At 45.2% G+C, this 71,734-nt stretch overlaps 2 protein-coding genes across 2 annotated transcripts; one reads left to right on the top strand and one right to left on the bottom strand.

Annotated features, from left to right (window-relative positions):
* The first annotated feature begins 10,787 nt into the window (after positions 1-10,787).
* On the top strand, positions 10,788-29,363 carry GPRC5A (G protein-coupled receptor class C group 5 member A). The gene is made up of 4 exons (XM_080662795.1): positions 10,788-11,029; positions 26,050-26,978; positions 28,012-28,070; positions 28,373-29,363. The coding sequence occupies exons 2-4, from the start codon at positions 26,057-26,059 to the stop codon at positions 28,463-28,465; spliced, it is 1,074 nt and encodes a 357-aa protein (XP_080518921.1). The 5' UTR covers positions 10,788-11,029; positions 26,050-26,056; the 3' UTR covers positions 28,466-29,363.
* An 8,447-nt stretch (positions 29,364-37,810) lies between these two features.
* GPRC5D (G protein-coupled receptor class C group 5 member D) lies at positions 37,811-56,905 on the bottom strand (the record flags this gene model as incomplete). Its single annotated transcript, XM_080660238.1, has 3 exons — positions 37,811-38,034; positions 51,144-51,200; positions 56,011-56,905. The coding sequence occupies 3 exons, from the start codon at positions 56,903-56,905 to the stop codon at positions 37,811-37,813; spliced, it is 1,176 nt and encodes a 391-aa protein (XP_080516364.1).
* Positions 56,906-71,734: the final 14,829 nt, after the last annotated feature.

Genomic DNA, 71,734 nt, shown 5'->3' with positions numbered 1-71,734 from the left:
ATGTATTTTAGTGAGAGAGAGAAACAAATCTGAGGTAGTAAGCAAATAGGCTTTAAGTAAAACACCAGCATAGGGAAACGCTTACCCCTAGGCTGACCCTGCATTTCTCAGCCAGGCCTTTGTTGGTGTCCCACTGCTGTAGCTTTTATGTCACCTGTAGGGGCATCCCTTTAAAACCGAGAGCCAGGGAAAACCCAATCTACACTGGCAAATACAATATCATGGGATATAGGTTGATGATGGTTATTGTTAGGGTTGCCGAAGGAGGAACGCAAGAGGCCAAAAGTGGTAAGGGATTATACATTCATTAGGCCATCTGGATACCAGATGGACTGAGCCCCCCAAATGGTGTCAGCACCCAGGGACAGGGGAGTCAGAGATCTTTAAAGGACTCTAGGCAGGCTTTTTCTGGGTGGAGAATTCTCTGGGCAGGTCCAGAGGGGAAGAATAATGGTCTTAGCAAGTGGAATGTGGTCTAAGCAAAAGGGAATGTCGGTCATAAAGTGGTCTAAAGGTCAGTTCCCAGGGGAGGGGGCATCGATTCAATTATTTGATCAGATCTAACAGTTACCACCTTTTATCCCTCCATGGATACCTTTGAGAATCTGATAAAGCTATGGACATTTCCTCAAGGACAATGCACACACATTTCTGACAATGGAGAAGGGTTCTCAACATGAAATCCATCTTTGGATCCCTGGTGTGTGTGTGTGTGTGTGTGTGTGTGTGTGTGTGTGTGTGTGTTCCATGGACCTCATGTTAGGGGTCCACGCACTACAGAAAATAGAGAACGTTGGTGGTCCTTGAGACTATCAATGAAGTTTCTTCCATTTTTGTGGGTTGGAGTAATAATACAGGATTTAAAAAATGCATGATATAAAAGAGTTTGCTATCTAAGTTGTTATCTTTAAATAAATCATGAAGTGGGATTTAGGGTGATGTAACAGCTGGATGCCTGCAATACGAAGACCTGGCTTCTAATCTTGACTCCCTTGTTAAGTAGATTTGGGACCTAAGACATGTCCCTTGGTCTTTCTGAACTTCAGTCCTCTCATTGGTCAAGCTATTCCTACCTAGAGCTACTATTTACTGATGCTTTATCAACGGCCAGACACACTATGCTGAGTGTTCCCCTCACCCCCAAATATTATCAACTGGTAGTTCAACACTGCAAAACATATATATGTATATCTATATTCTAGATCTATCTCTCTGTCACACACACACTCACAGTATTGTTATTCTGTGGGAAGAGATCCATACTTCTTCACAGTGGGAAAATAAAATGTTCATGGGTCTCAATTCAGAAGTTCTTTGTCAGGGGATCTAGGACAAGCCTTGGTTATGGGAAACTAGTAGTCATACCAGGAAATATCTGGGGCCCTCACCTTCAGCAAGACGAAGGTGGCATAGTCTCCCACGTTCCTTAAAATAGTCTTTTCTCAATACTCACCTTTGTCAGTGCCTATTTACACTGTTCCCTCCCAAGGTCACACCCATCAGTTTCTTGAAAAGATGTTTCCAGCAGTGGTGGTTTGGGGTAGCACAAGGGAAATAAGGAAATGGCTGGCAGGCGAGCCCCAATAGCACACTGTTCTGCTCTCCACCTGCCTCTGCTGGTGGCAGCCCCAGGGTGTGTCCTGAGTGCCGAGTGCCAGCCCACAGTCTCTCCACAGGAGTTTCACTCTGGTTTGGGTCCGTGTTGTCCTTGGAATTAGCTAGTTTAATCCGTCTATTTTGTCCACTGGTGCCATTGGCCCATTCCTGGGATGAGGCCAGAACCAGACTCAGATGTGGCCTGGGATTGAAAAACAGCCTGGGGACCCCTCTCATTCCGCCCCTGTGTGACACTAGCCCTTTTGACCTATCAACAATGGAATACACTCAGCAATCCAAGGACAGGCAACACAAAGTGACAATCTGCTGATTTTCCAGCCCCAGAGAGGAGCAAGGGACATTTTGATGCAAAGATGATTTATTGATTTGGATGAAGCCTTTTCATTGATTCAGTTTCATCTGAAACACTACACATATCAGGCATGTAGTAGGTGTTTGTGTAAGTTTATTTAGAGAATGTATGAATAGGTCTCCTTAGTTTTTTTTACATAAAAAAAAGGAGCTGGCACAAAGTAGACCTCTGATCAATATTTGGTTCTTAAACCTGTACAGGGGTGGGTAAAAGTAGATTTAAAGTTGCATGGAAAATAATGCAATAATTAGTAACTGATAATATAAGAATAAAGACTGTTTTGTGTAATCACAACTGTAAACCTACTTTTGCCCACCATTGTATATTTTAAAACCTCAGCCCAGTCTGCATTGGAAAGCCAAATATTTCCCCTGTACTCAGAGGAGAATTGACTTCATTTATTGACCTTATTATCTTGGTAGGCATGTTTTTTTGGGTTCTACTGTCTCATCAAGATAAGTCAGTTTTCTTCTACGGGTCTCAGCCAAGGCTACCACACTAGGGACATAGAGAGACCTGGGTATTTGGGGAGCTCATTTATTTGAAAATACTTTACTTCACTTTAGAAGTGAAGGTCTTCCATGTCTTCCTAAGTTGAAACTCTAAAGTGTCCCAGTCACTGGGAGTATAAATGTTTTGGTGTTTTGTTTTTTTTTGAGAATTTTTTTTATAGGAGTTTATTTTAGTCAAACTGATGACATATGTTAGGGACCAAGATCTCAAATACTTCCAGTAGAAATGTTTCATTCCTTTCATTTTATTTGCTTGGAGATCAATGTTGTGGATTGAAGGCATAGGAAGGAATTCCTTGTCCTATGCTGGGAATCTAAATGAATCATCACTGCGAACAATTGTGGAACCCCCCTCCCCGTCCTGTCCCCCGCTAAAACCTATGACTTTAAACTTGTGGAAGATGGCACCATAGAGGATAAACAAACAAACAAACAAACACAAAACCAAGATGGAAAAAGCTGTAATCAATACTCCTGTGATATTTTTCCCTTTGGCTAAATGGTGACTGACTTATTCTAAACCACCCAGGGACTGACAGCTTCATGTTAATTTTTGTTTTAATATCTGATTGTGTCACTAAACTCCTGTTTCAACATGAGATTATTTCATTCCATCCAACTCAGCCACACTGGTGTAAGTGACTTGACCATGAAATAATTTCTAATTTCATGATTCTTCTGAGAACCAGCGAGAAAGCATTTCTATAATTCTGTTGGAAAAAGTTGGTGCTTAGAACATTTTATGGGATCATCCCATTTTCAATCTTCATCCCATAACTGATCCCAGTAGCCTTGAAAATGTCTCAGAAATTTCAATATTTAGGTCTTTATATTTTTGAAACTGCCTCCTGCACTTTGTGAGTGGCATCAAAACCATTTGGTAGTCCATACTGTTTTATTTTGAAAATATGGACATTGAATTTAAATAAGAATTTAGCTATAAGAGCCCCAGTTATTGATCGATAACACAGATAACAAAAGGATTTTCTTTCCAATTACATTCAAAGCCTCAAACTGTGGAATCTTCCGTGACTCCTTTCCTTTCTTTGATATCCCACATTTAATTCATTAAGTTCTGTTGGCTCTTTGGAAAGTATTCAGAATCGAGTCACTTCCTACTACCTTCTCTCCCCCGCCCCACCCCCCCTACTCCCCCGCCCTGCACCTGCTCCAGGCAACCTTCTTCTCTAGTGGAGGCTCACTGGCCACCCTGCTTCCCGGCTTGGCCAGCCCTGCCCCCAGCCCTCCTGTGCGTTCTCCACACGGGGAGTGTGACCCTCTGTAAAATGTAAGTTGGATCATGTCATTCCTCACCGCCAGCGGCTTCCTGTCCCACTCAGAGTGAAAGCTGAAGACCTGACAGCGATTCACTAGGCTGGACTTGGTCAGCACCCTCTTCCTTCCCACTTCCTCTCTGACTTCCGCTTCTTCCACTCTCTCCCTTGCACCTTCCTCCCTGTCTCTCAGGCCTCCTTGCTGCCCCATGAACATGCCAAGCACAGGGCCCAGCACTGCTGTTCCCTCTGCCTGGGATGCCTTTCCTACATTTCGGCAAGGCTCCCTCCCTCAGTGCCTCCAGGTCTCTGCCTAAATGTCATCTTCTCACAGAGGCTTCCCTGCCACCCTCCTCCCACCTCTGCTTAACATAATATGTTCACTTGATTATTGTTTTCTTCCCTCCACTGAATGCGGACAGAGGACATGAGGACAGAGACTCTGTCCCCTTCACTGTGGGATGCCTACCTTCTGGAAGAGTGTAGAGATACCTGTACATATTCATTGCATGATGAACATCCTGGGCTCAAACCAGGGAGTGAAGTGTGGGCAAGGCAGGAGTGTGGGTAATCTCAGAGTTCTAAATGCTAACGTAAAAAACCATTGAAACCTGTAAAAAATTTTTGTGAGTTTATTTGAGCCAAACTGTCGACATATGCCGAGAAGCAGAACCTCAATGAATTGAGGTAATGCTCCGGAGAATGGCGGGTTACATCTGTATTTATACATTGCAATCAAAGGAAAGGGACGTAGGTGAGTTACATGAAATCCATTGGTGATAGGCTAGGCTAGAAAGGCAGGAGAAAGCAAAGCGGTGGGGGTGTGGTGGGGGGAGGGACCCCTGGAATTGGATAAAAAGTAAAATGATAGACACATACTTAGGTGGGTCCAGGAACAATTAACATGATAATGAAGGAATTTGTGGTATCTGTCCTGGCGCCCAGCACATTAGGTTGTGCCCCCAAGGGCTCCAGAAAAAGGGAAGTTGCAAGTTACCCAGACATTTCAAGGGTTATGTTATTATAGATGCAAAAAGACAGCTCAGTTAAGGTAAAAGTTGACCTTGTCAGTGAAGATACCGGCCTAGGATGTAACTACCCACCATAACTGCGTTTAGTTAAAGTTTAATTTCAGACCATCCTTTGTGTTTACTTTGGGTCTCTGAGTTTGCAAGACTGCCATGCAGGCCTTCCCTGAACTTGTCAGGTCAGCATGTGGCCCCTTTTGTCTATATAATTACTCAGGTGTCTAACCCACATTTCCAAAATAGCTTCTTATGCCTGGAAAGATTTTGTCAGGCCAGGACCCTCTCATAAAATGCATTCCAGGAACTGGCTGTGTCATCCTTGTGTTTCCTTAAAATTCTATTCTTAGTGATTAATCTTTTAGTGTTAAGCATCAACCTCTTTAATAGGCACTCCCTCTTTGAAAAGCATGGAAGGGTCATGAGTTCAATTCCTGGTCAGGGCACATACCCAGGTTGTGGGTTCAATCCCCAGGGGGGCAACTGTTTGATTGTTTCTCTCTCACATCGATGTTTCTTTCTCCCTCCATCTCTTCCTTCTACTCTCTCTGAAAAGCAATGGAAAAATATCCTCAGGTGAGGATAAACCCCATCCTCCAAAAAAAGAAAAGTATATGGACATTTGGGTAACTGGAAGTGACAAAGGTAAGAGCTAAAAGGCAATTGTGTTGGCTTCCCTGTCTTGATTGTCTTTCGTGTCCAGCCTCCAGGAGCTGCCTTCCTGCCTTCAGTGTCAGAAATCCAAGAGCGAGTGAATGAGTATCTGAATGCCTCCATGTGCTCCATGTCATTCTATTTGATGCTCATGACAACACTGTGAATGAAATGTTCAGATGAGGAAATAGACTCTGGAATTGTTAGTAGGATATTCAGGCCAAGTCTTTCTAACTCCCAAGGTTTTAATCGTTCAAGTTCATTCCAATACAAATCGCCCTGGCCACTAACTCGCTGTCCTGGGCTGAGCACAGCCAGAGACAGAGAGAGAGAGAGAGAGAGAGAGAGAGAGAGAGAGAGAGAGAGAGAGAGAGAGAGAGAGAGAGAGAGAGGTCAGGACAGGTCCATTGGGCTCCAGCCGCTTGGGTTTCACATCGCAGAACCAGTCTGGGCACTTAATGGGCCTCTAACCCAGCCTTGAGGTTACTCGTGGCACTTCTCTGGTTTCAGCGCGGACACTTCAGCTCATAGCTTTCCTCTGAATTGAGACGCTGAGTATGAGATGAGCACAATCTTCAAGTCAATCCCAGAAAAGGCTGTAACCACGACATTTTTCATGGCTTCATAACAAGAGGCCCGAGACGGCAGAGCTGGGGGTTGCCCCAGGTGCTGACCGCAGGCTCTGGTTCCCTGCAGACTGCATTCCGGGGCTTCAAGTGTCCTCTCCCATGCACCACACGTGTTTACCCTTTGCACACTCCACCTCTCTCCCTTGGACCTGGTGGAGGTGGGAAGAGGAAACCAAGGCCAACCCAAGAACAAGCCCTTGAGACTGCTGCTGTGCTGGGCAGGCCCTTTGTAGCATTACACACGACCCTCTGGCATAGGCAGAACGGCCTACACTCAGGGGTGTACCGGTTTCCTAACAAAGGATCGCACACTGGGAGGCTTAAACAACAGGGGTTTATTCTTTCACAGCTCTGGAGGCTGGACCCTGAAATGGAGGAGGTGCCCGCAGGGCTGCTTCCCTCCGGAGCTGAGGGGCACACTGTCCCTCTCCTCTCCCTTGCCTTCTGGTGGCTGCCATCGATCCCCGGTTTGTGACAGCACAGCTCCAATCTCTGTCTGTCTCTCCATAGCCTCTTCTCGGTGTCGCTGTCTCCTCTGTGTCTGTGTATCTCTGTGTCCTCTTCGTATAAGGACACCAGTCATTGGGTTTAGGGCCACCGCATCGGCTTCATGCTTCCATGCCCTCCTTCTTCCAAGGTGAGTCTGGGGCTCCACGCTCCATCTGCCCACAGCCCGCACTTGGTGCTCACACCGTGCATGCGCGGGGCAGGGCTGCTCCACACCGCTACGCCTTCGCAAATTCTGTCCTCTCTGCCTGGAATGCCCCACCCCGCCTTCCTCACCTCTCTTTCCTCTCCATCTGAAAAACTCTTCCAGATCCTTTAGGCCTCTGACCCTGGGTGAGGGCCACCCTGAACGCCATGGGGAGAGTTGACTGTGGCCTTTTGTGCCCGGGTGACAGGCTGACTAGTATCTTTCTCATCCTCGTCGTCTACTCCCTACAATGCTTGGTGCCCAGTTGGCTCACAACACTTCCTGCATGGGTTAAGCCGCTGAATGGAAAAGCCACAGTGAGCAAGAACCTGGTGGGATGTGTGAGCTGACAGGGGAGCTCCATGAGTGAAATGACCTGAAGAAATAAAAGTCCCTTGTGCTTTTCTCTTATGTCTCAGGTGACTTTTAAATGAGATTTAATTGAGGTCAGGGAGGGGGGTCTTGCTAGTGAAGAAGTGAGGGAGAGAAAGGGGGAGCCCCTGGCCTGAGGTTCTACAGCCCCCAATTCCGAGGTAAAGCTGGTAAAGGGGCCATGACCAGGACACTGGGAGAGCTGTCCACGTCCTGCAGTCAAGCGTGGGGGGCATTTTGGTGTTGGTTGGTGGGGTCCGTAAGAAGTGTCCGCAGGGACCCAGTTCTTGGGCTCCCAGACTGAGGCTGAGCCGGGCCCGTCCTCCTGGAAAGTGACCCCTTGCTGGCCTGGCTGCTGAATGAAGGCCTCGGCAGCACCCGCCCATCCTCTCTTTGAGGAGGAAAACGGCTCCTTATTGTGAGGCTCTCCCTTCTCATCTCATTTCCAATCATGTGAGCGTCTCTTCTGTGTCCCTCAACAATGCCACCTGTCACTTGAAGCCAGGTGACACTCAAAGGAGGATACTAGAGTTGGAGTCACACCTGGTTTCCAGGCTCCTTTTATACTATTTCGTCCACTGATTTCCAAGGGCCCCAACCTTGTTCTCCAGACCATTTTAGCAGGATGAGAGACCCAGCAAATGCAGCATTCCATCTACTGTCCCCCTCCCTGTGCCCCTCAGGGCATCTTAAAATTACTCAGCTGTCCCACCTTGCCAGTCTCCTCCCCACCTCCCAGACAGCCAGACCCTGAGGGGGTTCTGGGGCAGGGCTGGGCGTAGGCAAGAGGAGCCAGGAGCACAGCAGGACTCACAGGATAAGGAAGGAGGCACCCATCTCAGGGCTCAGTGCTTCCTTAAATGAGGTGCTCCAGGTGCCTCGCCCCAGGCCTGGCTTGATGCTGGGCTGGTGCATTGATAACAGGATGGGAGGAGAAAAAGAGGTTAAAAGGAGGATAGAAGAGACAGTGCTAAGAGGGCAAGGTGGGAAATCCAAAATCAATGGCCAAGTGAAGAATAATGGGTGCAGGGGACCGAGGGCAGTGCTTCAGAACAAGCATCCCCACTGATAGATCCTCCCTTCCCCCAACGGATGGACGGAGAATGACGCAAACTCCACCTGCAGCCCGAACATTCCTGAACACCTAACCAGGCACCTCATATGGACTATACATTGAACCACCAATCAGCACCTGCCAAATACCCTAAGCCCCCGATTCCTAAGGACCTAAGTGCCTAATCATGTGCCTTATATGAAACCACCGATCAGCGCGTGCCGAGTACCCTAAGCCCCACCCCTTCCCATTCCTCCCCTCAAAAGGTGTGTTCACTCCTGCACGTGTGCTCTCTTCCTTTGCAAGGCAGCCCGGCAGGGTCCTTCTCCCCTAATAAAGCCTGTAGTCCTGGTTTTCGGCCCTCTGTCTCATCTTTCACCCACTAAGCTCTCCTACACACAGCCCTGGACAGGCCACACAGACGTCACCCAGAGAACAAGGAGCAACAGGAAAACAAAATACACCCATCCTTTCTCGGAGGTTTCCTGTGCTTCTTGTCCTGGGGAGGGGTGGGGGGATAGGGAAGGAGTCCCCAAACCAAAGTCATGCTCCTTCCGCTTTTACTCCCTCCTCTGACTTGACATCTTTTTCTTGATGTCACGAACCTCACCCTAGGCGTGGTGATTCAGACGCTAAGGCTGGAAGAGCCCTTAGAGACCTCTACACCTGCACCGTCCCGTGGGAGCCACCAGCCACACGGGACTCTTGAGCATTCACAGTGTGGCTGGCTAGCCCACACAGGCAAGTGCTGTAAATATAAAATGCTCACTGGACTTTTGAGGATATGGTTTAAAATGAAAGAATGTAAAATAGCTCATTAGTATTTAAAAAAAGATTGATTACATGGTGAAATGATGATGCTTAGGATCTATTGGGTTAAATAAAATATTATTAAAATTAATTCCCCTATTTTTTTTTTTTTTTTTTTACTTCTGTTAATGTGGCCGCTGGAAAATGTAACATTACAAATGTGGCTCCCATTTGTGGCTGGAACGACCTATCTATTGGACAAGGCTGGTCTAGTTCAACTTCCTCCTTTAACAGAGGAGGAAACTGAGGTCCAGATAGAAGACCTGACTTGGCAGATGGCACACACGAAAGAGCACTGCCATTTTCCGTTTCCACCAATTTCTCAGTTTCACACACACACCCACACACACACACACACACACCCACACACACACCCTACCAGGGGTGGGCAAACTTTTTGACTCGAGGGCCACAATGGGTTCTTAATCTGGACCGGAGGGCCGGAACAAAAGCATGGATGGAGTGTTTGTGTGAACTAATATAAATTCAAAGTAAAGGAGCGGAGGGGAGAGCAAGAGAACCCTCCGCTCTTTCGGCTCCGCGGGCCGGATAGAACAGCCGAACGGGTCGGATCCGGCCCGCGGGCCGTAGTTTGCCCACGGCTGCGGGCCTAGGCCATTATTCCCTAGGGTCCCGGGAAAGGAGCAGGTGGGTTTACAGACCCCTGGCTGCAGGCCTCAAGAGAAGTGTTCCAAGACAATGGCTGTGGTTTCTTGGGAGTGAAATAAAAATCTAACAAAGGTGGAGGTATTCTCTCCAAGAAGTCACATTTTGAAAAAGTTGGGGAGCCCCGGATCTTCCCTCGTTAATTAATTTGCACAGTAACACAGGTTGGTTTTCCAGGTGTGCTGTTGGGCACTTCAATAGCACAGAGGCCTCCCCCCGCAGGCAGTGGGGTAGAGCCATGCCTGAGTCCTGACACGGTGTGGGCAGCCACTTAAGGATTGTTTGACAAGTAAACAAAGACAAGTTTCAGTAGGATTGGCTTGATAATGGGAGAGGGGTGGGCAGCCCGAGGGAGGGGAACCAGATACCAAAGGCAAATTCCTTTATTTCATAATTTTATCTGGCATCCCCATTCTCAAGCTGCATTGTGAGGCTCTGAGAGAGGTAGTTAGGAAAGTGGAGAGATAGTGATCTCTCCGCCCCGGGGCAGCACTAATGGGTCTCATCTGAGGACACTACTAACAAGCGGAGCCGCCACCTAACTGTGGACGCGCCACCAGTTAACTCTGGACTCCCAGGAAGTTTTCCTTGGCCTCTCCCTCGCTTGGGCTGGTGGGCCCTGAGCAGAGGAAGGCAGGGGTAGGGAGGAGTGGGGTGGGGTGGGGTTTTGGGAGCACCGCTTTCCTGTCCCTGGCTTCCCATCCTTCCCAGCTCAGGCGAGAGTCTTGGAAAGACAGGGAAGGGCCACTTGGGGGCCTGCTCTCCGTTCTGTTTACTCGAGTAAACACAGTAAGTTTGTATCACCCTGTCCCCCACCTCCCACGGTTTGTGGGACCCAGAAATTAAAATAGGCGCCACAACCTGGCCAGCCCTTGCCCCTGGGGGACAGGAGTGCCAGGCGGGGAGCGCGGCTTGCCCTCGGATGGAGGTGGCAGTTTTCTGGACTGATGCGCAGCCCGCTGGCCCCTTGCTTTGACTCGGCGCCAGGAGACCGGCGGGTGCGCTGCTCTCGGAGCCGGCTGCTAGGCTGGGCGGGGCCGAGGTGCCCTCCTCCCCATTTCAAGGGTGACTGTGCCGCTGACGTCAGGCAGCTTTTGGTTCATTCCCTGGCGCGAGGACTTTATTTTCATAACAGCATGCAGTGCCATGGAACTGGAATAGGCGTGTCCTCCCCCCTGACCCTCTCCCGCCCCTTGTCCCTCCGCTCACCTCCTCGCTCGCTCCCTCCCTCCGGCGACAGCCGCCTTTATAACTGCTCGGCGCCGCGAGGGCGGGATCGCTTTCGTGGGCTCTCCAGCACCAAGGGGCTCAGAGCTGCCTCGAACGCGCGGGAAGCAGCGCCAGTTCCAGCGCCAAAGCCCAGGCACAGGGTAAGTGAGGCGCACGGAGCCCGGAGCGCGCCCCGCCTCCGGATGTAAATCCTGGGGGTGAGCGGGGTCGGGAGGGTGGAATGCGACAGAGAAAGCCCGGTAATGAGGACTGCAGCTGGCTATGAGCAGAAAAGAATCCCTAGAAAGAAATGCCTCTAGTTTAACACAGCTCAGAGAGTTTTCTTCTGCGCTGCCCAGCTAAGATAGCGGCGGAGAGCGAAATGAACATCAGGCAGTAGTTTCGGACGCATTCTACGCGCTCTGAGTAGGCGGAATCCTGGCCGGGCAGGGGAGCAGCTGGGCATCCAGGAGCAGAGAAAAGAGGGAGAAAGATCCTGGAGGAAGGGCAGGGACTGGGGCGGAGAGGGGTGGGCACTGGGGAGGGTGGCAGGAGGAGAAAGATGGGGACAATTGTTACTTTACCCAGTTACTGAAAAGTTTCCAAGTGTTTTGTCCTTCCACAACAAGCGTGCCCTTCTGAATGTGGGGAAGTAGGTTCATAGAAGCCACCCTTCTCCTGACGTGAGTGTGGGGCCCTCAGCTCCACCGCGTTCCCTCTGCTGCTGCCCCGGCGTGGCTCAGGAACTCCCGCGTGTTCAGGAACAGCCCACCTTGCAAACAAGGAAATGGGACTGGGGAACGGCCCCAAAGATGCCCCTGAGGCCCTACAGCATCCGAGGGGCGGAAAGGCTAGCGCACAGGAGGAGGACTGCTCAGGTTCAAGGAATTTGAAGGACTTTCCATTCCTGACTTCTCTCCAGGCTGACTCTGTCCTCCGAGGGTTTGTAAATGCCACACCTGCTGCAGGTTCGGCTGAATCACCCGCGGCTGTGGGCTCATTCCTGAGGGGGAACACTTGAGCCACTTCAGATACAGAGGGGTGCGGATGGAGGCCGAGCTCCACTCTCCAGGCGGTGCTGGTTGCTACGTGGAGAGGGAAGGAGTGAAGGGGAGGAAGGGTCAGGAGGAGTTTTACTTGGGAGACTGACAGGCTCCTCCAAGGTTTGGAGAGGTGCCTGCTTCAAGGGCAAATGGGAACGAGCAGAACATTCCTGGGAAGTGCTCTCCACTCGAGTCAGGAAGCCTCCTTCCTCCTCCGGACTCTACACGACTGTGCAGCTGTGCGAGGCAAGGGCCTGGGCCCCAGTTCCCCCTAAGGGGTCTCGGGAAGGCCCCAGCTCCTCCCCAGGCTGAGATTCCAGCCCTGGCGGCCCTCTGTGGAGCCTGCACCCGCCTTCCTATTCACTTTAGTGGGCACTGAAGATAACGGGGGTGAAGAAGAATTTTACTTGTGTGATTTTACTTTTCTCACTCTGGGTGTTGGACTTCAGGTCCACTGCTATTTAAAAACCCACAGCTTGGTTGAGGAAATGATGTGTTGGTATAATAGGACCTTCAAAAACAGTGAATTGAACAGTGGTTTCTCTTGAAGGGTAGAGTTTCTGAGTTGTTTGGTGTGTTTGTTTTTACTTTTATTCCTATTTTTATTGGTTTGTGGTCAGAATATATAGTCTGTACATTTCTTATTTTAGGATTTCAGATTTTATTTTTTGTGTGGTCTAAAATATACTGTTGTTTGTTTTTTTTTGTAAATGTTCCAAGACCACTTCCATAGAAGCAATCATAGAGCAGGGGTCGGTAAACTAGGTCCATGGCCAAACACATCCCTCAGCCTATGTTTGTAAATAAAGTTTATCGGAACACAGCCATGCTCATTTGTCTATGCATTATCTATGGCTGCTTCAGCTATAAACGTATGGATTGCAGAGCCTATATTACTTGTTATCTGGCCCTTTATAGAAAATGTTTGCTGATCTTAGATATAGAGGATCTGAATTATTTGATTAATAATGGAGATCTAATAAGATATAAAGATAGAGAATATTTTGATTAAAGTATCCACAGAACATATATAAAATTTACCATATTATTATTCATTTTTTTCTATTTAATCTGCTGAGGACTGATAAAGTATTAAGGTCTCCAATAATTGTAGTATTTCCTTTGATTTCTCCTTGTGTTTCTGGTAGTTTTGTTTTATGTGTTTTAGTGCTATGTTATTCAGTGCATACACGTTCATGATGATTTTATCTTCAATGTGCAGTATCCTGATTATTATAATATAATACCTTTTTGCCTACACTTTGCATGATATTAATACCTCAACTCTTTCTTAATTGTCTTACCTTGAGCAAGCTATTTAACTTTGTACCTGATACATAATACCTGCTAAATAAACATTATCCTATATAATAAAAGGCTAATATGCAAATTGTCCCCTCTGGAGTTTGACTGACTGGGAGTTCGACCGCTCACTATGATGTCCGCTGACCACCAGGGGGCGGCACGGAATGAAGGAAGGCCCCAGCCAGCAGTTGGCAGCTGTGGGAAGGAAGGCCCCGGCTGGCAGCCAGAAGGCCCTGATCTGTCCTGATTGCCGGACAGGCCTAGGGACCCTATCCGTGCACAAATTTCATGCACCGGGCCTCTAGTCTATTATAATTATGCTTTTTTTTTTTTTTTTTGCATTCATTTTTATTTTTTCCTTTCTTTGGCTTTCAACTTTTAAAGCCCTGTTGTTTTAGGTGAGGTTCTTATAGGTATAGAATAGTTTAATTTAGTCTTTTTTCAAAATAAAAAATGTTAGCATTTACATTTATTGTAATGATAGTTGTTTGCTATTGTCATCTAATTTTTGGCCATGTATTCTGTTTTCTCCATCTTCTCCACATTCGGTAGTCTATATTGTATTTTTTACATCTACTAGGCCACTCAGTGGATGGTAGTGCCATTCTCAGAGCTTAGAAATACAGGCTTGCAAGGAAAGATGACAAATTTAGCTTGGGGCTTGCTGGATCAAACATGAATATGTTGCCATTATATATTGATATAGAATATTTTAAAATTGGTCTTTGAGAGCTTTGAGACGGTATACCAGGAGAGGACTTCACTTCATCCAACCACCTTTTTTTTCTGGAAGTTTCATTTCTTTTCTTTTTTTTTTTTTTAAAATATATTTTTATTTATTTCAGAGAAGAAGGGAGAAGGAGAGATAGAAATATCAATGATGAGAATCATTGATTGGCTGCCTCCTGCATGCCCCCTACTGGGGATTGAGCCCACAACCTGGGCATGTGCCCTTGACCTGAATCGAACCCAGGACCTTCAGTCTGCAGGCTGATGCTCTATGCACTGAACCAAACCAGCTAGGGCTGGAAGTTTCATTTCTTAAAATTCTGGGCCTAAAAGATTTGAAAGTTTCACTCAAATTCTTAAGTTTTTAAAAAAATGATTTTCAGTATTTTTATTTTACATTCCAGTAATTTATTTTACATTAATCTAAAGTTCACATGGTTTGTTTAGACTAGAGGCAGATGGTAATACCCTGAGGAACTACCCGAAAGTAAATAAATTGGGATGAACACTGTTGTTATACTTGTTTAGCTCTGCCCATGGTAGTAGAATCGTTTATTTTCTCTTCAGTTACTGCATAGAAACTCAACTCAGGGATGTTATTCATAAGCTGTTGCCATGACGCATCACTTTTATGTCATCAGAATACGGACAGCTACTCAGAATAGGGGATCTGGAGATTTCCCTAGAGACACTTTCCAATTACAATTTATCCTTCATCCAGGGCAGAGAAATTTCTGTGAGACTCCACCCTTGTCTTAGAACTTAGCCTAGATAAAAATACGATGATCAGCACATATTCATCTTAAAAATTTGTCCTCCCCATTACTCACACTTGCTAATAAATAACTTGCTTTGAGTAAATATTCACCAGGCAGTCTTATTCCAAACATTTGCTCAGCAACCACTGTGCAGAGCACACAGTGAGGGGGTACCAACAAACAGAAGATTTGCTATTTCCTTAGTCCTTAAGACGCCTGTTATCTGATAGGCGAGTCTACCTGATGTTAAAGTATAATATGTAACATATATATGGAAAACCTTCAGTGCTAAGAAGTAGTTACTTGTAAAAACTATGAAGAGACCTACAAATTTAAAATGAGATGGGACTAATAATTTTTTAAAAAACCTCAAGATTTGGTCCAAGTTTCGAAGAAATATGGCAAATGGATTGTGACTAGGAGGGGCAGGGTTTTTCTGGCTAAAAGAATAATGCATGTTCTGAGGCAAAGATGGTTACTTTCTCCAAGAAGATCTTAGATGAGCCCCAATTTCCTACCACAGTGGTCGGCAAACTGCGGCTCGCGAGCCACATGCGGCTCTTTGGCCCCTTGAGTGTGGCTCTTCCACAAAATACCACGGCCTGGGCGAGTCTATTTTGAAGAAGTGGCGTTAGAAGAAGTTTAAGTTTAAAAAATTTGGCTCTCAAAAGAAATTTCAATTGTTGTACTGTTGATATTTGGCTCTGTTGACTAATGAGTTTGCTGACCACTGTCCTACCAGATAGAAAAATACTCTTGGAAGCCTTGCTTGCCTTGCACAGAGGGGTAGAGAGGAGCTGGAAAGGCAGAGGAGGTGGCTGGGAGGACCAGCTAGAAAAAAAGCCTTGAAGCTCAAATTGAGGCTGAATCTAGTATAACAGACAAAAAGAAGTTAATATGCTTTTTAACCGCTAAATCCATGGATCTCTTCCCAGGCCTTCTTTTCTTTGCTCCCCTTGAATTGTTTAACTCCACTGACTCCTCTTTTTTGGGAAACTGCTTCTTGGCTTCTGGGAAACCACCTGGGCTTATTTCTTTTTCTAACCTCCAATATTTTCTTTCTTTCTTTTTTTTTTTTTGCATGCATAAAACTGGTATTTTTTGTGTGGTTTATCTTATTTTATTTTTTAATTTAATAAATCTTTATTGTTCAGATTATTACAATTGTTCCTCTTTTTTCCCCCATAGCTCCCCTCCACCTGGTTCCCACCCCACCCTCTGCCCTTACCCCCCTACACCCCTGTCCTCATCCATAGGTGTACGATTTTTGGCCAGTCTTTTCCCGCACCTCCCACACCCGTTTCCCCCCGAGAATTGTCAGTCCACTCACTTTCTATGCCCCTGATTCTATTATATTCACCAGTTTATTCTCTTCATCAGATTTTTTTATTCACTTGATTTTTACATTCACTTGTTGATAGATATGTATTTGTTGTTCATAATTTTTAATTTTACCTTTTTCTTCTTCTTCCTCTTAAAGAATACCTTTCAGCATGTCATATAATACTGGTTTGGTGGTGATGAACTCCTTTAGCTTTTTCTTATCTGTGAAGATCTTTATCTGACCTTCAATTCTGAATGATAGCTTTGCTGGGTAGAGTAATCTTGGTTGTAGGTTCTTGCTATTCATCACTTTGAATATTTCTTGCCACTCCCGTCTGGCCTGCATAGTTTCTGTTGAGAAATCAGCTGACAGTCGTATGGGTGCTCTCTTGTAGGTAACTGTTTTTCTCTTGCTGCTTTTAATATTCTCTCTTTGTCTTCTGCTCTTAGCATTTTAATTATGATGTGTCTTGGTGTGGTCCTCTTTGGATTCCTTTTGTTTGGGGTTCTCTGTGCTTCCTGGACTTGTAAGTCTATTTCTTTCACCAGGTGGGGGAAGTTTTCTGTCATTATTTCTTCAAATAGGTTGTCAGTATTTTGTTCTCTCTCTTCTTCTGGCAACCCCATAATTCTGATGTTGGTACACTTGAAGTTGTCCCAGAGGCTCCTTACACTATCTTCATATTTTTGGATTCTTTTTTCTTTTTGCTTTTCTGGTTGAGTGTTTTTTGCTTCTTTGTATTTCAAATCTTTGACTTGATTCTTGTGATACTTTAGTCTGCTGTTGGATCTCTGTATATTATTTTTTATTTCAGTCAGTGTGTGCTTAATTTCTAGTTGGTCCTTTTTCATATCCTCGAGGGTCTCACTAAGTTATCGGCCTTTTCTAGAAAATTCTTGAAAAACCTTATAACTATGGTTTTGAACTCTATATCCAGTCATTTTCTTTCCTCCATTTCTTTCATTTGTGATCTGTTTCTTTGTTTCCGCATTTTGGCTGCTTCCCTGAGTTGATAGAGTGGCTTTGTGTGGTAGGTGTCCTATAGGGCCCAGTGGCTCAGCCACCCCAGTTACCTGAGGTGGACACTCTTGGTGCACCCCTTTGTGGGCTGTGTGCACAGTCTTGTTGTAGTTAAGCTTTGATTGTTGTTGGTATCACTGGGAGGAATTGACCTCCAGTCCAATTGGCTGTGTGGGTCAGCTGTGTCTACACTGGGACAACTTCTGTGCTGGAGACACCCTTATGAGACAAGATTTGCAAAAAGCCTCTGTGCTCGGCTTGGATGGGGCGGAGTCTCAGGGCGGAGCAGACAGCATTGGTTTCCCGTCAGCCCTGCCCTAATAGGCCCCTGTGTCTCAGTGTCCCGCGGTAATTGCTGCAAGCACCTCTGAGAGAAAGCCGCCCTCAAGTTCCACCCGCTGCCAGACAGTCCAGTTTCTCCCCCAATGAGTCTGGGTCCCCAGAGTCTCACCCGGAACTGGAGTTCAGCACAGTCAGGAGCTTTTGTCTCCCTCCAGCTTGAGAAAGCCAGCTGCTGCCAGTCCTCTCCGTGCACATCTCAGTACGTCTGCCTCCTGCAGCTCCTCTGAGTCTCAGTGTGCTTTTCTCTTTCCTTTTGGTTGTAGAATTTCCACTCAGTCAGCCTTCCTGTGGTTCTGGATGATGTCCGTTTTGTCTTTTAGTTGTAGTTTTGAAATTGTTGTGCGAGGCAGCAGTTTAGGTGTTTACCTATGCTACCATCTTGGTTTCTCTCCAATATTTTCTTTTTTGACATCCTTTGCTGACTTCTGCTTAGATGAGATGGTGTTCCCATGGTTCTGTCCTCGGCCCTCTCCCTCACTGTATGTGCACCCTGTGTAATCCGGTCTCCTCTCAAGGCTTCAGATGCCTCTTAATGGGCCCAGTCTGTGTGTATAGCCCAAACCTCTCCTGAACCTCAGACCCACATGTCCACGTGCAGAGGGGTCAACTCAACCTGGTGTCTAAGAGCCTGGCCTGTCAGAGCCATGTGATCTTGGGCAAGTAATTTAACTTCTCTGTGCCTCATTTTCCTCAACTGTAAAAAGGGGACATAATAATAGGATGGTGTAGGGATTACATGAAGCCGTGTGTGGCCCAGAGTAAACTCTCAGGATAACTTCGTGTTTTTTCTTTCTGGATTCCTCCAACTGCATGTCCCATAGTCATCTTAGATTCAACAAAGCTAGATGTGGCATCTCCCCGCATAAACCTGTATTTCTAAGGTCCATTCAGTTGCCTAAACTAGAAATCTGGGAATTAACCTGGATTCCTTTATTCCCCAAGTCCTGTCTCTTCTACCTTCTCCCAAATCTCTTGCCATTTCCTGCCCATCTTTCATGCCTCATCTCCTTGGTTTCCTTACTAAAGCTTTTTAAAAAATCCCATTAGGTGGACTGGGCCACTGTTTTCCATGTGCCCTCAGCATTCCCTGCACACTCAGAAACTCCTTGTTTGTATGTCTGTGTGACTCTATTTGTCTTCCCAAGAGCAGCAGCCACACTTGAGGTCTGAGTGACTTGTACATTGAACACAGTACCTGACACTAGTAGGCACTTAAATGTCTGTTGATTGACAGGAAGATTGACCTAATGCAAGACTGCTTGCTTTGGAGACTTCCCAGAGATGATTTAAATGGAGAGAGGCTGGAGTTTGGGAGAAAAGCTTCTGAGATCATAACTGACTTAGAGATGAAGTAGATTAAATTATGATTAAACTCATAAAGGCATATTCTTCCTAACTATGTGACATGGGGTATGTAACTTCATCTAAGACACAGTCTTCTCACCTACAAAATGAGTTGTGGGAATGTTAGATGAGATAATAGGTATAAAGCATGTAAGTGAGAGAATACATATAAAACATACAAATGCTAAGCCTTGTGCCTGGCTCACAAGAGGACTCAGCATGTGGTGGTAGTCATCATTCTTCTTATTCATAATTATATTGTGACTATTGTTATTACTATGGATTGAATGTGGCAATTCAAGGGCAGAGAGGAAATTAAAATGATAGAAAATCACAAATTTGCCTGTGATGGCTCAGCTTCAACAAACACCTAAGTTATTGATGTCATTCCCCAGGCAGTCCTCAGAGGAAGGTTTTGTCCTTTTCATTTTTAGATGACGGATGAGATAAATAAATGAATCTCCTAAGGAGGAAGATGAGATCAGCTATTGGGAAGTTTCAGGGCCCCAGCTAATTCATGCTCAGAGACTCCATCAAATGTTGCCATTGGCCCTTGCATACCAGGCAATGCCACTCATTGGTCAGTGCCATGTGGAGGGTCAGTACTGCTCCAGTACCCCGTGGCTTTGCCCTGCAGGTGGGCATTCTCCTTGGCCTGCACTCAAACCCTTCAGCCTCGCCTCCAGCCCTGGTTTGGGGTTGAGTTAGGAGTTTGTGGCACATATTCTTTTAATGACAGGACATGGGGCAAGAAGGAAGATGAGGGGAAGGGAGAAAGAAGCTTGGAAATTATCTACAAGGAGGTCCCCAGAGGGATGAACAGCAGAGCTGGACATGGGCTAGACCAGTGGTCGGCAAACTGCGGTTCGCGAGCCACATGCGGCTCCTTGGCCCCTTGAGTGTGGCTCTTCCACAAAATACCACAGCCTGGGCGAGTCTATTTTGAAGAAGTGGTGTTAGAAGAAGTTTAAGTTTAAAAAGTTTGGCTCTCAAAAGAAATTTCAATCGTTGTACTGTTGATATTTGGCTCTGTTGACTAATGAGTTTGCCGACCACTGGACCACCTAGTTCAGCACTCGCCCTCATTTTACAGACGGGATGGAGGTTCCCGGAGATAGCGTCCACGCACAGCAAGGCAGCCGAAACCCCTTCCTCCTAAAGGGGCAGAGTAAAGGGAGGGTTTGGAATTGAGCTCAATAAGTGCCTCTCCCCCTCCAGTTATCCTCTCCCTCCTCCCCCCAATCTTTCTTTATTTCTTAACCTGTGGGTCAATGTCCTGACTCATTCCAGACGGGTTAAGGCATCCCCAAGTGATTTCAGGGTCTCAGCTGTGGGTGTCACTGGGTTATTGGACAGCAGGTAGTTAGCGCAGTTAGCCACTGTCATAAGTGAAAGGGGGTCTCACCCTTATGACTCAGAATCATTTCTCATTTCCCAGGCCTCTAAAACCTCACCATCCTCCTTCGAAGTGCAGGGTTTAGTCATCAGGAAATTGGGTGGGAACGCATGACTGGATTCCAGTAAATTCCTCTCTGCTTGCTGGGAAAGCTTCAGGATTCACGGTCTCCTAGGAGACACCTGGAGTCTCTTAGGAGCAGGGTTTCAGACTCGGCCCAGAGCTCTTCACTTCAGACCCAAAGTGTGACTTTAGAACGCCTGTGTGAGAGGGAGGATGGGAGCAAGTGGTGGGGGTTGGATTAAGGACAGCAGACAGGGGCTTGTGAGGTACAGCCCACCCCACCCTGTCTCATAAACAACCCCTTTTCCGTGGACTCCACTTCTCCTAACCATACACTCGCCCACCCATCCTGGTGGGGCACTTACCACAGTCAGGTACTAGACCGGAGGCTGGGGAGAGATGTTTAATAACCCAACATCCAAGGGACCTGTTTGTCCAGCGGGAGATGCAGACTTCTCAACAGGCACTGCAGGGCTGCGTGCCAAGGGCTGTGGTAGGAAACGCGGAGGCTCCCTGAGAATTCAAGGACGCGAGTCTCAGTAGGCATGGGCATCAAGGGAAGCACCTGGTAGAAGGGGCCTCTAAGTCAAATGAAGGGGGTGGGGAAGCGGGAGAATGCCCTGCACAGATGGGACAGCATGCTTGAAGGGAGATAGAGGGCTGGTTTGGAGGAGAGACAAGAAGCTTGCATATTGGGGATATGGAGGAGGGTGTGGGGACAAGGCATGAGCCTGGAGAGGCAGGCAGGGCCGAGCCTTCCACTGGCTGTGCAGGTTATGGCTCTTTCCCTGGCCACAAAGAGTGGCTTGGAGACGTCAAGTCTGCAGACAGAGGTCGGGCTTCTGAGTGGTCCAAGTGGAGATGTTGGTGGGCGACATAGTCAAGAGACAGTGAAGAGGTGGAAGTGCTAGGACGTGGGTGATGGGTCTGTTCATGTGGAATAGAGGTTTCTGTGGCCATTTCCCAACTCAGTGGTACTGTCTTCACTTGGCTTTTAGTGTCACTACCTTGGGTTCACAAATGGGGATGTTGTAGGAGGCGGGAATGCACCAGGTGTCTGATCCATGGGCTCAGATTGGACCTGGGTTCAGCAACCTCGGTACTTGGGTTCTGGCTGGGAAAAAATTCAGAGCCAAGACCCAGACTGTAAGAGAACATTTATTTATAAAATCACAGAGGCAGAAAAAGTAATTCCTGGAAGAAATGGGCTTAGGGAACAAGTTCTAGAGGCAAAAGGATGGCTCTTGGATCTTGGGAGTAAGGAAGCCAATGGTAATACGCCTTGGAGGTGGGGAGGTGGAGAGAAAGGGAAAGGCTCAGAGGTGCTCCCTGAGGGAGAGCCCTCTGGGTTCTCCACCCTAAGGGTTTTAAGGGTGGAGATTTTAGGGTATGTCCCAGGGTTAAAATCTCAATAGAATAATCAACAACTTTCCACAGGTGTCCTTTTAGGGTTTTGGTCTCCACTGATTGCGTGGTCAGCGCCAGAGTAGGGGATCATTATCCAATGTAGCTGGTCCTGAGGTCAGGCATGGGGTCACTGGTCTGGTTTTGCTGCTTTTCTGGACCTGGAGCTACAATACAATTGAGGCCTAAATGTTATCTCTAGGGAGGAAAGGTCAGGGGGTCCATACCTCATCAGCAGCCATATGCTAGGGGAGAAAAGACAACCTGGGGGTGAGGTCCCACCTTACATTTGTCCTTTGCTAGGCACCCAGGGCTTTCCCCCCTGGTAACCTTCTGTACCTGGCCCATCGTCCTTGCTCTGCTCATGTCTGTCTAGCCCCCTACCACAGGGAGACCCTGGGATGCTTTCTGCCCCACCTTCTCATCTTTCTTACAGGATCTCCCTTCCAGCCCTGCCTTCTTCAGTAGAGCACGCACAGCCAGTGTGCAAATAGTCATTTCTTTCCTGTGTAGGAATTGGAGGGTGTATATAACTCCGAACTGCTGGGGCAACTCACAAGGGTAGGCTGAGCTCTCAGCGGTTTAATCCATGCTCAAAGCCTAAAACAGCACCCAGTACTGATGTCATCACCCCATTTCTAACTGGAGGGTCCCTACTAGCTTTTAAGTTCTTACCAAATGGCTCTATGGTGTTGTGTTAAGATGTGCAATGTTGAAGTTGGAATTCGGGTTTGAGCCCTGGACCTTCCACTTTCTAGCTGTGTGACTTGGGCGAGTCGAGTCAGCTAACGTGGGCCTCATTTGCTGCACTTTTGGGACAGGGATAATAATGACGTGAGCTGTATCATAAGGTGGTTGTGAGGGTTCAATGAGTCAAGTGCATAAAACCGGGTGTGAATGAATCATGAGACCCTCTCCCCTTCAAAGCAGTCCAAGAGTAAATGGTTTTTCTCCACCCCCATTTGGTCTTTGTTGGAGCGAGTCCATTCTAGGTCTCTCTGCCCTTCGCTTTGGTTACAAACGATGTCCACATCACTGCTAGACTCCTTACATTTTCTCTTTCTTGCTCCAGCTCTTAGTTATTCTCCAAGGCTATTTCTTGAGCTCCTGAAAGTTTATATTCCCAAATGCTGATTGCTTCCCTATTTCTTCTCTGCTTTCCACAAGTTCCTTTCAGTTCCCCAGAACCTGTCCTCTCCCAGCCAACTTCCCCGGCTCTTTCCCTCATCTGGCCTTTCCCTAGACAACATGGTACCGTCTCAGTACAGGCTGCTTGATAATGAGTCTGGTGAGGTTTCTCTCCCTCTGACTAAATTGAAACTTAGAACATTTTAGACCTGTTGTGTAATCTCTGTCATTCTGGGGAAGGGGTGGGGAGGGCTAATAGAGGTCAATTAAGAAGGATATTAATTCAAAAAATTAGTCACTCATGCCCAGCTGGTGTGCCTCAGTTGCTGAGCGTCAGGCCATGAACCAAGAGGTCACGGTTCAATTCCCGGTCAGGGCACATGGCCAGGTTGTGGGCTTGATCCCCACTAGGGAGGAGGGAGCCGATCCATGTTTTTCTCTCATTGATGTTTCTATCTCTCTATCCCTCTCCCTTCCTCTCTCTAAAATTAATAAAAATATATTTTAAAAAATTAGCCACTCAGATAAAAAATATTTACTAAAAGCTTTTTAAAAGATATTTCTGAGAGAATCAGGAAATACTAGTAGAAACCCTAAGTAGATATTTGATATTAAAAGGTTATTGTTGCCCTAGCTGGTTTGGCTCAGTGGATAGAGTGTCGGCCTGTGGACTGAAGGGTCCTGGGTTCGATTTTGGTCAAGGGCACATGCCCGGGTTTTGGGCTTGATCCCCAGTAGGGGGCATGCAGGAGGCAGCCAGTCTATGATTCTCTCTCATTATTGATGTTTCTATCTCTCCCTCTCCTGTCCTCCCTGAAATCAATAAAAATATATTTAAAAAAGATTATTGTTAATTTTTAAGTGTGGCTAAGTTAAAAAGGAGTTTTTGTCATATATATGTATGCATGTATTTATTGATAAAATGATCTGATGTCTTGGATTTGCTTAAAAGTAATCTAGTGAGTGGAGTGGGGATGTAGATTATTGAAGCAAGGTTGACGATACATGGATACTTTTTGAAACTATGTGATGAGTTTATGGGCCTCCACTATACTATTTATTTTTTAATATGCTTGAAAATGTCTATAATAAAAACTCAAATATTAAAAAACACACCACTGTTTTAAAGGCAGTTCAGGGACTGTTTCTCATCTCCCTGGCATGGGTGGGGAGGGAGGGAGAGGTGAAATTGGGGAAATTGGTTTTCTCACACTCCACACCCACTGCCCATTGCGCTTGTCGGACCCTGGTCTGTGGGTGTCAGGAGGCTCTGAGACACCACCCCCTCCTGCACTGCTGCCCCGGAGCAAGGGGCCTCAAGGTCCAGTTGGGTCCAGGAGGTCTCTGCCTTACCATCCTGTCCAGCCCCAGACTATCCTCTATGCAAAACCTCATCAGTCTCTGTCAAGATTTGGAGTCGTCAGGCTCAAAGTCCTTCATAATTAATTATCAGGTAGTATGATAACAACTACTTGTCAACAAACAGCACTACTTTGAGGGGTGGGGAAGGAACAGTGGGAAGGGCAGGGATGGTGAGAGAAGTACCTTTGCAGCCAGACACCACCCTGATGATTAATCTGAGAGGGAGTGAAGAGGAGAGGTGAAGTGAACGAAGATGAAATGCACAGGGCCTGCCTGGGTCCCTTCTCTTGTTTGTGCTGCCCTTGAATTGGACAGGGTTCTTCCTCTTCCGTAACCATGGCACCCTCCACATCTCCCTTTCCCATAGCACCCCAGAGTGGACATTTGTAGGCAGAGCATATCAGGCTTTGGGTACTTGCATTTCAGGGTTTGCCCGTATCTGAAGTTCATCTGCCTTTCTTTCCCCTGTTTCTCATTCTCTCCCCTGGAGAGGTGGAACCTAGCCCGTGCTTTGCTCTGTGCTCTGCATGTGGCAGGAGTGTAGTTCCCGTGGGGTAGAGTGCAGGCAACAGACCCATGGTAAGAGAAGGCCAAGGGATGCCTGGGGCAGTAGTGGCAAATTATGTCTGTCTGTCTCTTCTGCTATGGCAGAGAACATGTCCGTTTTCCCCTTTCCCACTGAGTATCTAGAATAGTGATTGGCACAGAGTGGCATTCAATAAATATTGGCTGAGCCTGGCTGGAGTGGCTCAGTGGTTGAGCGTCGACCTATGAACCAGGAGGTCATGGTTCGATTCCCGGTCAGGGCACATGCCTGGGTTGTGGGCTCGATCCCCAGTGTGGGGTGTGCAGGAGGCAGCCTATCAATGATTCTCTCTCATCATTGATGTTTCTCTCTTTCTCCCTCTCCCTTCCTCTCTCTCTAAAATCAATAAAAATATATTTAAAAAATATTGGTTGAACGAATAATTATATAATACAAAGTTAAATTTGGAGGGCCAGTTTCACAAGAAGTTAGGAAGATAGATTTAAACTATTTGTTATTTATATTTAACTTATGCTGACATACCACTAATATAATATTCTAATGTATACAAAATAGTCATTCATATATGAATGTATGTGTTATACTGCATACATAATTAAGAGTTCATTATGACAGGGAAGACTCCTTCATTACTTTTTGGAATTAGTAGAGCCATTCTTACAAATGCTAAGGAGGGAAAAACACCTACTATGTGATAGCAGAGTTTAAGAAGAGAATCCAGTGGCTTCTGAAATCTAGATAAATCTACAATTTAGATAACTGCTTTTATTCATGGGAGAATGGGATGCTCACAAATAATGTCTGAGACAGGTATTCCCATGTTCACTGATTCCTAAGAAAACACTAGACAAAAATATCAGGAATACTGGAAGTTATTTGTGACATATTTTTTTTTAAAATATATTTTATTGATATTTCACAGAGAGGAAGGGAGAGGGATAGAGAGCTAGAAACATCGATGAGAGAGAAACATCGATCAGCTGCCTCCTGCACACCTCCCACTGGGGATGTGCCCGCAACCAAGGTACATGCCCTTGACCGGAATCGAACCCGGGACCTTTCAGTCCGCAGGCCAACGCTCCATCCACCGAGCCAAACCGGTTTCGGCGTGACATATTTTTTGAACTGAGACTCTGAAACCCCTCAACAGAGCACTGAGCCCTCTAGCGTCAGGGTAAATATTAATATTATAGTTCAATTATGGGGAAGGACATATGGGATTTGTCCTTTTCCTTCATCAGCCTTTAGGATTTGCCATGAGGACATAGAGAAAAGGTAGTAGCTTTATCTCATATGGTAAGGTCACGGGCAAAACCTTGGCTGAACATACAACATTTTTTTCTGAACCTCTCTTGGTCCTCTGTGTCTGAGTTTGTTAGGACATTCACCCTCTGCCTCTAATTTGCTTTCACACAGGATCAAAATGACCACAACCGCTGGTGATTGCCGCAGTGACTTGAATGCCAAGTACCACAGACTTTGTGATACGTCCGAAGCTTGGGGCATCGTCCTGGAAACTGTGGCTGCCGTGGGGGCTGTGACCTCAGTGGCCTTCATGCTCGCTCTCCTGGCCCTCATCTGCAAGGTGCAGGACTCCAACAGGCGGAAGGTGCTCCCGGTCCAGTTCCTCTTCCTTGTGGGTGTGCTGGGGGTCTTCGGCCTGACCTTTGCCTTCATCATCAAACTGGACAGCTGCACGGGGCCCACACGCTTCTTCCTCTTCGGCGTCCTCTTCTCCCTCTGCTTCTCCTGCCTCCTGGCTCATGCTTTCAACTTGACGAAGCTGGTCCGCGGCTGGAAGCCCCTCTCCCTGCTGGTGATGCTGGGCCTGGCGGTGGGCGTCAGCCTGGTGCAGGACATCATCGCTATTGAATATGTCGTCCTCACCATGAACAGGACCAATACTGACATCTTCGCTGAGCTTCCTCCTCCTCGGCGCAATGAAGACTTTGTCATGCTGCTTATCTTCGTCCTCTTCTTGATGGCACTGACCTTCCTCACATCCTGCTTCACCTTCTGTGGCCCCTTCACAGGCTGGAAGAGACACGGAGCCCACATCTATCTCACCACGCTCCTCTCCATGGCCATCTGGGTGGCATGGATCACCTTGCTCTTGATCACCCCTACCCCTGACACCAAGTGGGATGATACCATCCTCAGTGCAGCCTTGGTGGCCAATGGCTGGATTTTCCTGTTGGCTTATGTTGCACCTGAGTTTCAGCTGCTCACAAAACAGCAGAACCCCATGGACTACCCTGTTGAGGATGCTTTTTGTAAACCTCAATTCATGAAGCAGAGCTATGGTGTGGAGAACAGAGCCTACACTCAAGAGGAAATCACTCAAGGTATAGAGCCGGGCTGGGTGGACCGTCCTTTGTAGAGAGATGGGGGAGAATCATAGGGTATTATAACTGTAAGGAACATGCAGATTTATCCAGCTCATGCCCCTGACAGAACAGATAAGGTCCTCAAGGCTCAGCTCATGCTTAAAACCATCCAGCTAGTTAACAAGTGGATCTAGAAGCTGCCTCTGGAGCTGTAATCCAACACTTTCTACACAGTCCATGTAGGTTTCTCTGAATAAAAATAAGATGAAGCGAAGGAATGGAAAAGGAATGACTCGAAACATTCTTAGAGATAAGTAGGTGAGATCGTGTTCTTTATAAAAGATAACTCGGCACCCCTTCTGGAAATGTGAGATCTTCATATATTTGGGCACGTAAAGCCAAGCCATGACTTCTTGCAGTGACCACAGGGCACAGAGAGGTTAGAAAGCCCTTTTATCATAAACCAGTGGAAATCTCCAAAGAGTTACTTAAGATTCCAATTTAACCTGAAGAGCTACATTTTATTGTATGTATCTGGGCCCATGGGAGGGAAGAGATCCTATCTTGACATGAAAGAATGAACCGATTTTGCTCTTGCCTGGTGGTGTGAGTAGCCAGGTGTTCTGTTGTTGTTCTCGTAACATAAAGAGGCTCAACTGATATTGAGACACCGCCCTTGCCATCAGGAGCTGTGTGTTGCTCTCCAGGGTTTACATTGATCTCTGGACCTAATCAGGGGAGAGGAATGGGTTGGGAGAGGAGTGAGGGCCTCCAAGGCCTGGTTCTTAGCTGTTGCTTACAATTTCTCTGCTCCTGAAGCCTGAGGTGCGAAGCTTTCTGGTGCTTCTCCCTGTAGCGGTGGTGGTGGTGGTGGTGGTGGGGGGGTCCATGCCCGGGCCTTCTCCTGGGCCCTCAGAGGCCTGCCAGAAAGAAAATTCAATGGATAATGTATCTATCATGGTTTGGTAGATGACTCAACTGGGGTGAGCATGAGTGGGTGCCCGAGGAAGGGGACCCTAATGCTTTAATTTCTCCTCTCCCTCTGTTTCAGGTCTTGAAGAGCTAGGTGATACCACCTATGTCCCTTATACCACCCATTTCCAGCTGCAGGTAAGTGATCTCTTTCACCTTTTTCGTCAGCAGCCTCAGCACCCCAGGAACGTGTCCCTTGGGAATAGAAGGTGTTACCATTCTGTTGGCTCCTAAATGGCCACCTTAAAAGGATGACATGTCTACTTTGCTCTCATCCACCTTCTGGGGTTAGGGCAGATGACTGGATGTAGGGCACAGGGAGGACTTTAGGGGGAAGGTTTAGGAGAAAGGGAAGAAAATGAGATTCCTGCCCAGATTGAAGTTCTGTTGAAATATCCGGGAACGGGTGAGGGTTTAACAATATGGTGCTTCCTTTTCAGAATCGGACCTCCCAGAAGGATTTCTCCATTCCACGGGCCCAGACTCGGGTTAGCCCTTACAATGACTATGAAGGAAGGAAAAACGGCAGTTAGCTGAAGAGCGGAATGAACACGACAAGTCAGCAGAACTAAAGGGATGTGGGTTAAATCCCGAATCTTCTAAGGAAACCATATACAGCATTATGGGAAGACCCGGCCTCCCTGCCAGCCTCAACAACTATTCTTCTGTTCTGGAGTTGCTGGGGGCTAGGACACTGAGGTTCTTAGCAGCACCGTAGTTTTTCTTTCATATTTAGGATGCTTCTTATAGGTGGGAGTCTCAGGCAGCTCAGGGTTTCTTTCTTACTATTCTCTGTCACTTTACATGTGACTCAAGCTCCAGCCATCTAACTGCGTACTGGCTCACTCAACTTCAGAAGCCAACACTCAACGCTGGCTTTGTAAGGATTGCTCAGCCCAGAACGGAACTGCAAATCTGAGCAAAAATAGTAAAGGACTGTCTCTCTGCCCCTCCCTGCCTACATCTACACTGGAAGCCAACTTGCTGGCACCCTCCCTTCTTGCCTGGGTAGGAGAGGCCAAAGGTCACCCTAAATTTACTCATCTCTATGGTGCTAACACAGGGCCTCTGTGGGTCCCCAGCACCGAGTCACAGTCCCCCTTCTCTCCTTGGATCACTCCCAAACTTGCTGTCAATCCCCCAACTATTCTCCCCTACATGTTTTACCGGGAGTTTTCCTTCTGGACCTCACTAGTGTGGGCAAGCCCGATCTCTCTTTGCCAGGAGCATTTGTGCACTGTTCTTTCTATGTGTTCCTGGCACTGATCCGAATCCCAGCCTCTGTAACTAGATTTGCACTGTGTTCACCTCCTGCGTTCTGTAAGCAGGCATTGTCTGTGGAGGGGAGTGTGCCTTGTATTATAAGTTATTCACCGTTCTTTACCTGGAGATGCAATAAAGATGTGGTGGCAACTCTTTCACTGTGGCCGCAGCAGTAGGAGTGGTGGACATTAGTCATGTTGCAGCTGAAGTTCAAGGTTCGGTTCCACTGGGTGTGGGCTTGACCCTTCTCCGTGTGTCTCTACCTCTCTTCTCCATGTGTCTAAGACAAACGTGTTTTCCCCAACTTTTGAGGCGAGTGGCAAAGGTGAGGGGGGAAGCCAAGAGGGATCATGGACCCTGAGGTTTTGCTCAAGGAAGGCAGAGGAGTGGCAACAGTGGAATGGGGTTTGGCAGCCCAGGTAAGACAGGAAGGAGACTTTAAAGCCAGTTTGGCGATTCACCTGATGTTTAATTGTAGGAGGAAATAAATCCATATCCCTTATTTGACAGAATTGATTCATAATATCTCTCGGAAAAGTCATGGTACCTAACAATTATTATTTACTTAATCCCCGAAACAGCTCTGTGGGGCAGGGCAATAGGAAATTGCTCTTTGGTGAAGGGAAAAAAAAAAGCCCATACACAGAAACCAAATGGCATTTTAAAATGTGTAGCTGAGTTAGGGAGTTACCTCCCAAGAGCCTGATGCTCTGCTTTTCATCAAAAGGAAAACCTAGCATGGAAAGGGGTGAGGTGAGGTTGGTGAATGGATGACACGCTGAATTAGGGCTATTTACATTCCACAAAGATTTGGTTGAGGGTTTCTCAATGGCTTTGCACCAACATTAGCCAAGTTTTGCATTGAAAAGGAGAATTACAAATAATGATCTATATCCTTCTAGACCAGTGGTCGGCAAACTCATTAGTCAACAGAGCCAATATCAACAGTACAACGATTGCAATTTCTTTTGAGAGCCAAATTTTTTAAACTTCTTCTAATGCCACTTCTTCAAAATAGATTCGCCCAGGCCGTGGTATTTTGTGGAAGAGCCACACTCAAGGGGCCAAAGAGCCGCATGTGGCTCGTGAGCCACAGTTTGCCGACCACGGCTCTAGATTATTCTAGTCTTTCCCAAGAGGGCATAATCCATGAGGAAAAAGCAATATAATTTCACATTTATTGTTGTGCCACAGGGTTGGTACCCAGGAAGTACCCATTTCCTTCCCTCTTGTCTTCTCTCCGGTCTCTGGCCTATGAGCCAAACGCAGGGGGCTGAGTAAAAGGTAGAGCCACAGAACACCTGGATCTGCTTTCTTGTTAGAAAAGAGTCTATAGGCCTCTGTATCCACAGGACTCAAGTCAACCTCTGCCAAAACAGGGAAGGACATGGAAGGGGACCCATTGCTGGAAATTGGTTTCTTTTCTATTATTTTTTTAAAATACCCCTACCCAAGGATATGTTTTTATTGATTTGAGAGAGAGAGAGAGAGAGAGAGAGAGAGAGAGAGAGACAGATAGGAGAGGAGAAACATTGATTGGTTGCCTCCCATATGTGTCCCGATCGGATGGAACCTGCAACCTAGGTATGTGCCCTGACTGAGAATCGAACCTGCAACCTTTTGGGGTACTGGATGACGCTCCAACCAACCAAGCCACCCAGCCAGGGCGGAAATTGGTTTCTTTTCTAAGAAATAAAGTTGTCTCTGGCGTTTGGACTAGTGGGCCACCATTTCGCTGATTTTTTTGTTCTTAAAAGGCAGTAGAGGAAGGCTCCCTCCCCATTCAACCACACTTGTCACCCCCTGGTCCCCCGCGGCTGTTAATCCGTCTTCAGGTCTTATGACTCCTGAATAATTAAACTCTGTTGTTAAATGAGGAACATCTTGGGGGCTGGAGGTTTTGGCCTCTGACAATCACTGTGATGATACTGGAGAAGAGGGTTTCCCAGCCAGGTCCTTGAGCTAAGCCAGTTTGATTGATGGCTGGGAACCAAAATGACACCTCCTTTGAACTAAATGAAAGCTAATAAAATGAAGTTCACAACCTTCCTCTCATCTTTTATTGTCAGACCAGAGGCCCAGTGCATGAAATTCGTGCACGGGAGGGGGGTGTGTGTCCCTCAGCCCAGCCTGCACCCTCTCCAATCTGGGACCCCTCAAGGGATGTCCAACTGCCCGTTTAGGCCTGATCCAGGTAGGACATCCCTCTCACAATCCAGGTCTGCTGGCTCCCAACTGCTTGCCTGCCTGCCTTCCTGATTGCCCCTAACCGCTCTGCCTGCCAGCCTGATCACCCCCTAACCACTCCCCTGCCAGCCTGATTGATGCCTAACTGCTCCCCTGCCAGCCTGGTCACCCCTAACTGCCCTCCCCTGCAGACCTGGTCCCTCCCAACTGCCCTCCCCTGCTGGCCATCTTGTCGCAGCCATCTTGTGTCCACATGGGGGCAGCCATCTTGTATGTTGGAGTGATGGTCAATTTGCATATTACTCTTTTATTAGATAGGATGAGAAATAGACCGCCTGTCACCTCTGCCTCTCGCTTCAGGCTGAGAGAACGTCCATCGCTGCAATACCTCATGGCTCCACTTGGTGGCAGTGGAACCTCAGGCATCGGCCCTCAAGGACGCCAAGCCCCTCAAAAACAAACATCTAAAGCTGCTTTCCCGTGAAGGGCATGAGGCAGAACAGCAGATATCCTGTGGGCTTGAGGCAAACGTGTCCAATTTTGAAAGGCTTGTGTGTATGAGCTGTTTGCGTCCTTCCTCCCACCGTCTTTAGAGAATTTGCTCCGATCTCCTCTGCCAGAGTTTAATTGCCCTGTGTCTGATTTTTGTGAAATTATCCAAAGTATTTCCAGACCATTTGCATGCAATCTGGCATCTTTACAGACAATGGTCTCATATGCTGTTGTTACTAATGTCGCCGAGTATGTTTGTGGTGAGAACATTGGCTTTTTGTCAGGAAAAGTGTGCCAAAACAAAAAGGTACAGCCTGGCCCTGGAAATGCAACAATAACACCCATTCTTTCCCCCTCCCGGTGCATCCTGGGTTTCCTTCCTTCATTTCCAGACTTGTCCTTACTGCTGAGAACTGAGCTGCACACAGCTGGTCGTTTCCTTCCTTGCCCATGTCCTTCCGTTGCTACCAGGTTGGGAAGGTTTGCCCCTCTCCCAGCCCTAATCTGAACAGGGATTATTTCAGAATTGGAAGTGGCGGGTTCAGAAAAACCTTTCTTCAGTGTTGACTGCGGAGATCTGGGATCTGGCAGGACAGCCTTCAGCTTGTGGACTGCTGCTTTGGGGAATTATCTGGTCCAAACTGTAGGCTTCTCTGGAACTCCTCTACCCAGGGCAGACAATGCTTTGCCCTCCCTGGCTTCAGGTGTGCAGATGGGTGTGGGGAGCAGTACATTGGTGTCTGACCCTGATTGCTGCAACCTCTGGATTATTACAGTTTTCTTGACCTTTCAGAGTGGGACACTCCAGTGCCTAAAATGTTAGCATTTGAGAAGGTCACAGAGTTTCTTTAATTGGTGCCTCACAGCCCTCACTTTTCAGAGGAGGGAACTCAGGACTGGTGGATATAACACAACTAGTAGCCCTGCACATGAATCCATGCGCCAGTAGCTCTCTGTGGGGCCTGGCTGCTCCGTGTCCGCTGCCCAGAGGCTCTCCGCGGCCCAGAGGCCCATCCACGGCCGGGCACAGAAAAGAAGGGGAAACTTTAATGAAATTTGCTTACTACATGTGCAATACCCAACTGTCTGGTCCCAGCTACTTCTAGTTCAGGCCCCCTCCCATATTAAGATCCGTCAACTAAACAAACACAAACAAACAAACAAAATACACGCCTCTGATAAGCCCATAATACAACATTAGGAAAGACTGAATAATAATGTATTGGAATAGATTAGAATAAAGGTCCCAAATTTAGTTTAATAGTTATAAATGTATTCATGCCCCCCCCCCCCCCAAATAAACCACATAAGTACTTGGTTTGACAGTCATGAGGAGAAGCAGCCTCCCAAGGCACAGACCCTGCTGTGCACAGAATGGGCTGTAAGACTGTTACGGACCCGTGATGTGGCTCAGCAGGCAAAGAGCCAAGGCAATCACAGGCAGTACTGACACAGTCGTGTAGTGTAGGTCCAGGCCGGCACTGTTCCCACGGGACGGGAGGCATGTTACACCACATCAGAATATTAAATCTATTTCCGTGGATCTCGTGGTACTGAAGAAACTTCTCACAGAGGAGCTTTTTAAAAGAACTACAGGATATACAGAACGATTGATGGAAATGGAGATATTTCATCTGGAGAGGAAAGGACTTTGCAGGGTGCATTATCATGATCAGAGCTAACATTTAATGTGCGCTTACTCTGTCGCCAGGCTCCATTTTAAGGGCTTTACTTGTATAATATTATTTAATACTTATAAGGCCTTGTAAGTTATTATGATTATCATCCCCTTTTACTTAACACCTGCAAGAATGGAAGCTCCAAGGTGACACAGCTACCAAGTGATAGGGCTGCCTTTGGATCCCTTATGCATAACCCCATGCTGCCTCCCAGCTGTCTTGAACAATGACTGCGTAACAGGTGGCTCAGTGTTAGGAGTTTTAGAGAGGCAGATCCCAGAAGAACTTCCTGCAAAGTGGTGGGTGACCTGCTGCTGGAGGTGTTCAATCTCAATGATGCTCTGTTGAGGATGACGTGGGGAATTCTGTGTTAGGAGAGAGGCTGGGCTCGATAATCTTAAGGACTCTTGGAATTCTCAGAGTTCTGGACTTTTATTGTCGTGCCTGGTATTTGAAGCTTAATAACCATGAAGAGATGACCAGTTTTATTGTACAATATTCTTCCCCCACACCTGCAACCCAGACACTTCCTTAGCCCTCAGGTGAAATGAAAATGCATTCCATTGTTTGGATGCTCCCTCACCTTTTGTGAGTGTTATTTGTTGCTGGATGTTATCATCCATTTTCTGGCTGGCAGTTGTATTAAAAATTTTTATTTTATTTTAAATAAATCTTTATTGTTCAGATAATTACAGGTGTTCCTCTTTTTTTTCCCCCATAGCTCCCCTCCACCTGATTCCCCACCCCACCCCATGCCCTTACCCCCTGCCACTGTCTTCATCCATAGGTGTAAGATTTTTGTCCAATCTCTCCTGCACCCCTCACACCCCCTTCTCCCTGAGAATTGTCAGTCCACTCCCTTTCTATGTCCCTGATTCTATTATATTCATCAGTCCATTCTGTTCATCAGATTTTTAATTCACTTGATTTTTAGATTCACTTATTGATAGATATGTATTTGTTGTTCATAATTTTTATCTTTACCTTTTTCTTCTTCTTCCTCTTCTTAAAGAATACCTTTCAGCATTTCATATAATACTGGTTTGGTGGTGATGAACTCCTTTAGCTTTTTCTTATCTGTGAAGCTCTTTATCTGACCTTCAATTCTGAATGATAGCTTTGCTGGGTAGAGTAATCTTGGTTGTAGGTTCTTGCTATTCATCACTTTGAATATTTCTTGCCACTCCCTTCTGGCCTGCATAGTTTATGTTGAGAAATCAGCTGACAGTTGTATGGTTACTCCCTTGTAGGTAACTAACTGTTTTTCTCTTGCTGCTTTCAAGATTCTCTCTTTGTCTTTTGCCCTTGGCATTTTAATTATGATGTGTCTTGGTGTGGTCCTCTTTGGATTCCTCTTGTTTGGGGTTCTCTGCGCTTCCTGGACTTGTAAGTCTATTTTTTTCACCAGGTAGGGAAAGTTTTCTGTCATTATTTCTTCTAATAGGTTTTCAATATTTTGCTCTCTCTTTTCTTCTGGCACCCCAATAATTCGGATGTTGGTACGCTTGAAGTTGTCCCAGAGGCTCCTTACACTATCTTCAAATGTTTGGATTCCTTTTTCTTTTTGTTTTTCTGGTTGGGTGTTTTTTGCTTCCTCATATTTCAGATCTTTGGTTTGATTCTTGGGGTCCTTTGATCTACAGTTGAATTTCTGTATATTCTTTATTTCTGACAGTGTATGCTTAATTTCTGACTGGTCCTTTTCCATTTTTTTTGCATTCTCATTAAGGTCCTTGAAGGTCTCACTAAGCTCCTCGGAGGTCTCATCAAGTTTCTCGGTGGTTTTTAGAAGATTCTTGAGTAACCTTATAAATGTGGTTTTGAACTCTATGTCCAGTAGTTTGCTTTCCTCCATTTCTTTCATTCATGACATGTTTCTTTGTCTCCGCATTTTGCTGCTTCCCTGTGTTGATGGAATGGTTTTCTGTGGTAGGTGACCAGTGGTTCAGCCTTTCACCTGAGGTGGACATTCTTGGTGCACCCCTTTGTGGGCTGAGTGCAAAGTCTTGGTGTAGTTAAGCCTTGATTGCTGTTGGTACACTGGGAGGAATTGACCTCCAAGCCAATTGGCTGTGAGGACCCACTGTGTCTATAACGGAAGAACTGCTGCGCTGGAGACACACTTATGGTGCAGGACTTGCTTCAGTGGGGCTTTGGTGCTCACTGAGTCTGCCTCTTGAATGTGTCACTTATGGATGTGAGGAGTTGAAATCTGGTGTCGTCTCACACTGACCACTAGATACACTAGCTTCTGGATCTCCAATGGGGTGCAGGTCAGCTACTTTCTGAGGCCACCCAGCAGGAGCTACAGCGAGAACTACAGTTTTCTCCTCTTTGCTTGGGGTTTGGAGGTTTTGGAGCTGTCTGACCAGAGCTGCAGTTTGTTAGGTTAAGGTGCAATAGGGCAGACCATTTATATGCAAAAGCTGCTGCGTGGAGCTTGGGTGTGTTTGTAGATTTTGCGGGGCGGGGTCTCAGGGAGTCACTAGGCTAGGGTGTGGTAAACAGCGATGGCTGCCAGTCGGCCGTCTCTGTGTCTCCACGTTTCCAAGTCCCCGTGTCCCACACCCCAGCGCAGTAAACAATGATTGCTGCACGCACCTCTGCTCGAAACCCACCCTCACTTTTCGACCCAACAGCAGACAGTCCAGCTTCTCCCCGTAGGAGTTTGGGTCCCCAGCGTCTCCCCAGAAACTGGAGTTCAGAGTAATTGGGAGCTTGTCTCCTTTTGGGTTGAAAAAAGCAGCGCACCTAGTTGCCCGCCGCCAGCCCGATTCTTGCGCCTCCGTACCTCAGCTTTTCAGCACTTGTGCACGTCTCAATGCTCTTTTCTCTTTCCTTCTAGTTGTAGAACTTCCACTCAGCCAGCTTTCCCATGGTTCTGGGTGATAGACGTTTTGTCTTTTAGTTGTAGTTTTGAAATTGTTGTGTGAGGCAGCAGTTTAGGTGTTTACCTATGCCGCCATCTTGGTCAGATAAAAAAAATTTTTTTTATTGAATTTATTGGGGTGACATTGGTTAATAAAATTATATAGGCTTCAGATGTATAATTCTATAATACACCATCTGTATATTGTATTGTGGTGATTGCATTTTACAGAACAGTTCTTCATAGCCTTGCTTTAGGGAAGATGCTATGTGAATATAGTCATCCCTTGGTATCTACCAGGTATGGGTTCCAGGACCACATCCTCCACCCTGTTGATACCAAACTCTGTGGATGTTCAAGTCCCTTATATAAAACTAGAGGCCTGGTGCACAGATTTGTGCACCGGTGGGGTCCCTCTGGCAATCTGGGACCCCTCGGGGGATGTCAGAGAGCCAGTTTCGGACTGATCCCTGCAGGCCAGGCCAAGGGATACCACTGGTGCACGAATCCAGGCACTAGGCCTCTAGTATGCATGTAAGATCTTTGGTTAATCTCTTCCTGCCCTCCCTTCTCCCCGCTTCCCTCTGAGATTCATCAGTCTGTTCCATGTTTCCATGCCTGTGCATTGAGTGTCTGCCCCCTGGTGGTCATTGTGCATCATAGCTATTGGCCGGTCAGCTGGTCGGCCAGTTGCTTAGGCTTTTATATATATAGATGGTGTAGTATTTGCATAAAACCTACACATATCCTTCTGTATACTTTAAATAATCTATTGATCATTTATAATACCTAATGCAATATAAATGCTATGTAAATAGATGTTATAGTGCTTAGGAAATAATGACAAGGAAGAAAAGTCTGTACATGTTCAGTACAGAATCAACCATTGCAGGCCTAACTACATAATACATGTCAGCAATGGGTAACATTCCCTCCCCCCCCCCCCAAATATTTTTAATTAATTAATTTTTCTGCAAAAAACTTTATTGTTTCCATTTAGTCCACTGCATGGGAGAGGGCTCTAGGGCAGTTAAAAGGATGCCTAGTGGTTTTAGGGAGAGGATCAGGCAAAAGCCGGACACCAGGGGGAGGCAGAGGGGCTCCTCAAAGGCCTCTGGGCTCCAAGGGTTCCTGGTCCTGCTTGAGGGAAGCCTTTGGAAGAGATACTCACCCAGACAGCCTGGGGGTTGGCTAGCCGGCGGAGGTGAGTCAGGTGTAGCCCATCTTCTTGATGAGTTTCACCTCCTCACCCAGGAAGTGGTTCTGCAGGAAGTCATACAGATGAGAGTCTAGGCTGGTAGAACCCAGAGTCTGCAGCTCCAAAAGGACCTGGTTCAGGCTCTTCTCCATGACCATGGCGGCTTCCTTGGCATCATGACTTTTACCTCTCATCTTGGGAAGGCTTCAGCATGTCCTGGAAGAGAATGCGGCTGATGTTGCATCTTTAAGAGACGCTCAGTGCCCTCGTGCTTCTTCTCCACCAACTCTGGGAAGAAGAAGCCCATGCACTCCAGAGCCACATTATCGCAGTCAAAATAGAAGCCTGGAGAGAGGTAGGTGTAAGAGGCCCACAGATGCAGGCTGACCAGGTGGTTGGCGATGTGGAATAATTCTGATGAATTTGGGAGCTCACGGTTATTTGGCAATAGGGAGTTAAGGTAAAAAACAAAAAAAACCAAAACGGTGTTGGCTGGTCGTGGAGGCTGAGGTGGTTCTGAAGGTGGTGACTGGAAAAGAGGTTGGAGGTTGGTCAGAGGCTGGAAGAAGGGGCGTCCCTGGCCTATCCCATCCAAACACTGTTGAAGCAAGAGACAGATTTGGGGACCACTGAGGGCATAGCATCCCCAAATATTTTAAATCTGGGTTGGTTGAATCTATAGATGTGGAACCTGTGAATATGGAGGGCTTGTTGTATATGCTATATTTAATATCACTTTATGTTGACATGGTGATAATGTAGAATCCTTTGCAAAGATACTTGAACTTTATAAACACCAGTGTCCTCAGATACATGCAGTCAATGCCTGAAATATTGCCCCATTTAGTTCTCTACATAAAAGCTACCACTTTTAAGTGCAAAAATACTAGTCCATATTGTTCTTTGAGGATGATTAATTGCATAAGAAAGAATCCTATTATTTGTATTGCTCAGCAAAATAAAAATGGACTGTGGGTTGCCCTTGCATAGCACGAGTTTAGTCATCTGAGTCCTAAGCCCATGAATTCTATGAACATTGGGAACTAGGGTGAGGGTCAGAGGGAGCATCTGACTGGGCTTAACTAGATGAGAGGGACAGAGAGGAGAGGACCAAGGTTGAGTGGGGGACAACGAGTTTAGTGGGGGTGAGAGGATGGGAAAGAGAGGGCTGATAGGTAGGAGGAAGAGTTGTAAAATCAGAGACCTGGCAAAATAATAAAGAGAAAATTATGTTAAGGTGAAGTTAAAGACTTAAGAGTCAGAAATTCAGGAGACTATTAAGTTATAATTCCCAGAGTATCATGAACTGTCTGAGACATTGGGCAGAGGGGCTTGGCCTCACCACAGAACCTCCTCGTGAGAGCGGCTATATCCTCCTGTCAGTTCCCGAAGGTCCCAGCCACATCATGTGAGAGGGGGATGATGTGAGAAGAAGCAGCCTCCAAAGGAACAGACCCTGCTATGCACAGAATGGGCTTCTTTTGATGACATGGACTCCAGCCCACCCCAAGCCCCTTCAAAGGCACTGGCTGGGTCCTCTGTTCCCCCATTTTCCTAACATACCTGGTGTCAATGACACACCAAATTGGTGCCTGTATGTTTTTTGCCAGGTCACTGGGGTTAGTGTGTGTGTGTGTAAGATTTCATTTTAAGAGAATAGGAAGAAAAATAGTTCTTTATCAATTCTGCATAAAGGATAAATGCAGAAGTTTTCATGCTCTTCAAATATCTTTTTTAGAGATAGTGGGAGTCTCTGAACTCCCTAGTATGTGAGTCAGGTGTCTGCTGGTGGGTGTGTGAGCACACACACACACACACACACACACACACACACACACTTACATATCCATATATGCACAGATCAGATGTCATTGCAAGGTACAGAGGATCATTTCTGTAAGTGAGATGAAACATTATCTTTAATCCTAACCACTGGCCATATGCAGATACATTGTCAAGCCAGAGAAAACAGAGCTCCTTGCAAATAGGTAGCAAATCTGAAGACTTTATAGCTGAGGAGGAGCGCATGCCACCAACTGTCCCCTACTTGGGTGAGCAACCCATTCCTGAGACCTGGATTTCCACACTTTCGCATGTGCCCTTTGGGTTGTGTCACAACCCAATGGCATTCTGTCGCTTTCCACGGCTTCCCAGATCCCTGCTTTTTTCAAGGTGTCTCTTCAGCCAGAAAGTCATTCCAGTCTTAAAAAGCTCCATATGTATTGTGACCCTCAGACCCTGCCTGGCTGCCCTAGAGCCCAGGCAATCACTCCTCACCATCCTTTATTCCATTCCAGGCACATGGTGCTTGTGATCGGGTCTGCCAGGCCTTCTTGGTTCTGATCCTTCAAGTTAAGAGTTCTTCTTGGTTCCAGTCACTCTGGTCAGAGACAAGTTTTTCCAGAAGTCCTTCCTTTGAGGGCCCCCAGCTCAAAATGCCTCCCACTGCAGTCCTCCCCGCACCCCCCCCCCCCACAACTCTTCCCAACTGTCCTCCAACTCTTGTCCTGCAGAACATTTGCATCTCAGCCCAAAGGTCACTTCCGTAGTGAGGCCTCCCAGAGCCAGCCAGTCTGATGCCTTCAGAGTACTTCTACTTTGAAATTACATTTATTTGTTGTTTTTTACTTGTTTTTCTCTCATTACATTATTCTATATATTTTGGGAAGACCAGAAATTGTTTTGTTTCCTCCTGTATTTGCAGGGGCTGGCATAGCGCGTGCACACATAGGAGCATTTGTTCATGAGCGAATAAACTTTCAGGGACAAAAAATTTATCTGTTCATCTTGTGTTCATTTGTCACAATTAAGATTATGGCATCTCACTCCGAGAATACCACTGTCAGATTCCTCCCTTGTGTTTTCTGTGCCAATCTATCCTTAAATAATTCTGATGAATTTCAGCTGATCCACCATCAGTTTTCTTTTTTGTTTTCATAAAAGAACACGGAAAACCAACGTGATAAAAGCTATTCACAAGCCCGAGGCCTGGAGGAAAGAAAGAAACTTCTTTTTACTCTTTGGACTGAATGCCTTTCATCAACTCCAAGTTTTCATTTCCCTGAAGCTTTCTCTGTCAAGCTTGGGAAAGCGCTGTTTCCTAGGAGAATTACACAAGAACAAACTTCAAAATGTGAAGAAAGAGAGAAGCATGCCCCAGAGCCAAACAGCAGAGAAGCCTTTCAGACGGATCCTCCCAAAGATCAAGTGCAGTCCTTTTCCCCAAGTGCATTCCTTTCCTAAACTGACTTGAACCAAATGGATGAACAAGGACCTTTCACACCATATAAACCAAGCTGGAAGGAGATAAGAGTACCAGCAAATAGGCTCAGTAAGGGTTTATCTTCCTAAATTTCAAGGCAACAAGCTGCTTCTGGTCACATGCTCTCCTGGATGGTGACTGGATGCAGCAGCTGTGGGGTGGGGGTGGGCAGAACATTACACCAGACCAGGGGAGAAAAGAAGATGCAAATTGGAAGCTGAATGTCCCCAAGGGCCTGACTGACTGAGAAAATCTTTCCATTGATTGTGCCATACAAAGCCAATCCCTTTCTGCCTTCCGGGGCCAAATTGGAAAAGCCTGGACAGTGTTTGCTACAAACCAGAGCACAGAGGAAGCCATTTCTTGTCAACCGAACAGCGCTTCCCAAACTCACACTATCTTAAGAGTTACCTAGGAACTTAAAAATGAGGAATCCCAGGACCCCTCCTGCAGGTCCTGGGTTAGTAGGTCTGGGCCCAGTATGAAAATTTTTATTTGTACCTCAGTAGATTGTGCTCATTAGGCAGGTTTGGGGACAGGCATTGGATAGTTGGCCCCATTTCTCCTTCCTTTGCTGATTCACCCATCTTCCAGGCAAGTCCCAGCAGCTGCCGTCCCAACCTTTGAAGAATCTCAGTGTGCTCTCTTGGTTTATTCATTCAGAGCTAGAGTGTGGTTCTGCAAACAGGACCTTGGTCGAGATGCCCCCGTGTTAAAGTGGAACTGGATGTGGAGGCAGAAGTATCAGGAGAGAATCCCTTTAGGGAGGGAGCAGGCTTCCCCACCTCTAGGCATTCTCGGGGCCTCTCTTTATGCTCCCAATACAATCGCCTCTCCCCCGACAATTTCCTCCTCCACCTCAAAGCTCGTTCCTGAATCTCTCTCTGTCTTTTGGAACTTCACAGCCTTCTCTTCATCTGTGCGTTTCCACTTCACACTCTACTGGTTCAACTCTGTACTCATCTGCTGTCCTCCCCAACCCACACCTGTTTCTCTTCCTGAGCTCGCCTCCTGGGTTACCTCTTCTACAAGTGGGACCCTCATCCCCTTAGTTACCCAGGCCTGGATCCTGACGTCTCTCTCTTTCTAATTTCTTCCACCCAATCCTAAATATCTGCTCATGGCAGTGGTTTGCAACCCAGGCTGCAAAACAGAAACATTTGGAAAGATCTTAAAACATAACCATGCCTGGGCTCCACTCCCAGAAATTCTGATGTAATTGGTCTGTGGTGAGGTCAGGCCATGGAGAGCTTTTAAAACTTCCCAGGTGATTCTACTGTGCAGTTTGGGCTCCCTCTCCTTCCCCATCACTCCCTTCCACAGGAGGCAAGTCTGATCCGCAGGGTTGGGCTGGGGTCAGGAGAGTGAGGCACTTACTTTGGGCACAGAATTCAAGGGAGTGTCCAAACCCTCAGTAATCATGATCAATAATATTTTATACAACATTTTAATAATAAAAATTAATGCCAAAAAAGTCCATGATAAACAACACATCAAAATTTTGTAAAACAGGCTGTTTTGGTGTGTTTGCTTTATAACCCTGTGTTATTGTGCAACAGGAGCAATTGTTTCCAGTCAGGCTGGGGTTCCGAGGCTGGTATGGCTGTCACAGTCCCCTCACGGGTTTATGAGGGTTCACCAAGGCTGCAAAAGATTAGGCAATGAGGCGCTCGAGATTTTTCAAGAGTTTATTTTACTTTTAATTTTTTTATTCATTGATTTTAGAGAGAGGAAGGGAGAGAATATGAGAGAGACAAATGTTGATTTGTTGTTCCACTTATCTATGCATTCATTGATTGATTCTTGCATGTGCCCCAACCGGGGATCGAATCCTCAACCCTGGGTATTGGGACCATGCTCCAACCAACTGAGCTACCCGGCCAGGCTTGAGAGTTTATACTAACTTTTTTTGTTTGATTTAAAACATGGGAGAGTATTTTGATAAGATCAATATTTAGAAATTCATCATTCAACTCATTTCTTCAATCGGACAGTTTAGCCCCCATAGTAATCCAATCCCACGATTTCCTTGAGACATTCTTGAAGGCAGTCCAGGAAAGGCATTCTAATCAGAGTTTAAGCAATGGCGCATCTCTGTGTCTCCTGAGGTAGCCACTTTGAAGTTCTTTAAATAAGCGAGTTCTGCTATATGTTAAAATGCAAACTTAATTCTAACTAATCTATCTTTGAAGAGCAGCAAACAATCTCTCACAAGAGACCAGTAGCTTCAAACTGGCCTGAGCCATTAAGACATTTTTAACAATTCCAAGAAAAGTCTTTCTTTACTCAGATGTCAAGTATTACTTCTCAAAGTCAAGGTCTTCACGATCACTCCCATTTAATGTTAATTGAGAAGCATCTCCCTCAAGTACAAAATACAGCAGCTTTTCTACCAAGAAACAACATAGATTTTCTAGTTTATTTCTCATTGTGTGCTTTTAAAATAAATGATTAGGCTTATTCTGAGAAAGGTGCTACAGAAGTATCTTGTTTACTATCTGAGTGTGAAGAGAAAAAAGGGAACCTCATTGTGCCCTAAGTTAAGTTGGTCTTGATGTGTGACAACCCTGTGTCCTCATGTCTCCAGAGGAAGTTTCTGAGAAAAAGTAGATTTAGAACTGAGTGTGGGAGGATGAAAAGTAGGATAAAAAGGCACAAATCTGACCAATACGAAGATATGTAATCCTAGGAAAAGGGAGCATTTATGTAAAAGAAGAATGAAGGAATAATGGGTAGAGAGAGTGAGGGAATGTTAGCCTAACCACACCACATGTTGAAATAAGAAATGATAAGTAGAGACCCTTTAGGTTTATGGGGCAATTATGAGATTTAATGTGGAGGGACATAAACCTTTGATGCTCTTTGAATTAGGAAAAAAAGCATCAAGATGAAGGATATATTAATCTAGAGGCCCAGTGCACGAATTCATGCGCTAGTGGGGTCTGGCCAGCCCTCCCCGATCAGGGCTGATCAGGCCAGGCTGGCCAGGAGGAGGGGACACAGGAGGTTGGCCAGCCAGCCCTGCCCCCTGGTCAAACTCCCGGTCAAACTCCCAGTAGAGGGAACAATTTGCATATTAGCCTTTTATTATATAGGATAATACCTACCCAGGCAGATATTTTGTTAGTTCTGTGCTCTAACTGAGCTAACCAGCCATTTACATCAGGAAGGTATTTTATAGTGAAGTTTTCATTGATACCTTTTCTTTTGGATAAATAAATAAAATCAGAAGAGGACTATTTTTTTTAAAATAAATCTTTATTCAGATTATTACAATTATTTCTCCTTTTCCCCCCCATAACTCCCCTCCACCCATTTCCCACCCCACCTTCTGCCCTTACCTCCCCCCCACTGTCCTCATCCATAGGTGTATGATTTTTGTCCAGTCTCTTCATGAACACCCCATACCCCTTTCCCCCTGAGAATTATCAGTCCACTCCCTTTCTATGCCCCTGATTCTATTATATTCACCAGATTATTCTGTTTCTCAGGTTTTTAATTCACTTGATTTTTAGGTTCGCTTGTTGATAGATATGTATTTGTTGTTCATAATTTTTCTCTTTACTTTTTTCTTCTTCCTCTTCTTTAAGAATACCTTTCAGCATTTCATATAATACTGGTTTGGTGGTGATGAACTCCTTCAGCTTTTTCTTATCTGTGAAGCTCTTTATCTGCCCTTCAATTCTGAATGATAGCTTTGCTGGGTAGAGTAATCTTGGTTGTAGGTTCTTGCTATTCATCACATTGAAAATTTCTTGCCACTCCCGTCTGGCCTGCATAGTTTCTGTTGAGAAGTCAGCTGACAGTCGTATGGGTGCTCCCTTGTAGGTAATTAACTGTTTTTCTCTTGCTGCTTTTAATATTCTCTCTTTGTCTTTTGCTCTTGGCATTTTAATTATGATGTGTCTTGGTGTGGTCCTCTTTGGATTCCTTTTCTTGGGGGTTCTGTGCACTTCCTGGACTTGTAAGTCTATTTCTTTCACCAGGTGTGGGAAGTTTTTGGTCATTATTTCTTCAAATAGGTTTTCAGTATCTTGCTCTCTCTCTTCTTCTGGCACCCCCATAATTCTGATGTTGGTACGCTTGAAGTTGTCCCAGAGTCTTCTTACATTATCTTCAACTTTTTGGATTTTTTTTTTGCTTTTTGCTTTTTTGGTTGAGTGTTTTTTGCTTCTTTGTATTTCAATTCTTTGACTTGATTCTTGTGTTCCTCTATTCTGTTTCTGGGTCTCTGTATAATATTTTTTATTTCAGTCAGTGTATGTTTAATTTCTAGTTGGTCCTTTTTCATATCTTCGAGGGTCTCGTTATATTTATTGGCCTTTTCTAGGATATTCTTAAAAAGTCTTATAACCGTGGTTTTGAATTCTATATCCAGTCGTTTGTTTTCCTCCATTTCTTTTGTTTGTGATCTGATTCTTTGACCCCGCATTTTCACTGATTCCCTGAGTTGGTAAGGTAGATATTTGTGCTAGGTTTCCAATATGGCCCAGTGGGTCTGCTTCCCCAGTTAACCTGAGGTGGACACTCTTGGTGCACCCCTTTGTGGACTGTGTGTACAGCCTTGTTGTAATTAAGTCTTTATTGTTGTTGGTATCACTGGGAAGAATTGACCTCCGGGCCAGTTGGCTGTAAGGATCAGCAGTGTCTATGCTGGGAGAAGTTCGGTGCTGGAGACAGCCTTATAGGATTAGACTTGCCAAATTGCAATAGCCTCTGTGCTCAGCTTGGATGGGGTGGAGTCTCAGTCTTGGCTTCCTGTCAGCCTTGCCCTTGCGCGCATGTGCGCTTTCAGTCCTCCGCCTTCCCCAGCTCGAGTCTCCGCCTGAGAGTCCAGACTCCCCCCACAAGAGCGTGGGTCCCCAGGGGCTCGCCTGGAACTGGGGTTCACTGCAGTCAGAACTGGGGCTCAGTGCCGTCAGGAGCCTCTGACTCCCTTCCACTAGGGAAAGCCTGTGGCAACCTCCGCAGCCTTTGTGCGCACTGGCACATGCGCGCGTGCGCACTTTCAGTCCTCCGCCTTCCCCGGCTCCCGAGTCTCCACCCGAGAGTCCAGACTCCCCCCACAAGAGCGTGGGTCCCCAGGGGCTCGCCTGGAACTGGGGTTCACTGCAGTCAGAACTGGGGCTCAGTGCAGTCAGGATCCTCTGACTCCCTTCCACTAGGGAAAGCCTGTGGCAACCTCCGCAGCCTTTGTGCGCACTGGCCTGCGTGCGCCTTCAGACTTCTGCCTTTCCCAGCTCGAGTCTCCACCCGAGAGTCCAGACTCCCCCGTAAGAGCGTGGGTCCCCAGGGGTTTGCCCGGAACTGGGGTTCAGTGCAGTCAGAACTGGGGTTCAGTGCGGTCGGAGGCTTCCTTCCCCCTTCCGCCAGAGAAAGTCAGCCAGGCTCTCAGCCGCCCTTCCTCTCTGCCCGCACAAAGCCCCTTTGCCGTACCTCCAATTCTCTGTGAGCTTTTCTCTTTCCTTCTAGTTGTAGAATTTTCACTCAGCCAGCTTTCCTGTGGTTCTGGATGGTGTCCGTTCTGTCTTTTAGTTGTAGTTTTGAAATTGTTGTGTGAGGCAGCAGTTTAGGTGTTTACCTATGCCGCCATCTTGGTTTTTTTATCCAGAAGAGGACTATTTAAAATACTTAAGAGAATAAGTGCCTTTCAAATTATGTAACCCATTACATATAAGTAAGTGAGTTTAGATCTTCAAGTAATACTTATTGAATTGAGTACAATAAGCTAATCATGGTTTTATTTATTCTTTTAAATGGTTCCTCATGAATCTCAACTTAGAAGACTATTGAGGTTTTTAGCTTTATGTGAATTGCTCCATAAACTCAAAAGGAATAAAATTGTATTTTCATTAAAATATTCTATAATTTCATAAAATTTTATTTTCCTGGATTGGTCTCTCCTGAGTGGGTCAGTCATGATGCATGTTATACCTTCTCCTGTTGCCCAGAGAACACTTCTCACTAGGGAGCAGACATATGTGACCAAGTCTGTACCACATGACCAGGCCAACTGAATGGACCAATGGTGGGTACTGGACCCAAGGGCAGCCAATCCACAGGCTGATTGTAAATCAAGAGGAGGAACAATGCAAAAGAGCTCCCAATCAGAGACAGTGATGAATAGCTGGACCAATCAGACCCCCTCTTAGGAGTCTGAATTATGACATATAGGGAGAGAGTCAGTCAGCTGATAGTGGCTAAGCGGGGGTTGTGGGACCAGAGCAGGGGACAACAAGCTCATCCCAATGCCTGACAGTAGTCCATCTATATGAAGCCAGATGAGTGACTATACTGGGTTCCCAGAGAGTTGTCTCCCGGCTGCCATGTGTAACCTTACAGTACAACTTCATTCCTGAAACAGCCTGAATGAAATACTTGGAACATACAGTCCCCTTCTCCCCCAATCTAACTAATACATAGTCCAACATTTGGTTAAATTGTGCTATCCACTTCAGAGGCAATTTGTTACAAAGATGTTCAATTTTACCTTTACTAATTTTAGGAAAAACATTTTGGGAAACAGTATGAGCTATCATATGTGGCTTCAATGTGTTCATTAAAATTTGTGAGCTGACTCAACAGAAAATTTCCTGCCTGTAAAACAAACAAAATAAACAAAATTATGTCAAAGGTGTCATTGCTATCATTTGGGGATTAGAAAGTAAGAGGATCAGTGATGATGGTTTTCTTCCAAAGATGTGAGGTTGCATGGGCTGCTGTTTCCTCTCAAATTAGGGTCTTTATGTGGTTTGTTAAGTAGTATGCCACCTAATCGATAGGTCAGAGGCTTAATGTTTTGTGTGTTTTTTCCTATTACCAATAAAAGCAGAGATAAACTCTGGTCACTTAACCTAGGTACTGGTCTGTGCTGAGAACATTGCTCAGGGCACAGATTTAAAAAAGGAGCAGTTAATTTGAGAGTAGCAGAAATATATATGAAAATGGAACATTGTGTAGAGGGTGAGCACTTAAACAGCAGTTGCGGACCTGGATTCTAGTTGGTTCTGTCACTAACAAGCTATGTTATCCTGGGCAAGTCCCTTTCCTCATCTCTAAAAGGAGGGAGCTGTTGCCCTGGCTGATGTAGCTCAGTTGGTTGGGTGTCCCATGCACCGAAAGGTCATCAGTTCCATTTCCTGTCAAGGCACATGCCAGGGTTGTGGGCTCAATCCCGGTATGGGATGTGCAGGAGGCAGCCAATCAACATTTTGTTCTCTCTCTCCCCACCCTTTCTCTCTCTCTAAAAATCAATCAAAAAAAAATTTTTTTTTGCATTGTGTTATCTCCCCCACAAATAACATACACTGAGTGGCCAGATTATTATGATCTCTGAACGCATAATAATCTGGCCACTCATTGTATATCCTATATAATAAAAAGCTAATATGCAAATTGTCCCCTCGACCAGGAGTTCCACCAGCAGGCAGGCTGGCCAACTGCCCATGTCCCCTCCCCCTGGCCAGGCTGGCCGGACCCCACCCATGCATAAATTCATGCACCGGGCCTCTAATACACACACACACACACACACACACACACACACACACACACACACACTGAGTGGCCAGATTATTATGTGTTCAGAGATCATAATAATCTGGCCACTCAGTGTATATCTACCAAAGCAGTGCTGTCTGCCCAGGACTGATCCTGAGAACGGTTTTGGGTACCCTGCACATGCTCAGGAGATACTCACTGACATTGAAGAAGTCCATGCTGTACATTGGTCATTAAAAGGGAGTCTTAGCTATTTTTCAAAGATCTTTCACACAGCAGCGCTCAACATTCACTGGTCTGAAATACCCCATTTGTTTCTCAGGGGAGGACCACACCTTACTTGTAAATACAGAAATATAGGCATGGAGAAGTCTGCTGGAGTGGGAAAAAGAGTTGTCTATCCATTGGAAAACCACTAACCACTGTGTGATTTTGGGCAAGTCATTCCATCTCTCTAGAGTTCTGCTTCCTCATCTGCAAGGTCATTGGGCTGAATTAGATCCTTAGAACCCTTCTGGCAGCACATCTCTGATGCTGTCCTGTCCTACCTGCTACATATAACAAATACTAAGGACAGATGAATCCATGAGGAAGGACATGGGGCTGCATGAGGAATGAAGGCAGAGTAATTAGTGCAGAGGCATCGGTTCATTAGAAACTTCAAGACAGGCAGACCCTGCTTTTTATGTGCAGCACCTAAAATCCTTTATGAGCATCAACTGGGTGGCTCTCCCTTTGCTGTTACTGGTTCATCAAAGCAGGTCACTGACCTCAGCCGCATATGCCATCGTGCTCGCTGTCCTGGGGTGCAGACATCATGGGAGAGAGCCTGCCAGCCTCCAAGTCTGTGAAATGTCCTCGTTATTTAAAATACCCAACTGTGGGATCCTGAGGATTCTGCTATGACTTTTATCACAAATGCTGGGTCACTGATATGTAGGGGCCCTTTATAAAAAGTGACTAGCCCTGGCTAGTGTTCTCGGTGGGTAGAGCGTTGGCCTGTACACCAAAAGGTCTCGGGTTTGATTCCCTGTCCAAGGCACGTACCTGAGTTGCAGGTTTGATCCCTGACCCTGGGCAGGTGCGTGTGGGAGGCAACCAATCTATGTGTTTCTCTCACATCAATATTTCTCTCTCCTCTCCTCTCTGTCTCTCTTCCTCTCTCCTCTCCCTTCCACCCCCTCTAAAAATCAATGGAAAAATATCCTTGGGGTGAGGATTAACAAAACAAACACACAAATAAACAAAAATGACTAGAAGAGCATTCCAAGAGTGAGTTGCTACTGACCTCTAGACTTTGTCAGATTAGCGTGACCCTAATTTCTTCAGACCAGGGTCTTTCGGTCCCATTGGTAAGAGGAACCAATTTGTTCTAGCGTTGCTAAGGAAGGGAAGCTTTCAGTTACAGAATGAAGAAAGAGACACATAGTCAGGTAGGGTGGCCAGCAAGACTGTAATTATGCTTGAATAGGCAGTCTTCTGATGAAGGTCCAGATGGATGGAGAGGACCAGGAAGCAGAGCAGGAAGGATGAGGTGATATTTTGTTGGTAGTGTGATTCTGTGGGCTCCCCAGCAGCCTACCAGGACTACATTAGGATGGTCTTCTGGGTTTTCACTACTCGTGATTCCTGTGGACTTTATAATTCTGCATCAGAGTTTAGCCGTGGGATGAAATACTCTTGTGTGAGATCAACAGTCTAGAAAGGAAGAAATGCCAACATAAACTTTCTGAGGAAACATAGGGAATGACACTCTCTAGAACTATGTTTAAAATATTATTATTTCACCATCATTTAATACTTTGTTAATAAAAAAGGGAAAAAAAATTGAGCCTACCCATATCAGAACTTCTTTACCCTTAGTCGTTGACAAGAATCTCTTTGCAAGATTCTTGAATAACTGATCACTGGAAGTTGAAAGTAACCCAAGAAATTCTCACAGGGGATAATAAAGATTTTCCCATCATGTAAAGGCCCTCCAGAGGGTTAATTATAGCAAATGATACAGCTATGTCCTGGACTGTGCGTCATTCCAGGAAAAGGCTGAGTCTCAGATAACAGACCAGAGGGATTAGCCTAGAGTTGCCTAGTACAGTTTGTGACTTTCACTCTTGCATTTTAGTTACTTCTGATCCCCATAGTACAAGTATTGTGTCTGGATTGTGTGACTTCAGGCCATCACAGCACAAAAACAAGTTTCCTCCAATTCTGTTCCCTCTGCTTTTGCCCAGAAGGATTAAAATTGGTACATCCATCTAGACATGCAGATGATGAAGTCAAGACCTAGCCCAGCTCTTGGGGCAGCCTGGGCAGCTGGAGCTGGACAGTGACTCAGACAGGCAGCCAGTGGGGCTCAGGGGATCATTTCGACAGCTGATACTAAAAACATACTTACAATCCCCTGCTCTTGTGCCCAGGGCAAACAGCGGTGACCTGCTTCTCTGTACCCTCAAACAAACCCTCAAGCTGCCTTTTCTTTCCAGGGACACTCACCTGCACCAGAATATATTGTTGCTGGCAGTGGCGATGGGGATTGGGAAGGGCTTGGGCACAAGCAAAAGGCCTGACTTGCCTTTATTGTGCCACCCTGGTATGGTTTAATCTAGAAGGCTCAAGCTCCACATGCCTGTAAGGATGACCCTGCCCTGCTACTCCTCTCTCAGGTCAGTAGAATCCACCGAAGACGAAGCCTGACCATGCTCTCCTAAGGTGGGAGTGCTTGCTCTGGCCCTCTCTGGTGAATGTAGATGAGCACATTTACCTGTAGCTGAATATGAAGTTAATGCTACATCCTCCTCAGCTCCATCACTGTCTCGGGCTGAAAGCCAAAGGAGGGAAGGGCTGGGTTAGTGTCAGAGCTTCACTGGGAAAAAGCACATGAGGACTAGGGGAAGATTTAATGGCTTGCAAAGAGGTTCTTGGCCCTTTAAAAAGGAATTCTCCATTGAGGCTGTTCTAACAACAACAAAAAATCTGTAATCTAAAAAAGAGTACTTTTTAAAACTTCTGAGGAAGATTGTCTATGGAGAGCCTTTTGTGTTCAGGAGAAGCTCATCTGTGGTTAGTAATTAAAGAGGCTGAAGATTCCTCATTGCTTTCTAGAGAAAAAACACGGGCACTGGGTCTGAGCCTTTGCTCTCTAGTATCACCACACGACCAGGGCATCTCACTGTCTTCAACAGCAAAATAAAAAGCCTCAACCAAGTCATCTCTAAAGTCTCCTTGAGGCTTGACACTACACATTTTGATTCAATGTAAAAAAAAACTGGACATGATATAAAACATCATTAAAGACAATTTTATATTGTTGTAGAATATCACACATGTAGTTATTTGTTGAATGTCTGTCTCCTCAACAGGACTGTAGCTTTATGAAGAAAGGAGCTGTGTTTGTCTCTAAGGCTAGGCCCTGGCTCAATACATGTTTGTTGTTTGATGGTTACAGACATAGCTGGGCCACTAGAATTCACACTTCGGGCCTGGAGTTGGAGCAGGTCAGCTCTGCTCTCTCATTGGTTAGCTGTGTTACCCAGGCCCAATTCCTTAACTGATTGTTGCCTTTGTTTCCTGATGGAAATAAAAGAGGGATCATGATGATCAAAACAGTAAATCTATTTCACAGGTTTGTTTTGAAGATTAAATCAACTAATGTATATAAAGCCCTTAGAACAGGATATGATATACAGTATAGAAACCACCACAGTGCTATCCTTTGTGTATTATTATTGGTGGTACTGCTGGTGGCATAGTTATAAATGATGGTCTGACATCCTCCTACTGGCATATTTTAGAGGGATTGGATCCGGTGATATATGAAAGGCTCTTTTTTCCTTCACACGAGAATGAACTGAATTTTTGGTTTAACTTAGTTCCTTGTGGCATAACAAGATTCCTTCACACTCAACCCCTTGGTAACCAATGTTTGTCTAACATTCTTATCAGACCAGATCATAAGTTAGAGAAGCCCAGTCCTCCAGCTCACTGCCTTCCTCCCCACTTTGTGCCAGTTCTCTCTCTTTGTGACCTGTCGCTCCTGAGGGTGACAAAAAGAGCAGGTTTGCAATTTGTTCCCCTGAAAGAACAAATGAAAGTCATACCCCCGGGGACCATTCAAATTGGGTTTCTCATAGTAAGGTGGGTGCTTTGAAGAAAAAATTGTTGAGAATTCTTAAAAAGAACCATGTTCAGCAAAAGTGAGTAATTGCTATAAGGAAAACAACCCAAAGGGCTTATGTTTGCAAAATCATTTTTCTCTTGGTTCATATTATTTTGTAGTCATTGACCCATTTTTATATTACACTAGAGGCCCGGTGCATGAAATTCATGCACAGGAAGGGTCCCTAGGCCTAGCGGTGATTAGGGCCAATCTGTGGGGCGACCGGTGGGGTCATCGGGGGGGTCCCCCCGCTAGCACCCACATTGGCTGGCCTGGGACCTGTGGGCTGGGAGCAGCTCCTGCATTCAGTGTCTGCCCCTTGGTGGTCAGTGCGCATCATAGCAACTGGTCCTTCCACTGATCATTCCGCCATTCAGTCAATTTGCATATTAGGCTTTTATTATATAGAATAGACTTATTATTTTTGTCTTAAAACCTTCAAATGAAGTAATACTAGGTTTGTTTGTACACATTCAAACACTGGATGGAAAAATGCCCACAATAATGTGATACTTCCAAATATTCATGGGTCTTGCTTTGACCAAACCTGATATAACAATATTCTAATTAGTCTAAAACAGGTAAAGTAGGCAATAATTAGAAAAGGAGCTTTCCCACCCTAAAAAAGATTCATAGCTGATATCCTACTATACTTAAGGTCTCTTCAAATTCTATCACATTTAAAATTCTCAGTTAAAAGAACAACTAATTTTAAAAGATCAATCAATATACTGCTTGTTAGGAACACATTTGTAACAGGGCATAGAATATTTATACCCAATTGTTTGGTGTCCTGTAGCAACATGACTGCATTTTCATTCTTCATCCAGATGTTTTTATATCTTGGAGTTAAGTCCATAAGCCACTTCAGAGAGATTAAAGCCTAATCTTCTTTTGAAAGACTTCCAGGGAAATGGGGTCCTTAACTCCCTTTGCTGATCTATTTCAGTGTTTACCAACCCTTATTTTCCTATTTAATCTAAATCCCTCATGCTTTGGTTTGAGTCCATTTCTGCCCATTGTCTTCAGTTGGACGCAGAAAATAACAGGACAATAGCCTCTTAGAGAGAGGTTTTTATACTTGTGAAATTCCCTGTGCATCCCCTCTTGGATTATTCTTCTTTCAGTTGAATAATTCTGGTCCCACAACCCAGTGGTAAATAAAATAATTATGTGGCTGGAGTCACAGCTACGAACAGTATTAATCAGAAGAGTCACATAACAAACGCATACTTCACAGACTCAAACAAGATGTCATGTTTTAGTACAGAATTAAGAGAGAGGTAATTTAAACAGTCCACGAGAATGGCACATCCAGAACGGCCATCTCAGTTTCAATAGCCTTTCCGCATAGGTCTGACGTTCTAACTAACCCTTTAATCATCGTTGTGGTTTCCCACCGAAACCTCTCCAAGTTCCCCACACTTCTCATTAGTGGATCCCAGGACTGGAAGGGGTGTTCTTGTTAGAGACTGACCCATGTTGAGTACAATGGCCTGATTGTTCTTGCTGACCACAGGTTTGTTTATATAGTACAGAGATTGTTTCCTGAGCAAACAAAAACAAAGACAGTGCTAAGCTGCTGTCGCATTGTCAGCTCATGACCTATGACACACTTAGAATTTTTCATGTAATTGTTATTATACTGTACTTACTATATTTGCCTGGTTCTTATCTATTTTGTGTCTATTTGTATGTTTTCCCTGAATTTTAATCATTTTTCTAATATTTGATATTTGTACTTTTTCCAGGTGACCTAAATTCTGATTCCATTCCCTAAAACTTAAGTTTCTGGTTATTCTGCACGATTTTGGAGCACAATCTATGTGTTCTTTACTACACAATTGTCCCCCGCACCCCGCCGCCCCCAACAAAGTATCAAACTACACTGACACTATCACGGGCAGGCTCTTCTCTGCTCAGAAATGGACTTTCTAACCATGCTCGGAGGAAGAGGGCTAATCCCAGGAAACACTGTGCTTTTGCAAGCTCTTGCTCTTCCACCAGGACACTCCTTCAACAACATTAAACACTTGCCCAATATTTTTGGGGTATGGAATATTGATCACTACAAATTCCAGTGTGTTTGGGGTTTATGAAACTAAGACTTCTTTCTCTCTCTCCTCCTCTCTCTGACTTTTGTTTCCTGGAAACATGAAACAACAATAAAACAAACACGGGAAGTTTTATCCTATCTTCTGGTGAGAACTATGAGAAGTAGTTTCAAGGAAGATGGACTCTGCAATTCTGCCACAAACCTCAGCGAGCTGATTACACGGCATCAGTAAGCAATGAAAAACTGCGATCGGAAGGGTATATACTGTCAGTGTCTGGCTCTCGGTCATCTGAACTGAAAAGCATTAATGGATGCATCTATCTGAGAAGGATTTAGTTTGAATGTGTAATTAGCTATAGATTACAGCTTTAAAAAGTGTATGCACTTGAAAGGAAAGTTCCTATTAATTTTTGAGCCTAGTGACCATTATATGTGCTATGCAGTCTATAAAATAGCATCATCTTTGCACATTAGAAATAAATTGTAAGAAATCAGATGCCTATTAAGACACAAGAATTGATGTACAACTAGGACATTTGGTTATGAATAATATGCCAGATGTTTTAGAAAGGAAATAAAGAGTTTTGACATATTTCCAGATGACTGAAATTAGCCACCATTTTCCCCAGGTTGTTGGTGTCCAAGCCTCCTTCTTGGCATGGATAATATATTTTATTCTTTAATAAAGGATAGTCAGGTGGCTTGCTCTTACATAAGGATCAAAATGTGACCTAGAAATTATTATGAAAATGTCACATAAGCACATTGCTTTTATTTCTATTAATGATGGTACATCTGTGCCTTTACTCAGGATTCTGACTTAATGCCTCTTCCTGTCCCTTTTTGTAAACCCTGAAGGGTTTTAAGCAGTGAACACTTTGAAAAGCAGAGATCTGGAGTTATTGGGCTTTGTGATTTTAACGAGGTGATGAGTCCTGCAAATCAGTTTATGATGATGTTTGGGCAAATTAACTTTGAGACTTAACTTTTAAAATGTCAATCACTGTTGCCAGGATTGACTTTTGTACTTGACAGCCACAACATCTGGATTTAGCGTTATATGTCATGCAATTGCGTGGTGCAAGCCTAATTTGGGGCTGATTAAGTCATTTTATAGTGGGTGCCTTTCTTTACCCAGCATGAGGACTAGAGCCACACCCTCTTTACTTAGGGCCTTTGATTAATTTCTGCCTTGGTCTCATTCCATTGGTCTCTCTGTATTTTGGAAGAACTCATTTTTCGTAAAAGTTTAACCTTGATTCTGGGGTCTTCATTTCCATGCTTGAACTATTTAGCCATCCACTAAATTCTGGCCACTTCCTTTTTGTTCCCTCTTGGCTATCTTCTTGTCCTATTTCTCTCCTGTTTCTCCCACAGAAGAACCTCCCTGCTCTCTGAATACCCCCAGGAAAGTACCTCTTGAGAGTTCCTGGTTCTCCGCTCTGAAGCTGCATTGGTAGACTGGGGCCGAGCAGGCATTGCCCTGTAAAGAGCAATCCTGTTTACACGATCTGTAGAGAATGCAGAGCTCAGGTATGATGTACAGCAGCAGGAAAACCCATGCATTGGTGACCAGGGCAATGCAGACGACAGGGTCATCCCACTGGGGCTGCCGCTGGAGCTGTGGGTTGCCTCTCAGGAGCATGGAGATCCACACCACCCAGATAATGATGGAGATGAGCATAGTGACGAAGATGAACTTTCCATGCTGCTTCCAGTTCTCACATGGGCCACAAAAGGTGGCTTTGGAGACGAAGAAGGTGATGGCCATCAGGAGAAGGACATAGACCAGGAGTACCACAAAGTCCACATTGAGCTGACAGGGTGCCATATGTACAAACATCATACATCTGGTCATTATGAGAGTCACATACTCAATGGCAATGATCGTCTGCAACAGGCTACAACCAATAGCAATGCACAAAATTGTCGTCCAAGAGAAGGAGACTCCACCGCGGACTAGCTTCACTAGGTTGGAGGCATGAGCCAAGAGGCATGAGAAACAGAGAGCAAAGAGAACCCCAAAGAAAAAGTAGCGTACAGGGGCAGTCTGCTGATTGAACTGGAAGATGAAGGCAAAAGCAAGGCTAAAGAGCCCCAGCACACCCAGGAGGAAGAGGACCTGGGTGGGGAGGACATTCCACCGGCAACAGTCTTGAACCTTTCGCATGAGGAAGAGAAATGCCAAGAGCAGAATAATTGTAACCACTATGCCAATTATTGCCAGGCACTCCAGCACAATGCCCCATGGCCCCTCTGTGTCACAGAGGAAATAATAGTCCCCAGTGGACTCGCTGAAGTCCTCATACATGGTGACTGTAAGTGGACCTCACGAGAATGGACTTCTGTTTTCCTGCAGAAAAAAGATGAGACAAACTTATGACTTTACATCTACCCACAAGAATGCATGTTGGGTATATGCATGTCACTATAACGTTTCTCTGTCTAAAATAAAGACATCTGGACATACTAAATGAAATCGCCCCCAAACTATCAAACCCTCAAAACTATCCTAGCTCTATCCTTCTGGGAAGAACAGAACAGTCTTTCCAGATAATCCATCTATTTCTATGTTACAATTGCTCTGTTACAAGGCTTTTTGAAGTTAATGCAGAATCTTTTTCATAAATTGGTGTGTTTGACAAGATATGCATGATAGGATTCCAGATAAATCAGGCTCCAGGACAAGGGCTGTTGACATTAATGGATCATTGGATCACTCAAGACACTGATGCACTGCTTGAAGGAGACAGACAGGTGATTTTTCCTTGTAATATTAATGACTGTTCCTTCTTTAAATTCAAGTCAATTCAATGCATCATGTTATTGTTCAATATTTACTATTTGTTTGTCAAAGAATGATACAACATGGTCCCTGCCTTTAAATAACTTTTTGGGTAGTTTAGCACCAAAATCTATGTCTTAACAGAGGTTGTCTAGGAAAAAAATTCCGCATATTCATTTGGAAAAAAGTACCTTGCAATCGAATACTCCTAGCTCGCCTCCTCTTCAGTTATTCCCAAGCCAGATGGCTGGAGTGACCCAGGTTTATAGCTGAGGCATGGCCCCTTCATTCTGACTTACCTTCTCTGTGTCCACGCTGGAAGCTGAGGCTCTGGTGACTGCGAGGTTGTAACTGCCAATGAGTAAGAAGAAGACAACCTCAGCTTCTTTATTCTCTTCTCAAATGGGCGGAAGGACTGAGGCCCTCACTCAGATTCCTGCAGTGCCTATAAAAAAACCCGGAAGGTCAGAAAGACACACCTATTCCAGTTTCACAGCAACTTTTCTACAGAGACTTCTTTGGTGATAACAATTATTTTCCACTCCACTGCTCACTCAAGGCACCTTGGCCTTAGAGAGGTCCTGAAGGGGGAGTGAACTTAGGAATGACTGCTTGCTCCCCATATACTCCAATGTGTTCTGGAAGCTGAGAGAGGCCTTCAGTTGGTCTTACATGAGGACCCTTCATTCTTCTCCTGACCTACTTCCTGCAAAGCTGTCTCCAGAGTCTTCCTCACATCTTGATTTTGATTGTAAGATCCAAAGAGCATCCATTTAACAAAGGGATAAAACTTTTACTGGGCCAGAAAGAGGATATGTGCATTTAAAGGACCAGTCATTGGCAAACTGTGAATTGGGGGAAATTTGTCTTCTCTGCTACTCTCTTTTAGAAGTCCTTGCTCAAGTCTTGGCTGTCCATCAAGTGTGGGCTTTGGTTTAAGTTCTCTCTATCCCTCTTCTCCTTATCTTGTATCAGAATGTATATTTGTTCTGACTCTCAGTCTATTGGGGCATTCTTAGGGTCCAAGACAGAACCCCAAACTGAAAGTTACCAGCTGATGTTGGCAGATCATATTCCTTTTTTCTTGCCGTCACATATAGTAGAACACACACTATTGTGTCCCACCTATACTGGCTATGGGCCCCCTCCTCATCCCTCCACCCCTGCTCCCAATGTACTCCTTGGTTCTTTTCCTGGATATTTGTAGTTTGACAGAGACATCTGAAGACCCCAAATCAGTACCTGTTAGTCTGGTTTCAAGTTGCTCTGTGACCTGGCCCTGCCTTTCTCATCCATATTTCTTTCAGGTCTCCTGGCCCTGTGGTTAATCCATGTTGGTTTTTGCACTGCCTCCCAAGTAAACAAGCTCCGATCTGCTTGCCTTTTCTTTGATGTAGTACCTGACCTGGACTGCCTTTGCTTGATTCCTACTTATCCTTTGTGCTTTATTCCCAATGATCCTGTTTCCTATCAAAATACTTTGCCTACCTTTAAAATCTAGCTCAGCCCTAGCTGGTTTGGCTCAGTGGGTAGAGTGTGGGCCTGTGGTTTGATTCCGGTCAAGGGCTTGACCTCAGTTGCAGGCTCCTCCCTGGCCCAGGCCCTGATCAGGGTGTGTGCAGGAGGCAACCAATCGTTGTGTTTCTCCCACATCGATATTTCTCTCTGTCTTTCTGTCTCTCTTCCACTCTCACTAAAAATCAATAGAAAAATATCCTTGGGTGAGGATTAAAAAAAAAAAAAAAGATCTAGCTCATCCTATCTCCTCTATGAGCTTTCCTGCCTTCCTGATCACTCCAGCTCTCATTTGTCCCCTCCCTCTGTGAACTCAACAAACAAGCACATAGGGTCTATCTGTTCAAAACTAAAGAAACCCTATTTTCTGCCTATTTTATTTGCATTAATTAATCTATTAATAAAATAAATGTATTAAAATAATAACTACATTTACTAATTTATTTTATTTGTGTTAGCCTTGTCCTCTCGATTAGATTTATAGATGCTTAGGGGTCAAGTTCCACATTTTATGCACCCATAGCACCTGGCCCCATGTGGAGTACCTCCTAACTGGTGGACAGATTGTTTAGTTGAAGGATCCTAATGATAGCATTCCAGGCCTTATGAAGGTACTTTTCATCAGTGTGCTTTTCCAACAGATGCTTTTTAATGAAACCCACCTTAAACAAGTCAGGACCTTAACTGACCCCAAAGTCACTCTGAAGTGGCGTGGTTCTATTTTAGAGATGGCTTAACTTTAAAAAGCCATGTTGTTTTTTTTTTTTCCCTTTGAGAGAAGAATATTCTAGGGAGGCGAGTCCTCTCCTTTACTTGCTTTAGGAATAATTGTGGTCAGATTGAAGCTGTAAAGGCTAATCTAAAGTTTACGTTAAAGGGTAAAGGGATTTTCTAGATGATGAAATGTGACATCCATGAGAATTCACTCAAAAAGCCTAGCGAGTGGTTAAATTGTTGTCAGTAGACCAAGAGAGGATTTCCCACTTAATTCTTCCAAGAGAATTATTTTGGTGACCTTTTCCCTCCTCCCAGCCCCTCTAGTTAGTCAGTCATTCCTCACTGTTGAGATGTTCTGGCCAGCCTGTCTTCTAAGGAGATTCCTCCTGACCTGAGGGCTTGAGGCAGGGGGATTAATGTATTAATGACACAAAGGCCTTTGAATACCTGAGATAAAAGAGCTTGTCTTAGGTACTAATTATTGTTACTTAAACACCTGGGGTGATAGAATTAACCCCATGTGCTGCTCGGCCTTAAGGAAACGAGGCCTCCTTTTGCCTACACATCACGCACACCTCATTTCTTTTGGCTTTTGTGTGGCAACAACATCACACCAAACAGTTCAGATATGGCTTTGATGAATCAAAGTGTATTGATTACCATGAGTCCATTAAAAATGGAGATGAAACAGTCAAGAGGTCAAATGCTTTTTGTCAAACACCTATTTGTGTTGTTTCCTTCTCCCAGAAACAGAGCTGGAGGAAATGTTAGAGGTCACCTGTCCTAACCCTTTCATTAATAATTCATAATAAGAAAGCCAACTTTATTACATGAGGAATTAAATAATAAGGAAGCAGAGGGCCAGAGAAATGAAGCAATGTAGCAAACATGTGGAAAGGTAGAGGAGCAGCCAGGGTTGCTGACTCCTGGTCACATTGTTGTGTTTTTTTTTCCCTTTCTTTATATTTGTTACCTGGTCACATTCTTGCTGCCAGGACAGGCTTCCTACCTCAGGAGGACACGTGGGTCATAATTACAAAGAAAGAAAAGAAGAACCACTGTGCTGTATACCTGAAAAAAAATTTTAAATTTAATATATCTTTATTGTTCAGATTATTACAATTGTTCCTTTTTTCCCCCCATAGCTCCCCTCCACCCGGTTCCCACTCTACCCTCTGCCCTTACCTCCCCCACACTGTCCTCATCCATAGGTGTACGCTTTTTGTCCAGTCTCTTCCCGCACCTCCCTCGCCCCTTTCCCCCCGAGAATTGTCAGTCCACTCCCTTTCTATGCCCCTGATTCCATTATATTCACCAGTTTATTCTGTTCATCAGATTTTTAATTCACTTGATTTTTAGATTCACTTGTTGATAGACATGTATTTGTTGTTCATAATTTTTATCTTTACCTTTTTCTTCTTCTTCCTCTTCTTAAAGAATACCTTTCAGCATTTCATATAATATTGGTTTGGGGGTGATGAACTCCTTTAGCTTTTTCTTATCTGTGAAGCTCTTTATCTGACCTTCAATTCTGAATGATAGCTTTGCTGGGTAGAGTAATCTTGGTTGTAGGTTCTTGGCTATTCATCACTTTGAATATTTCTTGCCACTCCCGTCTGGCCTGCATAGATTCTGTTGAGAAATCAGCTGACAGTCGTATGGATCCTCCCTTGTAGGTAATTAACTGTTTTTCTCTTGCTGCTTTTAATATTCTCTCTTTGTCTTTTGCTCTTGGCATTTTAATTGTGATGTGTCTTGGTGTGGTCCTCTTTGGATTCCTTTTCTTGGGGGTTCTGTGCGCTTCCTGGACTTGTAAGTCTATTTCTTTCACCAGGTGGGGGAAGTTTTTGGTCATTATTTCTTCAAATAGGTTTTCAGTATCTTGCTCTCTCTCTTCTTCTGGCACCCCCATAATTCGGATGTTGGTACGCTTGAGGTTGTCCCAGAGGCTCCTTACACTATCTTCAAATTATTGGATTCTTTTTTCTTTTTGCTTTTCCGGCTGAGTGTTTTTTGCTTCTTTGTATTTCAAATCTTTGACTTGATTCTTGCGGCCTTCTAGTCTGCTGTTAGGTCTCTGTATAATATTTTTTTATTTCAGTCAGTGTATGTTTAATTTCTAGTTGGTCCTTTTTCATATCCTCGAGGGTCTCACTAAATTTATCGGCCTTTTCTAGGAAATTCTTGAAAAACCTTATAACCGTGGTTTTGAACTCTCTATCCAGTCATTTTCTTTTCTCCATTTCTTTCATTTGTGACCTGTTTCTTTGTCTCCGCATTTTCGTTGCTTCCCTGAGTTGGTAGAGTAGCTTTGTGTGGTAGGTGTCCTCTAGGGCACAGTGGCTCAGCCTCCCCCCCAGTTACCTGAGGTGGACACTCTTGGTGCACCCCTTTGTGGGCTGTGTGCTCAGCCTTGTTGTAGTTAAATCTTGATTGTTGTTGGTATCACTGGGAGGAATTGACCTCCAGGCCAATTGGTTGTGAGGATCAGCTGTGTCTATGCTGGGAGAACTTCTGTGCTGGAGACACTCTTATGAGACAAGACTCCCAAAATTGCAAAAGCCTCTGTGCTCAGCTTGGATAAGGCAGAGTCTCAGGGCGGAGCAGACAGCCTTGGTTTCCCATCAGCCCTGCCCTATGAGGCCCCTGGGTCTCAGTGCCCCTCGGTAATCGCTGCAAGCACCTCTGAGAGAAAGCTGCCCTCGAGTTTTGCCCGCTGCCAGACAGTCCAGTTTCTCCCCGAATGAGTCGGGGTTCCCAGAAACTTGCCCAGAAATGGAGTTCAATGCAGTCGGGAGCTTCTGTCTCCCTCCTGCTTTAGAAAGCCAGCTGTGCACTCAGCATCCCGTGCATTCAGCAGTCAGTCCTCTCTGCGCGCGTGTGCCTTCAGCCCTCTGCCTTCCACAGCTCCCGAGTCTCAGTGTGCTTTCTCTTTTCCTGACAGTCCAGATTCCCCCCGAATGAGTCTGGTTTCCCAGCGTCTTGCCCAGGACTGGAGTTCAGTGCAGTCGGGAGTTTCCTTCTTTCTCCCGCTTTAGAAAGCCAGCCGAGCACTCAGACGCCCGTGCACACAGCTGCCCGTCCTCTTCGCGTGCGAGCCTCCATACCTCAGCCTTTTGTAGCTCCTCTGAGTCTCAATGTGCTTTCCTTTTTTCTTCTAGTTGTAGAATTTCCACTCAGCCAGCTTTCCTGTGGTTCTGGATGGTGTCCGTTTTGTCTTTTAGTTGTAGTTTTGATATTGTTGTGCGAGGCAGCAGTTTAGGTATTTACCTATGCCGCCATCTTGGTTTCTCTCCTGTGTACCTGAAATTAATACAAAATAATATTCTCTTTTTAATACAAAATAATGTTGAAAGTAAACTGTAATTGAAAAAAAAAATAGTTACAGGATGTAAAGTTCAGAATAGGGAATATACTCAATAATCTATAATAATGAAAGCGTAATATGGTAATTAGACTGAACAGCTGAATGACCTTCTGGAGTTCCTTCCGGACGAAGCCGGGGCTGCGAGGGCTGAGGCAAGCCTCTGTGGATGCGAGGGCCAAGCCCCTTCCTTGCATGAATTTCGTGCATTGGGCCTCTAGTATTGCAATAGCTATGTATGGTGTCAGATGGGTACTAGACTTATTGGGGTGCTCACTTCATAAGTTATATAAATGTATAATCACTATGTTGTACACCTGAAACTAATATAATGTTGTATGTCAACTGTTAATCCTATCTAATAAAGAGGGAATATGTAAATTGACCATCACACTGTAACAAGATGGCTGCGCCCATAGCGGAGGCCGAGTTCCCATAACAAGCCTTAACGAGCAATCAGCAGGGACCTGAGGCTGCGTGGAGCTGGGCCGGGGGCAGGGGATCTGAGGCTGTGCCCCCTGACTGGTGGGGCTTGACAGGGGACTTCAGGCCATGCCCCCTGCCCTGGGCCTGGGCCAGGGGACCTCAGGCCGTGCCCCCTGACATGTGGGGATTGACAGGGGACCTCAGGCCATGCCTCTTGCCCGTGGGGCTTGATGGGGGACCTCAAGGCATGTTCATGCCCTGGAGCTGGGCTGGGGGACCTGAGGCTGTGCTCCCTGCCTGGCAGAGCTTGACGGGGGACCTCAGGCCACGCCCCCCCTGGCTCTGGGCCAGGCAACCTGAAGCTGTGCCCCCCCATCCGACGGGGTTTGACGTGGGTGGGGCCGGCTGGGTCTGGATCTAGCCCAATGGGGGTGGGGCCAGCTGTGTCTGGGTCTCATGCAATTTCAAGGCGCACGTGGGTGGGCAGGGACTTGACTCTGGTTCTCATGGCACACCCCAGACTGTGACAGGAGGAAGATTTTCATATACTCTGACACTTCTATTATAGAGAAAGAGCAAATAGCAATATTAAAATATTTCCTCTAATTAATTCCCTTTTAATGCACACTAATTTTGTGCACCAGTTCAATACCAAAAAAATCCAAAACAACCCACCCAAAAACAAAACAAACAAACCCAGAAAAGAATAGATTATGAGGGAGAGTGCATCAGATATTCTTTATTCTGCAACAAATCCTGCAGCTGTCATGACTGGCCATGTGCAGCCTGGCCGTGTGAGACAGGTGTGCTGGCCAGGAACACATCATTTGCTCTTTTGTTCACGTCATTTCCAAGGCTGGCTTTGTGGGGGTGTGACCAGTGCAGCTGTTCAGGGCCCCCCACTCAGAAGGATCCTGTGCTTGGAGTTTAATGCTCTGTGGTCACCATCTTGAAATTCTTAATCATTTATCTCTGAGTTTGTGTTTTGTAAGTGAAGTCATATGGGACAGTGGAGCATGTGCAGGGGCTGAGAGCCTTGGCCCATGTGTGATCCTGCCTCCATTGCCTCCCAGCCTTCCTGAGACAAGTTCTTGGCGTCCACTCCATGCTACCCTTTGGTGCCCTGAGTTACCCATTTTCTCTTTCTGCCTCTGCCTCATGGATGTTGCCATACTCTCTCTGGGGTCACCTGTCCATCATGGGTTGGGTAGTGGGCCCTTGGAAAAATAGATTGACATAAGCATGTCTAGCCAGGGTGTCACATTTTTATTTGCACTGGGCCCTGCAAATTAGGTAGCTGGCATGGACGTTATTTCAATTTTCTGATGTATGGTGGTTAATTTGATCAATATTATATCAGGATGTAAACATTGTTCCATTGAATTGTATATTATGTAATGTGCAGTTAGTTGCAAAGAACCTCAGTGTTTTATCTGGATCAGCAAATTGTCAAGACTGGGTGTCACTTATGAATGTTCAGGATATTTTTCAGAAAGAAAGTTTTCTAATATTTTTTCCAGTTTGTGACTATTATAACATTTTGAGTGAAGTAGTATACACTGTTCTTATATTGCATTTTTTAATCATTATTAGAGGAAAGCAGATGGTGTGAAAAGTATAGAGGCATGTTCAAGGTCAATTGCTGGATCTGGAAGTGTAAATACAACAATAGTGAGAAAAATGTTAACTAATAAAAATTTTGATTTTATTTGGGCTGCATTATAAAAAGGAAAAGTAGATATAGATCATCCCATCTAATAAAAGAGTAACATGCAAATTAACCATCACTCCGCTACACCCACAAGCCATGCCGACAAGCCACGCCCACCAGCCAATCAGGAGCGAATATGCAAATAAACCCAACCAAGATGGCTACGGCCACAGAGAGCAGGAGGGAGGCTTGGGTTTCCCCGGCAATGGAGGAAGCCAAGCTTTCCACCTGCCCTTGCCGGCCTAGGCCTCCACTCAGGGCTACAAATGATGGAAGATACATAAACCCAAACAGAAATGGCGGCAGCCACGGAGCTAGAAAGAGCAGGAGGCTAGGGTTGCCCCTGGCGATGAAGGAAGCCAAGCTTTCTGCACACCCTGGCCGGCCCAGGCCTCACTTAAGGATACAAAGTTTCAATTATAGAAGATACATAAATCCCAACAGAAATGGCTGCAGCCATGGAGCAAGCAGAAGGCTTGGCTCTGCTCCAGGCTACAAAGTTTCAATTGTAGAAGATAAATAAACCCCAGATACCAGGGCCTCCGCTTGGGTCGCCAGTGGGCATGGCCAGCCTGCAAACCACCACAGGCCCCTTGCCCAGGCCGCCCCACACCCCAAAGGAACCTCCACCCTGATCTGGGACACCCTTCAGGGCAAACCAGCTGGCCCCCACCCGTGCACCAGACCTCTATCCTATGTAATAAAAGAGTAATATGCAGATTGACCATCACTCCAACACACAAGATGGCTGCCCCCATGCGGTCAAAGATCCTGCCTTCATGTGGACACAAGATGGCCGCCACAAGATGGCCAGCAGGGGAGGGCAGTTGGGGGCGATCAAGCCTGCTGGGGAGGGCAGTTAGGGGTGACCAAGCCGGCAGAGGAGGGAAGTTGGGGGCAACCAGGCCTGCAGGGAAAGGCAGTTGGGAGGGACCCAGGCCTTCAGGGGAGAGCAGTTGGGGGTGACCAGGCCTGCAGGGGAGGGCAGTTAGAGGCAAACAGGCTAGCAGGGGAGCAGTTAGGCATCAATCAGGCTGGCAGGGGAGTGGTTAGGGGGTGATCAGGAAGGCAGGCAGGCGAGCAGTTGGGAGCCAGCAGTCCTGGATTGTGAGAGGGATGTCCCAGATTGGAGAGGGTGCAGGCTGGGCTGAGGAACACACAACCCCATGCACGAATTTCATGCACCGGGCCTCTAGTTATAAATATTATTTAAATGTGACTTACCGAGAGAAACCAAGATGGCATCATAGGTAAACACCTAAACTGCTGCCTCGCACGACAATTTCAAAACTACAACTAAAAGACAAAACGACGTTATCCAGAACCACAGGAAGGCTGGCTGAGTGGAAATTCTACAACTAGAAGGAAAGAGAAAAGCACACTGAGACTCAGAGGAGCTGCAGAAGGCAGAGGTACGGAGATGTGCGTGTGGAGAGGGCTGGCAACTACCAGAGGGCTGGTATGCGGATGGCTTTCTCAATCAGGAGGGAGACAAAAGCTCCCGACTGCTCTGAACTCCAGTTCCGGGCAAGACTCTGGGGACCCAGACTCATATGGGGAGAAACTGGACTGTCTGGCAGTGGGCGGAACTTGAGGGCGGCTTTCTTTCAGAGATGCTTGCAGCATTTACTGCAGGACACTGAGACCTGGGGGGCCTCTTAGGGCAGGGCTGACGGGAAGCCATTGCTGTCTGCTCAGCCCTAGACTCCGCCCCATTCAAGCTGAGCACAGAGGCTTTTGCAATTTTGCAAGTCTTGTCTCATAAGGGTGTCTCCAGCACAGAAGTTCTCCCATCATAGACACAGCTGATCATCACAGCCAATTGGCCTGGAGGTCAATTCCTCCCAGTGATACCAACAACAATCAAGACTTAACTACAACAAGACTGTGCACACAGCCCACAAAGGGGTGCACCAAGAGTGTCCACCTCAGGTAACTGAGGAGACTGAGCCACTGGGTCCTATAGGACACCTAGCACACAAAGCTACTCTATCAACTCAGGAAAGCAGCCAAAATGTGGAGACAAAGAAACAGGTCACAAATGAAAGAAATGGAGAAAAGAAATGACTGGATATAGAGTTCAAAACCACGGTTATAAGGTTTTTCAAGAATTTCCTAGAAAAGGCCGATAAATTTAGTGAGACCCTCGAGGATATGAAAAAGGACCAACTAGAAATTAAACATACACTGACTGAAATAAAAAATAATATACAGAGATCAAACAGCAGACTAGAGGATCGCAAGAATCAAGTCAAAGATTTGAAATACAAAGAAGCAAAAAACACCCAACCGGAAAAGCAAAAAGCAAAAAGAATCCAAAAATACGAAGATAGTGTAAGGAGCCTCTGGGACAACCTCAAGCGTACCAACATCCGAATTATGGGGGTGCCAGAAGAAGAGAGAGAGCAAGATACTGAAAACCTATTTGAAGAAATAATGACCAAAAACTTCCCCCACCTGGTGAAAGAAATAGACTTACAAGTCCAGGAAGCGCACAGAACTCCCAAGAAAAGGAATCCAAAGAGGACCACACCAAGACACATCATAATTAAAATGCCAAGAGCAAAAGACAAAGAGAGAATATTAAAAGCAGCAAGAGAAAAACAGTTACCTACAAGAGAGCACCCATACAATTGTCAGCTCATTTCTCAATAGAATCTATGCAGGCCAGATGGAAGTGGCAAGAAATATTCAAAGTGATGAATAGCAAGAACCTACAACCAAGATTACTCTACCCAGCAAAGCTATCATTCAGAATTGAAGGTCAGATAAAGAGCTTCACAGATAAGAAAAAGCTAAAGGAGTTCATCACCGCCAAACCAGTATTATATGAAATGCTGAAAGGTATTCTTTAAGAAGAGAAAGAAGAAGAAAAAGGTAAAGATAAAAATTATGAACAACAAATACATATCTGTCAACAAGTGAATCTAAAAATCAAGTGAATTAAAAATCTGATGAACAGAATTAACTGGTGAATATAATGGAATCAGGGGCATAGAAAGGGAGTGGACTGACAATTCTCTGGGGGAAAGGGGCGAGGGAGGTGCGGGAAGAGACTGGACAAAAATCGTACACCTATGGATGAGGACAGTGTGGGGGAGGTAAGGGCAGAGGGTGGGGTGGGAACCGGGTGGAGGGGATCTCTGGGGGGAAAAAAGAAGTACAATTGTAATAATCTGAACAATAAAGATTTATTAAAAATAAATAAATAAATGTGACTTACTAAAATATGCAAAGCTTAATAAAATGACAGACAGCATATAATTTATAATGAAAATTTTATAAATGAATACTTAAAATCTTCAAAATGAAAACACACCTAGGGAGACAACATGTTATCCTATCAGTAAGTCCCTCACATGTTTCCAAAGAAAAATACATAAATGTTTCAATAGTTTTAAAATTGTCATCTATTATTAATAAAAAAGCTTTATAATAACTTAGTAGTGTATTAGGTGGCAAAACAAAAATGGGTCATATAGCTGTTAAAAATTGTTCTTCCAGGATGTATGGAACAGTACATATGATATTGATGATAAAATGATGAATCAGCTGACAAATTGAATATTATGCCTTTTAACATACTAGTACCATAATATCTCATCAAATCTGTACAACTACAGAATATAGGAAAGCCATTTTATGACAGTACAGTTAACATGAAATATTACATTAGTTTCAGGTGTACAACATAGTGATCTGACATTTATATTCCTTATGATGTGATCACCATAATAAGCCTAGTAACTATCTGCCACCATACAAAGTTATTATGATAATATTGCCTATTTTTCCTGTGCTGTACATTACATACCTGTGACTTATTTGAAAAGCGATGTTTTAACACAATTACAATCTGATATAGATTTTGTGATTCAAGTTAATGAAAGCACTGATGCTATCAGTTGTCAATATCTGCAGTTAGATCAGATATGAGTGACATAGTTTTTGCAGAAGATTTTTTGTATTATTTAAATTTATTCACAATTGGACTAGGTATAATCTCCAAGTTGGAAAAGTGTATTGTTGTTGATTCAATATTATTTAATTGTAAAGGGATTACAAGCTTGGACAACAAAACTGGAAAAATTTATAAAGGGATTATAAGCTTGGACGACAAATATCACCAGAAAATATGGCAGTTATTAAAAATTGTTCAAAATGACTAACAACCATGGTTTATTCATCACGAAGCTTTGGCACCTAAATAAATTTTAGTTGAACCTCATGGATTTATTGAAATCAGATGAGATGTCAGTGAGCACAACTTTTTAGAAATATTTTGTTCAGATGTTGGAGCTGACTATATCCACTTAGTATTCACGGTGGAATTGCTGGTAAGTATTAAGCTAAGCACGATACATAAAATTCGATTTCTTGATTTGGAAAAGACTCTCATTTGGCAAATATTTTTGGACATGATATTTGGGTAATAAAAGAGCATACTTAGATCATTCTTGGGCATTCTTAACTACAATTTTGGGAGAAAACTGTGATATATTTTAACATGTCAAACACATTCAATGATTCCAAAAGAAGTGGAAGTTTTTAAAAATGGCTGTGATTATCTGAGATTCCTCCCATCAGGGGTCGAATTCCCCTCAACTTGAATCTTGGCTGGCTTTAGTGACTCTCTTGTAACCCATAACTGGTGGAAGTGATGATGCATGAGTCCTCAGACTAGGTCAAAACAAGCCTCGCAGCTTCTGCCTTGCTCCTTTGGGATACTTGGTCTCCAGATGCTATCTCCTGAGACACAGGTGCCATGCTCTGAGAATCCTGAGCCACACAAGAGACCACATTCACGTAGGTACTTTATTCAACAGCACCAGCGGAGCCCAGCCTTTCAGCCATCCTTGCCAAAGCATGGGACATGGCAATGGAAACGCCCTCTGGGAAATGGATCCTCTTGTTCCAGCTGTTCAACTGAACCTTCAGAATTTATATATATATTTACATGTAAGAACTATTAGGATTGCTATGAGTGTTCTACAGGTAACATCTATTTCTATGGAGTTCTAAAAAGCCTAGTCAAAGCCAAAGGCACACATCCATATAGGATCAGATAATCCCAGAGGCACCAGCATTCCATGGAAAGGATGTTCATTCCAAAGTCTTTACATTTTTCTAATAAATGTAATAATTTTTGCTGCTGTATGTTCCCAATATTATTATAACACATAGAAGGGAACATTATAAAGTCAGTTTGAATAAAATAAAATTGGAGATATTATTATAACTCACTTTTCTCTCAGTCACAATCATTACTTTTTAGAGGGAAAGCTGAAACTGTAAAGAAAGACATTAGACTAAACGATCTCTTTGCATTTCAAAACTCAGTCAAAAATTGAATTAAACTTGGTGAACAAGGAAGAGAATAAGCGAATTTAATGCTTATACTGAAGAATGATTAAAAGATATTATGGCCCAGGCTGGTGTAGCTCAGTTGGTTGGAATGTCATCTGGTATACCAAAAGGTGATGGACAGAGCCAGTAAGATTCAAGACACTTTGGAAGTGGAATCTGTCTTGCAGGTGGTTGGGAGAAGAAGAATGAAGGGAACTAGGTTCATGATACCTCCAAACCGGCTCCACAAGGAGCTGTCCATATCTCAGTTTATAGCAAATTCATCCTTCAGTTGCTCAAATAAAAAATCCTGGAGTCATCTTGACTTTTTCATTCACCCAGAATACAGTCTAATAGGAAATCCTGTTGGTTCTACCTTGAAAATACATACTCGTATACAGACTCTGATCACTTCTCACCACTGTAATGTCACCACCTGGGTCCGGTAACTGTCATCTCTTGACTGCATTGCTGTAGTAGACTCCTATGAACTGGCTGTCTTCTCCCACTCTTGTCCCCCAACCCCAATCCCAACCTGAAGCTCTTACAGTGCCAGGGGTCCTCAAACTTTTTAAACAGGGGGCCAGTTCACTGTCCCTCAGACCATTGGAGGGCCGGACTATAGTTTAAAAAAAAACAACTATGAACAAATTCCTATGTGCACTGCGGGCCCGGGACAAGTCGGCTTGCTAAGCAGGACAGGCAGCGGCACCCGGCGGGCCGGATAAATGTCCTCGGCGGGCTGCATGTGGCCCACGGGCTGTAGTTTGAGGATCCCTGGTACAATCAATATAGTTGCCAGAGGGATCCTTTGAAAAGCTGGATTTGATTATGTCACTTCTCTGCTTCTAATCCTGTAATGGTTTTCTCCACTTTATATAGAGGAAAAGCCCAAGTCTTGAAAGTGGCCTCAAAGGACTTGGCCCTTCCCATTACCTCTCTGATCTCCTTTTGTGCTCACCCTGCTTCAGATTCTCTGACTTGTCACTTAATCACATAGGCTCACCTTGTCTTGGGGCCTTTGCACTGGCTCTTTCTCTGCCTATAATATTTTCTCCCCAGATACCCACATGGCTAACTCACTCACTCTTTTCAAATCTTTGTTCTTTATGAGGTCTTCCCTGACCATACTAGTAAAAATTTCACATCACCATCTCCACCCCATACTCTTGAACCCTGTCTATTTTCTTATCTTGCTCTGCTTTTTAATTCTGCCATAGCATTTATTACTTTCTAAAACACAATGCAATAAACAATTTATGATGCCTATTGTGTA

This window comes from Plecotus auritus, assembly GCF_963455305.1.
Source record: "Plecotus auritus genome assembly, chromosome: 3".
Classification (NCBI taxonomy): Eukaryota; Metazoa; Chordata; class Mammalia; order Chiroptera; family Vespertilionidae; genus Plecotus; species Plecotus auritus.
Note: the sequence above shows the minus strand (reverse complement) of the source record. Positions and strands in the feature narration are given on the sequence as shown.

Coding starts and splice junctions, on each gene's coding strand:
- GPRC5A (XM_080662795.1), top strand. CDS start 26,057: ATGACCACAACCGCTGGTGATTGCCGCAGTGACTTGAATGCCAAGTAC. Junction 26,979..28,011: donor TCAAGAGGAAATCACTCAAG/GTATAGAGCCGG, acceptor CCTCTGTTTCAG/GTCTTGAAGAGCTAGGTGAT. Junction 28,071..28,372: donor CCACCCATTTCCAGCTGCAG/GTAAGTGATCTC, acceptor CTTCCTTTTCAG/AATCGGACCTCCCAGAAGGA.